Source organism: Peromyscus eremicus, chromosome 11, assembly GCF_949786415.1.
Source record: "Peromyscus eremicus chromosome 11, PerEre_H2_v1, whole genome shotgun sequence".
NCBI lineage: Eukaryota > Metazoa > Chordata > Mammalia > Rodentia > Cricetidae > Peromyscus > Peromyscus eremicus.
This window is the reverse complement of record NC_081427.1, coordinates 19144680-19216768: the sequence shown is the minus strand read 5'-3', so window position 1 is coordinate 19216768 and position 72089 is coordinate 19144680.

Genomic DNA, 72089 nt, shown 5'->3' with positions numbered 1-72089 from the left:
ACATTATGTGTTTTAATGTAAATAAACATGTTTCTCATAGTTGAGATAGAATTTCACAAACAAAGTGCCAACAGGGTCTGTTGAATGCCACATTGTTCTTTGGTTTTTGTGTGGATCTCTGCTTGTCAACTCTCTGTGTATGCCTAGACCTGCTGTCTTTATGCTGGTCCTTAACTTTTTCATAAGTATGGAGCCATTCTGAACTACATCCATTTAACATTACTTTTGACTTGGTTGTATCTGCTGAATTTCTTGTCTATGGGTGTAGTAATATTCTGACCTACAGAATTTAAAGATTTCAAAATATTAATTATTTGAGGAGTCATTCAAAACAAACTATGCCGTATGTGCTTAAGTAATAACATTTATCTTACTAATTACATGTGAAAAAACTACCATTACTGTGATCATTCTGAGTTTTATAATAGTAAACTCTTGTATTTTAATGGATAAATAATTGAACATGTAAAAGTGTTATGAAATTATGTACCTTGGCAATGTCATTCTGTTTAAAAGAAACTCCTTGAAATTTTAAAGCAAAATACAAAGGAATAAACCAAGTATGTTGAGTGTAAAATGAACATGCAATACTATGTATTGGCGCTGGAGAAATAGAGCAGTATTTAAGAGCACTGATTGCTCTTCTAGACGACATGGGTTCAATTCTCAGCACTTTGCTTTGGATCACAGCTATCTATAACTACAGTCCTAGGGTATCTAATACCCTTTTCTGTGGTGATATTGTGTTCACCAAAATATTGTGGACCCTAGTAAACTTATCAGGAGTCAGAGAATAGAACAGCCACTAGATATAGAGGCCAGAAAATGGTGGCACACACGCCTTTAATCCTGTCACTTGGAAGGCAGAGATCCATCTGGATCTCTGTGAGTTTAAAGCCACCCTGGAAACAGCCAGGTGTGGTAACAAGAGCCTTTAATCCCTGGAAGTAATGGCAGGAAGCAAAAAGGTATTTAAGGTGTGAGGACGAGGAACTAGAGCTGGTTAATCTTTTAGGCTTTAGCAGCAGTTCAGCTGAGATTCATTCTGGATAAGGACTCAGAGGCTTCCAGTCTGAGGAAACAGGATCAGCTGAGAAATAGGCAAGATGAGGTAGCTGTGGCTTGTTCTGCTTCTCTGATCTTTCAGCCTTTACCCCAATACCTGGCTCTGGGTTTGATTTTATTGATAAGACCTTCTAACAATTCATGCTACACTTTTATGACATTTGACATTTGTGCATACTTTGCACAAATAGTGTATGCATACATACATGAAGGTCAAACCCTCATACACATTAAAAATATTATATATTTTAAGATTTACATATCCTTCCTATATTTGGAGTTATCATATTTATGGTATTCAGTGATTATATATATATGAAAATATCAACCTAAAATATGTCTTTGTATAGTTTTCAAAAGCATATTTTAGTGTCTATCCATGATACACAACCATATCTGTTCATTATTTCTTTCTAATAAAATTTCAAATCAAGTATTTTTCTACTTAAACAGCTATATTTGAGTTGTAAATGTATGTTGTACATTGTTCATTACATAATTATGTTTGTATAATATATACATGTTTTTATTATACATTAAAATTTATTTTACAGAAAATAATTCTTTAAGAGCCCAGAACCTATGTTTAAGTTGTAGTGAATATTGACTTTAGAGGCAAGTTACCTCTAAAGAAGCTATGAGAGGTCATGGTCATGGCATGTGGATGAGTCAAGTAAAACTAATGATGTGTTAAAAAGCCATATACTGCCGGGCAGTGGTGGCACAGGCCTTTAATCCCAGCACTCAGGAGGCAGAGCCAGGTGGATCTCTGTGAGTTCGAGGCCAGCCTGGACTACCAAGTGAGTTCCAGTAAAGGCGCAAAGCTACACAGAGAAATCATGTCTCGAAAAACAAAACAAAACAAAACAAAAAAGCCATATACCAAGCTATTATATTATAAGCTATCTCAAAAGCAAAAGTTTTTAAAAAAGAAGCTTGAATAGAAGTGATCTGTATATGTGGTTAATAGTTTGCCAGAAAGCACAAGTTTTTAAATAGAAATCCAAGTGCCAAGTAAGGGACAGCTCCCCATAAATGTTGGATAGAAACATTCGGGATGCTGATTGCTTTGGGATGCTTACCACAACTAGATAGTAAGTCCACATTGCTGAAGAAATCCCACATGGTAAGATATTTTACCAAGAAACCAATGTTGTGCATTCTCTGGCTTGGATAGTAGTGTTGAGTATAATCATAATGTATTACATCCGAGTGTGGTAGTCTCACTCATAAAAAATAACTGAATAAATAGATAGCAAACCAATCAACATTTCATCTAGTATCAAAGATAGTAAAATTGATGTTTTTCATATTGTAAATTGATTATATGTATACCAATAATCATCTGTGTACATATTTTCTAGTATTAAAACATGGATTTCTTATTGGCTTGTGTAGTAGAAATTAACTGCTTTTCAATATGCAGTCCCTTTCATTTTTTTTAGTAATAATTTTAGTCCCCTTTTCATCATTTTGCAGAAAGAGTTCAGTTTACCTACACTTGCTCTTTACTCTTTGGGTTACAGGTTTTAAATTCTTACTGCTGTATAAATAAAAGTGTTATATCTAACTTGTTTTTCATGGTTCTGTTTGCTTTTTATAAAGTAATTTTTCCTAATAAGCAATTTATATGAAACTTATACATATTACATATAACTTGAAGCAATACCAATTAGACATAAAATCAAAAGCACCTCCTAATGGTCTGTAAAGTGGGACTACCTGCCCATCAGCTACTTGTATGCTCTCTCTTTTTTTAAATCTTCCTTATTGTATTGTCTACCCATGGTGTAACTTTTTTCCAATCATATGTTCTTGAACATACTCTAACTTAGTCATTATAGGATGTCACAGCAGAATTGCACAAATTTAGAAAGCTCATACCTTTACTTCTCATAGTTTCCAAGTGTGGGTTATGCAAGGTTCTCACAGATAACATAGTGAAAGCCTTCCCAATGGGAAACAAACACTTATTGTCTCCCCACATCCCACATTTTACAAGAGGTAAAGAAATACTTTGTAACCTATCTTATAAGGACACTAATCTCAATCCTTAGTCTCTGTCCTCATCTTCTAGCCACCTTCCAGAAGACCTACCTCCTAATACCACTATTTTGGTGGTTTATAATTTAATATATACAATTTTAAGGAAAATAAAAAAGGCTCTATGCTTGATGTATTTCTTTATTTTCACCAAATACATTCCTTACATTCTCAACTAACCTTGGCATTACAGCTTTGTGCTGTATCTATTCCTATTGGATTTGTCTTGGGCCATACCAACATTCATAAAATGGATTATCATATCAAAAGGAAAATATAAGATTTTTCCTGGATAGAATAAGGAAACACTACCAATGATTATAAATGGAAAGAATTTTATTTTACTTCTAGGATAGAGACTAAATAAGAAAAGAGATGTGTTTTGTTGCTAGTGATGTGTTTCACACATTACCAAATAAAGCATTAAGAGCATTGTAAGTATAGATAAATTATGATAAAATTTAGTCAGGATAGTTTTAAATAAATGTAAAGATAATGCCTCTCCTCTGTGGTGCAAGAGCTTTAACTTTCGTGCGTTCCAGGCATGCATTATCCAAAGAGCTACATCAGCAGTATGATGCCTTAATTTTTACAAAAATAACAAATTCAGTAGAAAACTATTGCAGCATCTTACTAGGAGGCTTGAAAAATAGACACAAATAAGGACCATGCCAGGAGATGCAAGAATATTTTCACCTTTTATGACTAAAAACCATGCAATAAAAGTTCTACTGAAATTTGCTAGAGGTCATGAAGGATTTTCTGGCAACCTAAGCATTTCTACCTTTGTCCTGAGGCCACGGATATTTCAAGCATGAAAATGCAAAGCTCGATTGGAATTTCAATGTCATAACCATATAAATATAGCAAATAGATATGCCTCAATATATACTGAGTAATAAAAGAAAATAGGGAAGCTATAACAATTTTCAGGACAATAATATTAGAAGAGGGTGTGTAGAAAGGATGCAGCAATAAGGATATACTAATGGAATTTTACTGAACAAAATAGAGAATAAAGAACTACACTAATATAATCATTAAGCATTTACTGTGGTATTATAATTTTCATAAAATACATATATCATAATATTTATTTTTAGGTGATTTACAATTTAATAATTGATGGTATTAGGAACTGTAGCTAGAACCTTTACTGTAGAATTGAGATACAACAATCATGCTGAGCCTCTTCACAGACACAGCTGTGTAAAATACTGTAAAAACTGAAGCCACGAAAACCAGCATATTATCAGAAATGATTTGTAAAAATTCCATCCCATAGCACTTTAGGGCAAATGCACAGTAAAACCATGTGTTCTTTCCTTTTTTGTTTTAAAAACAAAATTGAAGCTATGATGAAAGCAGAGTTGTAGTCCTAGATTTCTCTATAGGAATCAGAGTGGCTAAGACTTGGAAAAGCTAATATTTATACAATGCTACTTTATAACTATTTTTTCTTTGTAGAAGCAAGGTAATTTAATTTGTTTCCTATTCAAATTGGTGTTTTTGAGGACCATGGGGAAGGATGTTCTGAACTGCTTATGAAATATGTTCAAGATGCATATTGACCAACTTGACCGAATCTAATGAGAGAAGACTGTCACACATGTGGCTGGTTCATGAATTTGGGCTACACTTTATGAAGAAGGAACAAGCACAGAGCCTTATTGATTGGGAGCCAGTCCAAAGGGCAAGAGGTCTTGGCTGTGTGCCAGTTTCATCTACATGTCATGCATTTGTACTCTGGGTGATATTCCCCGTAAATCAGCCTGTCCTGTGCTTATACCACAGCTTTATAGGAATCTCTTGACTAATACAAAGAGGGACATTTTGTTAGGAGTAGCCCACACCAAAGCCCAGGCTGTACTGGCCAATATCCTCTGACAGCAGCTTTCTGCATTCCTTACACTTTATACAGTCATTATTTAGCATTACAAGATTTAAAAAAAAAAGTGTTTGTGTGTATGTGTGTGTGTGTGTGTGGTGGGGTAACTGGTTGGTCCAAAGCCATATGAAAAATTCTTCTGCACTTCCCTATTGGAGACTGTCAATTCTACTTCCGATGCCATCAATAAGAGAGACTGTACCTAGACCCACCCTAGAAATTCAAGAATGTACTACACAGCGACAGATGTCTAAAAATACTGATGAATGATAAAAACCCTTTTCATAAACCGGGTACACATAAGGTCATGCCAGGATATAATTTACAAGATTTCTCTGGTGTCCATTTTCCATGTGTTGTCACCTTTATAAAACACAATTCCACTGTTCAGAAATTTAAAAAAAAAATGGTATTCTCTCTGAATCCAGAATGCTGTAGGCTATAAACTGAAACACACACAGGTGACTGACAAACTAGAAATTAGCCTCAGCCTTTTGATATTTATGTATAACGAAAAAAAAAAGCAGTGATATGTTTTCTATTGTCTGCATTATCTACACCAAACACATTCTACCTAGGCTTTCCCGTTCTTCTTCCCTGATACTGCACAATCTCTTGTGCTTTTGGAAGGGAATTCCTCCTACCACAAAATTACTCAAAGTACTAGATAAGGCTATGGATGTAGATATTGTCTTGCTTGCAACATATTCAACCTAACATTCTCCCATTCACTTGGCACAGACTTTCAAAGTGTCATGGAAATTTTGATTTCATTGATAAAGGAGGTAGAATGAGAATGTTTTCAATGCACACGTTTCTTTTTCTTATTTTCTCCCATTTGTCCTACCAGCCTATCTACATTACTCTTTACATATTGATATCTGACATTAACACCTCCTTTAGTCAATTACTTCTGGAGAAACCCCCTTCACTAATCCTATAGGTATTTCTCAATGAAATCAAACTGTCCATAAATATTGAGCACCATAGTAACTCAAAAGAATTAGCCAGAAATACTAGAGAAATGCAGATTATAACAACTACCGTAAAAAGAGAAATGTCTGAGTCAACCTCTAACATTTGATAAAGGAGTGGTATTCAACCTGTGGGTTGTGACCCCTCTGGGAGGTCGAACGACCTTTTCACAGGGGTCACCTAAGACCATCGGAAAACCCAAGTGTTGCTGACTTTGTCACCAGCATGGCATATAAATAATAATGATGACAATAATAATAAAGACCAACACCACAACAGGAAGCACCTGATATCCTCATTCATAGTGCCCTCATCATCCCAAAATCAGTTCTTCCAGTAACTGCAAAGCTACAAATGGGGTGCTTTATGTTCAGTGCCCCATGAGAAGGAAGGAAGGAAGGAAGCAGATCTGTAGGTTTGTGATCTCCTGAGCAAGGATTCAAATGACCAGAGCTCACCTACATGAACGTAGGGTAATAAGTACGTATTGATTTAAGCCAGAAAACTGGGGTAACATCTTTGGTGATAGACAGTTAATAGAAGGAAAACATCAAAAGTAATCCTGAGGTTCTGGACTCATTGTCTTGCTCATGTATTAACTGGACTAAACTGACTTATCTCAAAGTACATATGAAAGTCCTTTCAGCCTCAGTTCATGCTCAAACATCTTTGGTCAAGCCAAGGCTATAAAATGTACAGGACAGGTGTGCCAGCTGAATGAGGCTTGGCCATAACATCAAAGGTCAGAGAAAATCTGAAGTTCATCATTTGTGTAACAGGGTCCTCTCTCATCCTTACTTCTGTATGGAAATTATATTATTACTAGGATAACTCAAATACTAACTTAATGTCTCTGGCATTACATTCATATCATCAACCCAGATAATGTTCCTAAAAATGCCTAAAGTGATATTTGGTGATGATTTAATATGAGATCTTGGACATCCAGCCTCAGTTTGAATTTAAGATATCCCTTTTACAAAGTGAAGAAGTTGGATTAACTCTTCCAAACTCACCGGAAGTATCAATAATCTTTATTATGGCCTATAGATCTGATAATAATTCAGGAAAATAAATGCAAAAAAACATATACAAAAGCAGATTTTTAAACAGAGAGAATGAGCAGATGGTCTCAATTGTCACCCAATGTCAGGCAACTTGAGAAATAAAAGGATCATGCTGTTTACACTTATCCTTAGTCAACTGAGAACTGAGATTATCATAAATGAAATGATGCGTACGTTTGTCTGAGTGTTATACACGCACTTTGCAATAGACGTTTCCTTTAATTCAGGCATTATTTCCTGTTTAGATACAACCAGTTCAGGAGCCTCATTGCACCAGGCAACATTCACATGACTACTGATAAAAGCAACTTTAAATTGAGAAGTCTATTCTGGGTGAAGTGAGACATTAAACTCCAATAATCATGGGAACAATTTAGTTATAATTTTCACAGTTTATGAATGATTAATTTGATTTTGATTAGTTATTTTTAAAATTAAATATTGTGATAGGAATTAGATATGTATATTTCTATAGATTTTTAATTTTCTAAGAAAAAGAGTATATGACTTTTAAAATTACTTTTAGTAAGAAGTTTCTTTTATAAAACTCATGACTCTTTTAAAGCAATCTGCTTATTAACTGTGTAAGGGGAATAAGATAATGCAAAATGATTAGAAACTAAAAATTTAAACTGCACATATCACAATATAAGTTAAAACAAAATTAGCAATTCAATTTCCATTATCAAAAAGAGCTGAACGTTTTTGTGATTATTGGATTTAATCTGAATGGAGGTATTTTGTTCCTCATGTGATCCAAGTAAATGCTAATTCAATTTTAAAATAGATGCCTTACTTCACAAACAGAAGCAATATGTGAAATAAAATTATTTACATTTATGTTAAAGATAAAAGATTGATTAGCACAATTTAATTTTATTATTATTATTATTATTATTATTATTATTATTATTATTATTATTATATGTCTGTGAGCCTCCTTACATGGGAACTAGACTCATATCCTCAGGAAGAACAGCAAGTGATTGTAACAGGTAAGCAATCTTTATCACCCTTACATTTATTATATAAATACGTTATAATGACAGAAACTCAAAGTAAGGAAATCAATTTCATTTCTCTACAGCTTCTTGAAACAAGTAGAGTTATTATGTATTGTCATGTGAGGAAGCTCTCTCTCTCTCTCTTTCTCTCTCTCTCTCTCTCTCTCTCTCTCTCTCTCTCTCTCATTCTCTCGAGTTTTTATTATACAGTATTTAATGATTCACAAAAAGTTATGTAACAACTCCTTCATTCATTGACGTGTTCATTAAATTTAGAGGGCACTTTGAGGTGCTTCTAAAAAAAAGTGTGCATTGTTGCTATATTTTTGTTTTTTCCTGTTTAGTGAAAACAGATTCTTTTCTCATACAATATATCTCGGTTACAGTTTCCCCTCCATCTACTAATCTCAGTTACTCCCCATCTTCCCCACCCCTCAGAGTCACTCCTTTTTTTTTATTTTTTGAGACAGGGTTTCTCTGTGTAACTCTGTGCCTTTCCTGGATCTTGCTCTGTAGGTCAGGCTGGCCTCGAACTCACAAAGATCTGCCTGCCTCTGCTTCCCAAGTGCTGGGATTAAAGGTGTGTGCCACCGCTGCCCTGCTTCACTCCCTTTTTGTCTCTAATTAGAAAAGAACAGGCTTCTAATATCTAGCAACCAAACATGGCAAAATAATATATAAGATGAATGAAATTTGTTCCCCATACAATCCAAGTAAATGCTAGCTCAATTATAGGACAGATGTCTTGTTTCACAAACAAAAGCAATACACAAAATAACATATTTTTATATTTATGTCAAAGATAAGGTTTTGATTATGATACATTTAAAATAAATACATTCAAGCCATTCAGTATGTGGTAACCAGTGACTATAATTCTGAGACTAAGGAATCAATAGTAAAAGAATATTTAGTTCAAAGTAACTGGGCAACAAGGTAAGATGCTGTCAAACAAGCAATTGAAACAGAATACAAAGAAAAACAGGCAGGTTAGGTTTAATAATACATTAAATCATTGTATGTGAATCCATCTAAGCTTTTTTAACATTCAACTCGGTTATGTGATACATTATATTCAGAACACATTGATGCCATTTGAATAGGGAGATTAACACACACACACACACACACACACACACACACACACACACACAGTTTTTTCTGAAAGTTTATAATTGTGGGTCAAAATATTTTCTCATTACTCAAACTTATAAATGCAGAAATAAACCAACACAAAATAAGACAAACTGATAAATTCACTTAACCTGCCTCTGTTGAAAAATATTTTTACACATGAGGGACAAACCTCTACTACAAGTTAGTCACAAACTTGGTGAGGCTTAGACATTAATGTTTTTTATCTAGTTGTTTGTGCACATTTTGTAGAGATCCTCAGTGGCCACATGGAGATTACAAGGCATATGACATTCTAATATTTACCTAAAGCCCAAAGGGGTTTTCTATGAAGATCAATGGTCTGAAACTTGCTATGAGAGTTTTGTTCACCCTTGTTCATAAAGAATGGAACTACTGCAATGCCTTCAGAACTCTTCAGCTGTGCTGAAGAATCAGGGTACAGAGGCAGACTCCACTTCTTTAAGATTGTCTGGGAAGAAAATTCTTTTAAATCAGAGACCATAACTTAAGCAATGAACTCTGTCTATCCTTCAATTGTTATAAAGTAAAGGCATACTACAGCCTTTCATTGTCCTTAATTTATTGAGAACTTAAATCTCAGAATTCTCCCTAGGTTCTATTTCTGATCTCCTACAAGAAAGAGAAAAGCTTGTTTGCTCTTCTGTACACTTCAACAATACTATATTTTTAGGAGTTGGATTACATTTATCTACGTCCCTTAGTACAAAGCTTAATTTATACTACTACAGAAGTTCTCCTTTTATGCCATATTTCATACAGAACTCCTAAGCTATTATTTCATCTTCATGTGCTTTCTGCCAATTGCTTCCTCTGTTTTATTTCCTAGTAACGTTTTTAGGATCAGTGCCATTGTGATTTCTGAAGAAATAACTTTCAGAACTGTATATCAGTAGTGCAGCTTCTTTGGTTTAGTTTTATAGTCAGAAATCATAGATTTCAGACCTGGTTTCTACTTTGCAAAACTGAAAAAGATAAAAAGTTATGAACAGATTTTAAAGTTTTCTAATAATTAGGGAAAACACTACTGTAGTACTCATTAGAATTAGACTTTTCTGTGACAAAATTGGCAAAGAAATACCTTGTACTGTTTCTCTCCAGGGTACTGAGAATTTTTTCAGATCCCTAAGTATAATTTGCATAGCATCTGCATTTTCTATTTATTTTTTAATTGATGGACTTTGTTCTCTTTTTAAAAGTTGATTTTCAGTAGAAATAGAACTTTATCATTCCCCCATTCTCCTCACTTGAGATCCTCCCAAGTCCTTGCCTTGGCCGCTCTGAAAGTTGATAGTGACTTCTTCTTTGATTATTGGTGTGTGTGTGTGTGTGTGTGTGTGTGTGTGTGTGTGTGTGTGTGTCTATTGGATACACCTACCGAGTCTATATTTGTTGAAGATGTGTCTAGGGATTCAAAGCTGACCACTCCACATTAGACAACCGACAAAGGGGCTCAGTCTTGGAATATGCTAATTCTCCTCCCAGCTCTCATCAGTTGGTTGTAGTTTTCTGTCTAGGAGTGAGACCCTGTGACATTTTTCTCTCTTTGATGTTAACACATCCATTGATAGTGCCATTGTTCTGGTTTTGCTCGTGTAGCCATTTCCACAACAGAATTTCTGGTATTCTGCCTCTTATAATATTTCTTCCCCAACTTCTGTGATGTCCCCTGAGCCATAAATGTAGGCACTGTAATGTAAATATGTCCAGTGGAGCTAGGCTTTCCACAATTGGTTCCTCTCTGCTTGGTGTCCAGTTTTCTATAACGGTCCCTGTTTGCTATAAAGGGATTTCTTTGATTTGAGATTGAAACTAAACTTATCTGTGTGTATAACAATACAATTTAGAACGTAGTCAGAATTATGTTGGCCTAGCAAAGTGGCAGTAGCAGATTCTTTTCTAAGGTGCATGACCTCTCTAGACCTGGAAAGGTTGCTAAATTCCCAGTACCAGGCATGATTTCCCGAATGTCTGAATTTACTTAGACATTGTTAGATGGTTGTTCTTGACGTGTGAGTTCTGCTTCCCGTTCCATTATGCTTATCTTGCCATGCTTCTAAGTTCTGTGTTCCACAGATGGTGCAAATGGGCAGGACTGTTTAATTGCTTTTCTCCTCTGTGGCTTGTGTAGTATTTTCGGGAGTCATGGAAGCTAGACCACAGGAATGGGACTTGCAGGTCCGATTAGGAATAAACGACTCACCTATGTCTTCAGTCCTAAGTGTGTGGTATCTTCAGCAGTAGAAGTCCACCCTCGTACCCTGAGAAGCAAATAAGGCTACATCGAAATTCTACACTATCTGGGGAGACACTTTGACTACTCTGCTTGGCCATACAAAAGGAGATTTGTCATGCCTGTGATTTTCGTTAGTCCATGGTCCTTGGGGGAGCATTGTCAGCCCAAGTGGCTTAGTTCTTTGTATTTATGTATAACACATAGACACAGAGAGAGAGAGGGGGGAGTATGATTTTACATACATACAAAATAATATGGTTCATTTATCAAACAACTTTGATGTTATTTATCCTTTATTCTTCCTTTTCCATCTATATTGACCTCTTTCCCTCTTGCTTAGTTGAAGAGCCCTCCCTTTATTTTTCATTTCCCACTTCAGATCACTTGTGCTCTCCCATTCTCTTCTCAATCCTGCCCCATCCTATTGGCTTTTCATACTTTCCTGGTTCAAATATTAGCAGCTATTATGAAGACTTCTCCTTCAAATAGCCACACAACCTATTTTTCATATAGCTGCTAACATGGCCAGCATCATTAATTCTACTAATAAAGTTGAACTCTGCTTAATATAACTCACTCTCTTAATCCTATGTTATTTTGTTCTATTTTCTGTTTCCACTACAAAATACTGTACTAAGAAATTAAGCATTTATATCTTAATTTTTGTAGCTTCATTAGTGGAGTACTAGATTTTTTATAGGCTCTGTTGAAATTCTGGTGGAAATACCATCAACAGTGATCTTTTAGAAGATAGCTCTTAGCAAAGAGGGGTGGTAGGTATCAATCATGAACTTCTGAAACAATTCATTCCCTTTTTAACCTCATTCTTATGCCATACACATATTGCTCAAACATTTCCTTCATGACAGTTTTCCCAAATTCAGGTTTCTACATGTAGGTTTTGTAGATTATGGATTATGCCTTAGCCTGGAATTTCTCACTTCCAAAATTCAAACAGTGAATCATCTTTTTTACTAAGGATTATGTTTTTATTTATTGTATATACCAATCACAGATCTCCTTCTCTTCCCTCCTCTGGTTCCTTCTGCCCCCCATCCCCATTCCCTCCTCCAACAAGGTAGGTCTCCCATGGGAAGTCCACAGAGCCTGGTACATTCAGTAGAAGCAAGTCCAAGCTTCTCCCCCTTCATCAAGGCTATGCAAGGTGTCCCACCATAGGTAATGGGCTCTAAAAAGCCAGCTCATGCACCAGGGATGGATCCTGATCCTACTGCTAGGGTCCCCTTAAGCAGATCAGGCTACACAACTGTCTTGCTTATGCAGAGAGCCTAGTCCAGTCCCATGGAGACTCCACAGCTGTTGGTCTAAAGTTCATGAGTTCCTTCAAGTTTGGTTTGGTTGTCTCCGTAGGTTTCCCCATCATGATCTTGATGTCCTTTGCTCATAGAATATCTCTTCTCTCTCTTCGACTGGACTCCTGGAGCTCAGCCTGGTGCTTACCTGGGGATCTCTGCATCTGCTTTCATCAGTTACTGGATGGAGGCTCTATGATGACAGTTAAGGTACTCACTGATCTGATTACCTTTTTCAAATTCAATGTTCTACTATTTGTGGTTATTACATACTTGTTGTCATTCATTTTGGTCATTTGTCATAGTAAATTTCAAGTCCTTTCTTTTTTTTAAAATTTATCTTTGTTTTTACGTTCATTTCACTCATGTTTTTTATTCATTCTCAAAATTTCACCTGATATTCAAAAGTATATTTATTTAATCACTGATTATGTGACTCTGGAGAAAATTCTGTATTTCTATAGTCATCAAAATAATGTTTATATCTCATAACTTTATGTAATTAAGATTTAATTGTTCTCTTTACTTCTCAGATAAAGTCTCTTTATCACTTTATCAACACACACACACAAACACACACACACACACAATGAATGAGTATCTGTTGATCATCTATAGCTGCCCTTCTTTCAATGAGTTGTGGTAGTGTCCTTCTACCAACTTATTTCTACTTATATAGTTGTAGAGATTCAAATGTAAGTCCAAAGAGAAATTAAAAAAATCATTCTAGGATCTAATTTAAATAGACAGACATTAAAGGAAAATAATTACATAGAATGTTATATTTAAAATAATGAAAATAAAGTAAGAATATAATTGTGTCAAAGTAGACAATGGGAATATATATATATATGTGTATATATATATATATATATATATATATATATATATATATATGTATTTTGCAAGCCTTCTATGTATATCAGCCAGTCAGGCGTATCAAGTGACAGCAAGACTAGGCATCATCTCTCCTATTAAGGCTGGATGAGGCAACCCAGCAGGAGGAAAGTGTCCCAAAAGTAGGCAACGGAGTCAGACATAACACCCACTCCCTCTGCCAGGAGTCATATAAGAAGGCCAAGCCACACAAAAGCAACATATGTGAGGAGGGCCTAAATCAGTCCCATTCAAGTCAGTCTCTTTGAGCCCTTATGAACTCGTAGTCAATTCACTCTAGGTGCTTTCCCATGGTGTCCTTGGTCCTTCTGGTCTCCAAATTTCTTCTTTCTCCTCTTCCACAGGATTTCTCAAGGTCCACCTAATGTTTGGCTGTGGGTCTGTACATCTATTTCCATCAGTTGCTGGGTGAAGCCTCACTTATAACAATTGTGGGAAACAAAAATCTATGAGTATAGCCGAATATCTTTAGAAATCATCTCACTGACTTTTTTTCTTTTTACCAATCATGTTTAGTTCTATCCTAGGTCTCTGGGCTGTCCAGCCTTTGGGTCCTGGCCCTCCAGGCATTAGATTTATTATTTAATGAACACAAACATCATACTTTATTATGCATATAGAGAAAAACAATTTGAGTTAGATTCCATTCCATTTGTCTTTTTATAACAAAATGAAATATAATAAGATGAAGGAAAAGCCATCACATTGAGGTTGGACAAGGCAAACTAACAGAAGGAAAAAAAATCCCTAAAAGAAGGTACAAGAATCAAAGATTCTCTTGTTCACACACTCAGTATTCCCATAAAAATCCTAAGCTGAAAGCTGTAATATGTATGGGGAGGATTCAGTGCAGACCCCTATCATCCAGGAGCTGGCTGCTTCTGTAAGTTAGGGTGAGCTTTGCTCTGTTTGTCAAGGAGGTCTTGTTCTGTTGCCCTCTATCCCCGCTGGTTCTTACTCTTTTTCTGACTACTTTTCCTCTAGGTTTCTTTAGCTCTATAGGGAGGGATTTGATAGAGGCATCCCATTTAAAGCTGTGTGTTCAAAGACCTCTTTCTGTGTGTGATATCTAGCTGGTCTCTGTATCTGTTCCCATTTGTTATAGGAGGAAGCTTCTCTGATGATGGTTGAATAAGGCACTGATCTATGAGCATAACGGAGTATCATTAGGAGTCATTTTATTGTTTCTTTTTTTTTTTTCTTTAAGAATAGTGGTATTTGGTTTTACTTTAGGTCTCTGGGCTATCTAGTGTCTGATTATTTGCCACCCAAGCAATGTTAAGTCTGAGTTATGTTTTGTGGAGTGAGCTTTAATCAAATCAGACATTGGTTGGCTTCTTCCACAACTCCTGTGCCACCATTGCCCTAGCATATATTGTAGACAGGACAGATTGTAGGTCAAAGGTTTTGTGGCTGGGTTGGTGTTTATGCTTCTCATTTGGCAGCCTGCAGAGTAACGTCTCACACTAAAGACAATAGAACATAAGGTGAAGTTTCCATGTAGGCGCTGGCTTCACTTCCCCACATTAAATGAGTTGTGGGTATGTTGTCTTCAGCAACAGGGCCTCACTATCAGTTTAACGAGAGCAACCTACTGCCTTAGCAAAAGTCTGGGTTGATAACTATACACTTATAAATTGATATACACAGAAAATATTTTTTTCCAGGTAAATGCACCTTGGCTAGAGGCATAATGTTAGTGTTCAGGATTTTTATTAAACATCATATGATTCACAAAACAAGCATGGGATTTTCTATGTACAATGATTATACACAGAAAGCCCCATGATGCCATAGTTGTGAAAGAAGAAACATGGAACTAAAGAAGAAATGAGTGACATGAGACTTTAAACCACTTGAGTGTAGGATCTAAGTGAGTCATCTTCAGGTTTGTAGATCTCAATTTAGTATGTAGCATGCCGGATGACTATGGAGTTTTGTTGCACAAAATCATTTTATGATTCAGTGAATCAGATAATGTTTAGTGCATCCAGCACAGGCTGAGGTGTATTTGTCCATTTGGCTCTACATCATTACATGTTCAAAATTCAGCAGGAAGAATGGTCATGCAAGTGTCCTTCTGTTCCTAATAGACTGTCCATGGTTTCCCAATTGAGATTACCAGAATTCACATGTAACCCTTGTAACTGGCAAGAACTGTTTAATATTGTGTGTCTGTATTTATAAGCCACATTTGATGTAATGATTTTTACTGAAGGCCTTATTATAGATAATAATTCGACTCTGAATTCTATTTACAGAAAGCAGACTTACAGCCTTGCTTAGAATATACTCTAAAGCACCATTGACATGTATGATAAACTTTACATCTATAAATCTAAAAGGGTTGGTGATTATTGAGCTTCCTTTCTAATATACAGTCTCTAATTTTTGTTTTTCTGGGAGTTTACCTCATATTCAGGTTGCCATTCTGTCTTAAGAGATTTTTGACATACTTGCCTTCTTTTTGATTATGAACTCAAGATACCATATCTCCAACTCCACGAAGCAGAAAATATCATGTATAATAGAAATGCTCAACACAGTAGGGAGCATGGCTCTGACAGGGACTTGTTGAACTTTGCTAGCACTGATCTTAGACATCATAGACCCACTGGTGTTCTGAAAGGATAAGACTGTCAGCTGCATTAGGCACTTGATAAAAAGAAACAAACAATAGTACGTGCATAAAAGAAACAAAAGGCCTCATTTTTTACCTCCAGTTAAGATAAAACAACTATTACAGTAGGTGTGATTAAAGCCAGAATTTCAGAAAGAAACACAATAATTTAGATTTATTCCTCAATATATTTTCCTATGTATACTAAATAGGAGGAATTAGTTTAAAGTGATGGAAAGACATCTCTGCATTTTTTTTTTCACTTCTTTCAGTGTGGAAATACTATCTGCAATTCGTAAGCAATGGTGGCTTTCATTTTTATTTATTTATTTATTTTTTTAGAAATAAAAGATCCAAGGTCTTTTACTCTTCCTTTTTCTGTAATTAACTACTGATCTCTGATTTGGGAAGCTGATGCTGTAATTATGGCAGCAGTTTCTCAAAGGGGGAATGCAGTTAAAGGAGGGAAGAGCTGAAAAGATACCTGTGGCCATATAAAGACAGATTCAACAAAACTCTGCAGATGAATTCTGATGACCAGTGTGGTTTGTGGGTTCTCAGCTTCAAATTGAGCATAATGTTTCTTTTTTTCCAATAATAATCAATGGAACTCCTTTAAGTGGCTCTCCTTCACAAAAATGCCCATTGTGAATTTTCTTAGGAAAGTCACTGAAGGGATGTTGTTGATAGAGCATTTTTTTCTGAGCTTTTGAGTTTATAAATCTATTTCATATGTCCCTCTAGCTCATCATTCCCTCAACCCTTTAAAGGCAAGTTCTATGATTACTTTCGAGACAACACTTTTGAAGTCCTGTGTTTCACCCTGTTAGGCTAACCATTAATGCTACTTCAAAGGCAATTGAACTAACTCACTTATGCTAAATATCCTAAGAGGTCCCACTTTGTCTGACATTTCAAATACTGCGTAGTATCTCTATGGTATAAGATCTTCTAGACTTTTCCCAGAAGTGTTTCTAAACTTCTACTTACTGGAAATAAAAAGCCTACAGTTCCTTCAACTAATATTATATCACTTCAAAATAATATCTTGTCTTTTTCAAGGGTAATTTTCTTTTACTGTGATTACGGATTTGATACCATGAGCCTTGGTGAGATAAGTACTGAAGGAAGTTATATTTCATTTAAGAGAAGATCTTGTTTGGAAAGACTCCATTTTATTACAGGGAACTATTCTCTTCAAAGTAGAGAAAAGACTTTAATGGTGGAGAGTCTCAGTGGTATAAGGCTACTCTATTTAAGCCAATTTATGAGAATGCCCAAAATGCATATATTCTTGTTTGGAAAGTTTTATCAATTTCTTAAATTTAGTACAAATGTTCTTCAGGGGTGAATTTCTTTTGTAATTCTTTTAACATAGCATAGATATCTGTGTTAAAAACGTACAATGTTATCGGGCAGTGTTGGCACGTGCCTTTAATCCCAGCATTAGGAGGAAGAGGCAGGAACTCACATCTTTGTGAGTTCCAAGACAGCCAGGACTACACAGAGAAACCCTGTCTTGAAAAAAAAAATCACTATCTCCAGATTTGTGAGAGCTGAAAGGATATTTTCAGATAACATCTGAAGATCTTTAGTTTTGCTCTATAACCTTGTAACAAAATTGAAAAGAATATAGAGGTCATTTATTTTCTTTCAATATTCTAGCATAATTGGAAGTTACTACTACCTTATAATCATTACAGTAACTATTTTCAACAAGCTGGACACACTATCACCAAAAACTTTGCTTTTAATAAAAAATTAATTGCCTCCAATCACAGATCATAATTTAAGTAAATGTTTTCATTGCAATATATAATCTTACCCAAATATAAATATCACTAGTGTTAAAACAATTATGAATTGAAATCAAGACAAGTCAGATGTGGGAGAACTTTATTCTCATAATCCTAGATTATATATATGAAACATTTCAAATGTGAAATAATCACGAAAGATTTAGAAGGAAAGCCAAACCGTCATTAATAGGTTTCTTTTTTTTTTAAAATTTTTATTTTACAATACAATTCAGTTCTACATATCAGCCACAGATTCCCTTGTTCTCCCCCCTCCCGCCCCCCTCACCTTCCCCCCAGTCCGCCCCCCATTCCAATCTCCTCCAGGGCAAAGCCTTCCCCACAGACTGAGATCAACCTGGTGGACTCAGTCCAGGTAGGTCCAGTCCCCTCCTCCCAGGCCGAGCCAAGGGACCCTGCATAGGCCCCAGGTTTCAAACAGCCGACTCATGCAATGAGCACAGGACCCGGTGCCAATGCCTGGATGCCTCCCAAACAGATCAGGCCAATCAACTGTCTCACCCACTCAGAGGGCCTGATCCAGTTGGTGACCCCTCAGCCATTGGTTCATATTTCATGTGTTTCCGTTCGTTTGACTATTTGTCTCTGTGCTTTATCCGACCTTGGTCTCAACAATTCTCGCTCATATAAACCCTCCTCATTCTTGCTAATTGGACTCCCAGAGATCCACCTGGGGCCTAGTCATGGATCTCTGCATCCAGATCCCTCAGTAGTTGGATGAGGTTTCTAGCACGACAATTAGGGTGTTTGGCCATCCCATCACCAGAGTAGGTCAGTTCGGACTGTCTCTCGATCATTGCCAGCAGTCTGTTGTGAGGGTATCTTTGTGGATTTTTTGTGGGCCTCTCTAGCACTTTGCTTCTTCCTATTCTCATGTGGTCTTCATTTACCATGGTCTCCTATTCCTTGTTCTCCGTCTCTGTTGTTGATCCAGCTGGGATCTCCCACTCACCCAAGCTCTCTTTCCCTCGACCCTCGCCCTTCACTACCCCCACTCATGTCCAGGCTGTTCATGTAGATCTCATTCCATTTCTCTGTCATTGGGCGATCCCTGTGTCTTTCTTGGGGTCCTGTTTTCCAGGTAGCCTCCCTGGTGATGTGAGTAGCAGTCCAGTCATCCTTGTTCCACAGGTTTCTTAAATACACTTTTAAAAATTGTCAAGGAGGAACTATCTATCATTTAAGTTCTTTACAAATTATAGAGCAATGTGATAAATGGGGTCAGTTGTTCTCAATAACAAACAGGAGACTTATAAGAACAAACTAGAGATGAAACCCTAGTACTTGTTTTATTATATAGCTAATACCAACATTAGCCAACACACAGACACACACAGAGACACACACACACTTTTATATATTTTTAAAATTCTATTGACTTTTTGGTGGTGGCAGTAGTAGTGGTGGTGGTAGTGGAAGTGATAGAGGTAGTGTGTGTGTGAGTGTGTGTGTGCATGTGTGCGTGTGTGTGTATGTGTGTGTGTGTTTGCATGTGTGTTTTATATGAATGTACAAACACTTGTTTGCAGATAGAATTGTCTGTGCAATGCAAAGAGAAGCAAGAGATTGACATCACTGTGACTTCCTCAATACCTTCACCATCATATTTTTCAGATAGCTTCTTACTACATCCAAAACACATCATTTTGGTGAGATGATTGGTTGGACTGCAAGACTCTAGGACATGTCTGTTTCTGCCTTCCAAGCTATATCTGGCTTCCTTAGCCAAAAAGACATCTCCTCAGTCCCAATTTAATTCATTTTAGCTTTTTCATTTTAAGTTTATTGCACCATGTCTCAACCTTTAATCCTCTCAAAGTGGTGGTGAATGCAGCGTGTGAGCCTTATAAGTGCTGGGACTATTAAGGTCCACCAAAAGCTTATATTGGTACTTTTTTATTAAGCAATTTTGAACTTGTGAATTGAAATTTAAGGTGCTTAAGATGTGAAGGTTTAGGAATTACAGCCCTCGTGAACCAGAAAACATCATAGAAGAACAAAGGGATGTACTTGATCAAAGACTCATTGTTTCAGTATAGAAGTTCTAAGCTCTAAATAATGCAATTTCTAAAAAGGTCAAGATAATTGCTGTGCAAAGTATAGAACACAGTGTGGGGAATAATTAAAGAAACAAAGATGGAAGTTAAGGATTTTTTTATAACCAAGAAAGCAAAAAGCTACAATGGGTTTTAACATTCCAATGCAGGGTCTTTCAAAGATACAAAAAAAAAAAAAATATTTACAGCAGAATGAACTTGATAATGAAGGCGCTGAAATTTGAACACTAGAAGGAGGAAGGAGTACATAAAAGAATTCTAAAAGGCTAGGAAGCCAGACGTGGTGGCCTGGGTATCATCATATAATTTGGGAGCTTAAGGCAGGAGAATATAAAATTGGAGACAAGCCTGCAATGTACATTGAAACCCTGGCTCAAGGAGGAAAAATATGTTTGTGGACCTGGGAAAGGCAGGTTTAGCTTTGTCACAGAAATATGTAATATAAGCACTGGTGAGATATTTTAAAGGATATGCCTTTCTGTGTGAGATAAAATCCCATGGTCTCCATACACTGGCCACTTCCTAATGTTCCCATGATAAGGGCAGAAAAAAAAAGTTCTTCCATATAATGTGAGGATAACAGATTATTTGTAACTGAAAAGTTTACTTAACTGAGTTAGCTAAAAGTTACTTAACATGAGTTCTTTTGTAATAAAGATACATTTTTTTTAAGTACGGAAAGTTTATGTGGGAGTGTTTCTATTTCTAGACCAATAATGTATGAACTTGCAAATGAATGAAAAATGCAAACAGTGATTCTGTCATTGGTTACTATCAGGAGAGCATTTTGCAAGGCATAAATTCAAGGAAAGTCTACTTTGCAACTTGTCATTTTTGTAAATCACCATTTCCCTGCAAAATAATAGAAAAATATTGAAAATACAAAATAGCAAAGCATATTTCAACCTATCTAAACGCAGAAATAAATTGTTGTTTGCTATTTGAAGTAGATAAAATGAACATTGATCATAAATATAACGTGTTTTGGCTAAATGACATCTAGACAAACTTTCTAAATATGACTGCCATTGATCTAGACAAATCAAACCAATATAAATCACGACTAAATGTAATAATTTATGCTTAGGAATGATTAAATGTTTTTGAGTTGTGATTTATTTTCTTTATATACTTAGAACTTTTACTTTGTAATCACATGGTGACTTGAATCTCAGTAGAATAATTTGCTATCTTCTCTTTGCCAAGAGAAAATGAAGGAACACTGATATGATTCCATACTTCAGGGAAGCCATCTTGTGAAATTGTCCATAAAAACATAACTCACACTATTTATTAAAATAAGAAAAGAGTGGTAATGTAGCTCAGTGAATAAAATGCTTTTGTGACTCTTCCTTCTCGCTCCTGCCCCACTGCTCTGTCTCTGTCTCTGTCTCTGTCTCTGTCTCTGTCTCTCTCTCTCTCTCTCTCTCTCTCTCTCTCTCTCTCTCTCTCTCTCTCTTTCTCTCTCTCTCCTCTTGTAGCTGGGTGGTTTCCTGTATCCGCCTGTTGGTGATCGGGACAGATCTCTCCCACTCATGTCCCCCATGTAAACACACAGAGGCTTATATTAACTAAAACTGCTCAGCCATTAGCTCAGGCTAATCTACCTCTTACACTTAAACTCAGCCCACTTCTGTTAATCTTTATGTTGCCACGTGTTCTGTGGCTTTACCTGTGTGCCATTACATGCTGCTCCCTGGACGGTGGGCTGGCATCTCCTGACTCAGCCTTCCTCTCCCAGAATCTTCCTTCTCTGCTTATATCGCCTATACTTCTTGCCTGGCTACTGGCCAATTAGCATTTTATTTATCAACCAATGAGAGCAACACATTCATAGCAATACAGAACAACATCACCCATCACTCTCTGTCTTCATTTCTTCATTTCTTAGACTGTAGATTAGACCTAAGTTCTAACATCTTCACGGCATCTCTCCAGCCATGAAGTACACTCCCAGAACTTCATTTACTTCCTAAAATAAAAAAAACCTAATTATGTCTAATGATATAATTCATGTTTGCCAATGTCAGTGATGAGTAGCTTATGTGCCTGGTAAACTGGGCAGGTTAATTACTGATGATTCACATGTTGGTTCATCCTAGGAAGTTCTATCCCAGATTGATTTTATTTAAGGAGTATGTAGAAGAAGATATGTAGTAGCTTACATAAGGTCACTCTGAGTAAATAAAAACCAAGGTTCCAACAGCTTATATTGCCCCAGGTTCCATGGGACTAACCATTTTGTGAAACTGGAATATCCAGGGAGAAAATAGGCCCATATTTTTATTCAGGAGCTAATTTAGTACTTCTTATCCAGTTATTAACAATTCCAGTCTTTATCGCTGTAATTCTGCACAAGAACTTTCTGACACACAGAGATTTATTTGAAGGATAGGATGATTTGGGTAGGTGACAATATTCAGCTACTTTAAGAAGTTTTGACTCTTCTGTGCTACAACCTGAAACTAATATAGCACAGACTGTCCTGGAAGGAGCCTTGCTACTGTCTCAGAGGACTCTAGAAGAATCTCAGATGAACATAAGGATATGTGTCCTTAATGTTTATATGAAAGTCCATCCATATGCTTAATTAGACATTTGCATTTATTTGGAGAATTATTATTGAAGTCCTCAGCCTTTTTGAAAATCAGGCTTTATGGCTATTGAGTTGCCCAAATTTCATACACCATTTAGATATAAATTTCACATTAGACAAATGTTTTTCAAGTGTTTTCTGCTGATCTGTAAGTTGTGGGTAAACTTTACTGGACAATTCTTTTGCTGTGTAGAAGATTTGAAGTTAGATACAATACTGCTTGTCTACAGTTGTTTCAATGATTGTGTTTTTAGTGTATACTCGAAATCACTGTCAAGATCCAAGTCAAGAAGCTTATCTCCAATGCCTTTTTCATAAAATTTTATACTTTAAGTTCTTTTTAACCATTTAATTAATTTTTGAGTTGATTTGGCATGTACTATCTCATAAAGGTCCAGTTTTGCATGTGATTATTGTTTCTGTAGCATGATTTTGAAAGAGACTCCCCTTTCCCTCTGTGTCATTGATAAACAGGGGCTTGAGGAAATGTATCTTTGTCCTCACAATGATGGTAAATGTAAATCTGAACTCAAAACTACTATCATGTCAAGACTGCATAACCTTATTGGTCAAAGACTATAACACAATCACAACAAAATTCATGGAGGGAGAAAAATAATATTCCAGGGAGATATGTAGGCTGCAAATGGAGAAATACGTTTCTCACATATAAAATTAACTCGCTCAAGGGAATCTCAGCTAACTCACCCAAGGGAAAGATATTGTGGTGATATATTGTGTACTCTAATATATTGTGTACCCCAATATATTATGTGGGGATCAGAGGACAGAGCTAGCCACTAGATTAGACATAAAGGCCAGACTGTGGTGGCACATACCTTTAATCCTATCACAGGTAGGCAGAGATCTGTCTGGATCTCTGTGAGTTCAAGACCATACTGGGAACAGAGCCAAACATGGTCACATATACCTTTAATCCCAGCCCTTGAGATCTCATGTCTTTGCTGGAGAAGCACACAGGCCTGCAATTCCAAGAAATGACATGGCTGGGTGGGGAACTGTAAAAAAGGTGTGAGGAGACAGGAACTAAGCAGCAGTTCAACTGAGACCCTCAGGGGTAGGACCCAGAAGCTTTCAGTCTGAGAATTCATGGAAACAGCATCAGTTGAGGAGTTGGCAAGGTGAGGTTGGCTGTGGCTTGTTCTCTTTCTCTGATCTTTCAGCTTTTATCCCAACATCAGGCACCGAGTTTTCTATTAATAAAATCACTTAGCAATTCATGTTACAAGATATACAACTATGAATGTTTTTAACTGTAGAATAGTCAAACATATTCCCTGTTGATTGCACCACTTGTGGACTTTTTATACTACTTCTTTTAAATTGAAATACTCCCTTCTGGACTGATGAAGGAATCTTTTACGAGCAAAGAAGGTAAAATAACAGTTCAGGAAGAGAATGAAATTTATGAAACCTAGAAAACTCAGAAAGGAGAAAGGTTTTTTTTTTTTTTTTTTTTTTTTAAGACAAAGCCTCTTCCAAAAGTTACATAACTCTTCCAAAAGTTACGTGAATAGTCAGTGGTTTCTGGTGAGAAGGAGATGCTACGGTGGATGGAGCCTATCAGCAAGTTAAGTATCAAGCTCCAGGGAAACTTTTTTTCTGAGAAAACTCCACAAGATGGGCTTTTTATGGATTCAGCTGCCTTGGACTGACCTATTCTGTTAGTAACCCTTTACCCATATTCTACAAATAACCCTGTTAAATTTATTGATTCCCCCATGTTATACTCTTATTCCCAGAGTCCCTCAAAGACCGCCAAGAGACCGAATCCGATGCAAAAGCAGAGTCTTCGTATTGCTACAATTTAACTTGGGACTTTCTGTCCATCTGATGTAGCAGCAGAACAGAAGAGAACCTGAGTAGCAATGGGGCAGGGTTTTTAAAGCAAGGGGGCTTGGGCTCTACAGATTCCATAGGAACAGACTCAGGATTGGTTTATGCGAGTGGCAATCATGTTAGTAACATTTAATTGGCTAAGGTGACTTGGGGTTATCCATTTTGGGGGTAGACCTGGACAAGTCCCAGGCTTTGTCCTTGAGCTGCTATGGAGGCTGACTGGCTTAGCACATAGTGACTGTGGGGGCTGACTCAGTGGCCCAGGCTCTGTCCTTGATGCATGCACATACCTCTAAGATGATGAGGGTTCCCAGACAGTAAACAATTGGCTGAATCTTGAGCAGTCAGAATATGTGCAGAAAGTGAGCTACTGCAAGGATTGTCTTTCGTTCACAGTCCTCCCAGAAACTGCTTGCTCAAGTCTCAGGAAACTGAAATTGAGGCCTGATCTCTGAGGGAAGACTGAGCAGCCTGTTATGGTGTCTGCCTGGTCCTTTCAATACAAGGGTAAAAACTTTCTTTGGTCTGTCACCAGGGTGCTAATGGTGAACAGATACATGTTTAAATCTTCCAAGAAAAATTCACAGAATGGGACCAGAGAAGGAAGGTGGCTGCTCATTAGCTTCATATAATCCATGGACTTTTCTAAACTTAAACAAGAAAGTCATAATCGACTTTCATTCTTAAAAAGAAATAATAGGATGTCTTGAAATGTTACATGGGTAGAGACTATCCTGGTTCTTGCCCTATCCTCCTACAAAAGACAGTGAGGAGATAAGGTTGCTTTGTTATTAGTTTAAGACTACAACCCTCAATGGGTAAAACAACTTAATACAAATAGTCAGATGAATTGTAAAGGGAAGAAGTTTGATTTCTAGATAGCAGAGAGATGTTAGTCCCATGCTGTTACAACTCTGTAAAGTGTTGCAACTCTGGTAGGTGCTACTGGTCAAAGCTCATAAAAACTCCAGGTCACCTCTTCAGGTCACTAATGAGAGTAACAAAATAAGCTTTCTGTCCTCAACATGTCTTAAAGAACAGTCTCTTGTTCCTGGTGACTGAGGCAGGGATCAGTCTGCTTGCAGCCATGGGTGCTGGAGGCTGGCTCTAGTGACCCCCATGACAGAGAAGCCTCAATTTCAGAGAGCAAGCAAGTCAAGACCAAGAGATAGTCTCTGAAATTTTCATGTTGTGGTTGTTTGAATGAGAATTTCCTAATTGCCTCATTTGTTTGAATACTTGGTGCCCAGTTACTGGAACTACTAGGGAAGGATTAGGATGTATGACCTTATTGGAGAAGGAGTGCCACTGAGTGTGGGCTTTGAGGTTTCAAACAATCATGCCAGTCTTTCTTTCTGCCTGCTGCCTGCTGATAAGGCTGCTGTTTCAGCACAATGCTTGATGGCCTGCCACCATGCTCCTTGACATGATGATCATGGTTTAAGCCTCTGAAACTGTAAGTAAGCCCTCAGTTAAATGCTTTCCTTTTAAGAGTTGCTTTGATCTAATGTGTCTCCTCCAGCAAAACAGTAACTAAGATAACTGTCTTCCTCTTCAGTTGATAGCTTCTCCTTGAAAGTGTGTATTAAAGACAGAGGAAGGACAGATATATTGAAAACCAGTTGGGCCCTCATTTGACTGGATCTCCAACCCAATAAAAACTGAAAAGTCAAAAAGTTCATGTCGGCTCCATCTGACATGTGGGTCTTCACAGACCACATCTGCTTCTTTTCAGGCCTGGTTCCAGCTTGGACTCAGGTGATCAAAACCTGGGACTCATGTGCAGTAGATGCTTTATTTCTCATGGAACTTCCTTGCTGAGGGAAATTGAGTTTCCCACTCATCTAAGAGTGCTACCCAGCAATGAAGTTCCATACTGAACTCTTTTCTAACCTCACAAATACTGACCTAGTGGATTCGGTCTAAGATTATATTATTTAGTGTAATGTAAAGATAATTTACTCATTGAAGAGTAGCTATGATAAGTTATTTGGTTTTTAATAAGCTGATGAATTTCTTCTGAAAATAAGATTTTTCTCATTATATATTATTATTCACAGCTAAAATGACTGCATTTTATTTAAAATATACAAATAAAGTCCACACCATTTGGGCAGCATTTTAATACAAGATATTTATTTTCGATCTTGTGAAATATTGTGGTTTCATTTTCTCAAGAATTTTAAAACAAGTAATAAAGGTGAGATCAAACCAGCTTTAATCACAGCATGGGTGGGAGAGGGACCATGAAGCCCCAGCTTAGCTGTGGAGCTATAGGCAATTAATGGCTGCTAGAGGAGCAATGGTAAATTTCCTTCAGATGAAACCTTAATAGGCTGTCCACATCCCAATGTATGACCCTATAACCATACACATCCTGGCAACTTTTAAAATCATTTTATCTTTGAGCAGTGTCAGCTCCCTGTCATCGATTCACTGTGTGATTATAATGATGATATTTATCATAGCTTATTTATGAGAGTTGTATGCTCACTTCTATGTTTGCTTTCCAGATCCGCTACCAATTGATATGTATCAAGTGCTCCCTGACTTCAGATGCTAAGAAGAGCAGTATTGTCTTCACATAAAACTCCATAGGTCAGCTCAGAACGAACCGCTTTAGGAACTAGGGTCCGTGAGCAAAATCTAAGTATGCATTTATGGGTCAGTGGCGAAACAACTGATTTCAGAATGGTAGGTGGCTGGATAGGAACTTTGGGTACCTATCTGAGTTCTCCGTTAACATCTGCTTTATATACAACTGCTGCTGTATATATCTGCATTATGAGATCTATAACTTGGGACAAGCATGTTCTCCTGACAGGAGAGTCAACTGAAAGTAGGTCAAGGACAAACGCCAACATCAAAAATGTAAGAGCACATTTGGTGGGAAGAACTTCAAAGCTGTAGAGTAGCCATGCATTTTGACACAGGAGAGGATGGAAAGAGGCTGAAAACACAATCTACTGAATTCACTTTCACATGATTCTCCTGAATTTATTTTTTGAAAATATTCATGCACCTCTTCCCCTTTCTTTGTCCTTTTTAGTTAAAAGCAGAACTTGTTTGATAAAATAAAAATCTCGATTCCTTCATTAAATTACGTAACTTCACTAGGAAATCACATTTTGTGTTTTGATAATTTCAGGATTAAATTCTTGCTGTCAGGGTGAATATAATTTTTAGGAATTTTAAATTAATCTATTTGAAATCACTTCTCTAAATCCATTTGTTAAGACTGTAAAAGAGAAGATAATCCTTATATTATTCCAAGAGAGTGGCATAAATTTGCTCTATTTCAGCAATAAAATAGTTGTGATTAAATGACACCTTTTAGTTAATATTTGTGTTCATGAACTATAGTCTAATTGAATTCACTTTAAAAATATTTTTGAATAGATGTTCAAGTGAAAACTTGTATAAACATCAATATGTATCTAAAAGCTAGGTACTCCACAGATAAACATATATCACATTCATATAAATTTATTTAATATTAAAATGACTGTCAATAATAATATTTTCTGAAATTGTATAAATTTCCACCAATGTTAGTTTGATATAAAGTTTCGATGACTTTGAAGCTTCACCTCTGTGGTGTTTTACATGAATAGGAAGAAAGAATTTCTAAAACTCCATTACACAATTCATTGCCTCCTAGCTAACATGACATTTATAAACCAATTCAAATGAAGTATCACTATTGCAAAAATTTCATGTTGGCATCTCACCAGGTAAAAAATCACTCTCATTGTAGACTATACTCATTGCATTTCTAAAAACTCTTTTGTATTTATCTGTTCACAACTTTTGGTATCTAATTTTTGACTCATGTTCTAAAGCATACACATTACCATTAGTAAATATATGTCGGGTAATTAAAACCACAGATGCTTAGATAATAAGTTCAGAGCTGCATGTAAATATCAGAAACTGCTGGCAAACACTAATGAGTGCTATCATTGTGCAACACAGGAGTGGTAATCATTTGACTGGTAACCATCTTCTTCCTTCATAATGGATGCTATTAAATGTGATGTTTTCTCAGTTGAAAGGATTTGTTTCTTTCATTACCATGCTCATATTACATGTCAATATTTTTTATTCTGATACATGATTCTCTCATCTTCTATTAAATTTCAAAAGCAATTTAAAATAACTAATAAACTTGAACAAATTGCTATTAAAGATAAAAGGGGAAAGATCGTGTCATTTGATGTTGGATTTAATTTAAGGCATCCATTTACTCAATAAAAATGTCCTATTTACAGAGTAGTACATTTTTTTTATTTCAAAAGCAATTTTTAGCACATTGGATTAACAACCATTAAGCGTCTTTTAAAATATTCATTTTTCTAGTTTATTATCATGCAGATTGCATTCCAAAATCATATTAAACTGCTTGGTTAAAAATAGTGTTTTCCTACATCTCCAACTATTTCATATTCAGACATGATTCAATCAATAATAAATATTTTTGAATTATTCTTGTGTATGAGATAAAACATATCTAGGTACTTTATATGTAAGATAGAGTTTCTGCTGTAAAATTACTTATATTTTATACACACACATTATTCTATCCAACAATGAAAGAAAAAGATGAATTAAATAATAGAATATAGTAGTGGGAAGACATTTTTCTTGTAATATATCAGAAAGTTTTTTAGTAAGGTATACAAGAAAACTCATATAAAATAATCATACTTAAATAAATGCCAAATTATCACTTAGAAGGTTAGTAAAAAATATTTTTCTATAGTAAGATTATTGTGCTCATCAGAAAACACTTCTTGATAAGAAATATGTGAATATATTTACATAGTTACAGTATTAAAAAAACAAAATATTTTAACAAGTAAACATTGAGAGTGACACATTATGGTTAAGAAGTAGAATGATTTAGATACAGAGGTGAGTAATAGACAATTTCCAGAGGAGTTCCGTGGACCCAAGATGAAGTGTTCATATCCCTGTTTAATCCTTCCCCCTGGAACCTTCACCATGCTTCTTGCCCTCTAGAAAAATAGAGATGGATGCACATTACAATGGATTATATTCATTGATGAAATACACTTAAATGTATTATCATTTAAGTTGCTAGGAGATCCACCTTATCATCTCAGCTTCAAAGAATCAAATATCTGACTAAATGGTTTGATAAAAAGGATGGAGTTGGTAGCTGATTTTAGCCAAGGATACAGTTAATAAACCAAAGTCATCAGTTAGGCATTGTGCATAATGTTGAATGTTGCCAGTGACTATGAAGCTTGGAAACAGACCCTACTCAGCTGAACCTTAGACAAATTGCAAAGTTATATGGGCTGCCATTTGAAGGTATGGCCCAGATTTAAGGTGAAACTTCCCACCTAAAAAGATCTGGAATTAGGTTGGGTTTTCCTACTTCAAATGCTTTAATTATGTACAATTCCTCATAGTTGTTCTCATCCACTTGGAATTTAGTTAAATCCAGATGAAGACAAGCTGACAAATGTGGTGACATTTTGTGTGTGATCTAACAAATAAATCTTGCCTGAAGTTCAGAGTGTGGAGCTAAGTTACTAGTTAGCCATAGAGGCCAGGCAGTAGTGGCACACACCTTTAATCCCAGAACTTGGGAGGCAGAGGCAGAGGCAGAGACAAAGGCAGAGGCAGACAGATCTCTGTGAGTTCAAGGCAACCCTAGGCTACACAAGATTGATCTAGTCTAAAAGAGAAATAGAGTGGCGGCACACACCTTTGATCCCAGTCTTTGGGATCTCATGCCTTTAATCCTAGCATTAGGGATGTGCAGACAGGAAGTGAGTGATATGGCTGCCGGGGTGGGGGTGGGGGTGGAGGTGGGTGGGTGGGTGGTTTTGGTGGTGGTGGTGGTGGTGGTGGTGGTGGTATATAAAGTGGGAGGAGACAGGAGCTCAGTCTCTTTCAGGCTGAAGATCCCTAGAAATAAGAAGTCTTTCTAGTGACTGGCTGTTCTGATTCTCTGATCTTTCACCATTTTACCCTGATATCTAGCTCCAGGTTTTTATTATTAATACCAATTAGGATTCATGCTACAGACAACAAAGAATAACCATCACAATAACTAAATATTTGAGAATTATCATTATATATTACAATTAAAAAACTGATTGTAGTAATTTTAAACTCTCATTGACTATGAAAGGCAGTAGGTGATCTTTGACATTTTCTATAATCTGTGTTAGGAAAGGGTGTTTATTAAATTTTCGGCTGAAGATAGAGTTGGGATGAAATAGCGGAATTTAATCATGACTTGACTAAAGAACTCATGATTTATGAGTATGCCTAAGAAGTTTGTAAGGGAATTGAAGGACAAGGTATACAAGCCCATGCTAATCTTGAGACAATGATGACAGTAAATAAAGTGAAATTACTTGTCAAAATATAATATAGAGATCACTTGTATAATAGAAATATAATAAAATATACATTATGGAACTCTCCATGCAGTATATCTTAATATATTTTGATATTATAAAAGAGACAAAGAAATATGCATTGATTATCGGGAGAAAGATCTAGAAGTAAAAAGTAGTAGCGTTCATCTTAACCATGTTATGTTTGACTAACCAGAATAGCAGCCTGAATAACAACACATAATATTTAATGTTAAAGGCAGAGCAAGTTTTATAGTCAAGAAAGTAATTATGAGAATATTGATGTATTAAGATTGAAGACAGGGAATTATGACTCAGGAGATACAGAAATGATGGACTCAATACACAAAATAAATAAAATTCTAACTTATTTTTATAATATATTTTTATAACATATATATTTATATTCAATATTTCAGTAGAAAATGTAAATGCAATATTGCTTCCTAAATCTTGTCGTTGCATTTCACTTACCACAAAGAAGTCAATATGTTAGTAAATATTATGTACTGAATCTCAATGCACACAAATTCAGCTGTCAAATTTCTATCTTGGGTACATAGTGACTGTATTTGAGACAGTATATTTAAAGAAGAAATAAAGTTACATGAGGTCAATAGGATGACTCTTCATGGTGTAGGACTGTTCTTCTTCTAAGAATAGTTTATGAAGTAGATACACATAAAAGGAGGATCATGTGAGAACACTGGAAGAAGACACCCCCTGGCAAGTCAAAGTGTAATTCCGGCATTACACTCATAAGGCACTGGGATCAGCTTCCAGAAATACAACTATCATGCACAACATAAAAGAACAGAGGAAGTATTTTTTAACACTTCATAAGAAAAATTAATATAAACTAAAAATTTTCTTTAGAAGATACATTTTACCAATGAAGTTATGGCGAATACCTTTCTATGTGTCATTTATATGAGGTACATATATCTGCCAATCTTAAAGTAGTTGAAAGTAGACATGTGGATCTTAGGGCCTTAGAAAAAGAGAAGACAGAAAACTGCTATCAAATGTTAATAAAATTTTACTCAGTTAGATGATCAAGTTGTGTTCAATGTTCTATTCATAATTACAGTACTGTATCACACACTTATAATGTATTTAATGAGTAGATCTTATTCAACTTTTCATACCACATTATGAATTAAGTCAATATAAAGAACCAGTGACTATGAAGGATTACTAGTATCAGATGTATTATAGTGTGTTGTCTTTCTATACATTTTCTTCCTCATTTTAAAAATAAGTCCTTTGGGAATTTTATATAATTTGTTTTTATTACATTTACCCCACGAGTAGTCCCAGATCCAACACACTGCCCTACTCATAAAACTTAAAACAAAGAAAAAAACCTATTGCTTCCAGTTGTCCTGCCCATATATCATTGGATATGTGACCTTTCAGCCATTTGTGGTACCTCTAACTAGGAATATTCTCTTAAACAAAACAATCCGTCAGAAATCTCTTTAATACTGTGTCAGTTTAGCTGAATAATAGTGGTAGGTTTTCTAGGACCCATGATCTCTCTAGCACCAGGTTTTTGACCTCAACAACAGTTCCAGGTATGAGTTTAATCTTGTGGGAGAAACTTTAAATCCATTCAGAAAATGGTTGGTTATTACCATGATATTCTTTCCACTATTGCACAAGTGAGCCTTTCTTGCAAAGTTGCTCATAACTCTACTCCTCAGAGTTGAGTAAGACTATTGATTGATTTTTCTCTTACAGTAGAAAGGATAACACCTTCTATTACTATAAAAGCTAGCTAGGAGAGGCAAAACTTCCAGGTGAATACCACCAAGCTCCCTGATCCTCTGGCTCTTGTAATTCCCCCCACTTCTTTTCTCCAGTGATTCCTGAGCCTTAGGTTCTGCAGTTGTATTGAGACTCACTCCACTATTCTGCATTTTGATTGTTGAAGTTTTCTGTAATGGTCTTCATCTGTTGCAAAGAATAGTTTCATTGATGAGGAGTGGGGACTACACTTATCTGAGCTTGTAAGGACAAACATAGGTAGATATAACACAGGTGGAACTACAGGTAACTATGAAATACTGGAAGAATGAAATATAGTTTTCTCCAGACTAGAGAATCCTGATTACTTATTCAATAGCAAATAGCTAGCCCTAAAAAATTCATATAAGTAACATTATACAGACGAAACAGGTTGTTTTTATGTATTTAGGAATATTCCTAAATATATATATGCATATATGTATATATATACGCATATATGTATGTATATATATGCATATATGTATGTATATATATGCATATATGTATGTAGCAGCAACTAATGATGAAAATGACTGAATTTAAAAGAGAACAAGAAATGGTAAATGACAGTATCGCTAGAGGGGGAAGGAAGATAAGATGATGTAATTATACTTCAGTAAAATAATTTAAAAACTGAGACACGACCTAATCAAACAGGTAATTTTAAAAGAAGTACTACAACTGTTTGGGAATTATTTGTTTACTTATTTATTTTTAAAAAGTTTATTATTTTTTTATTTTACATACCAATTTAAATTCTCCCTCTCTTCCACCCCGCATCCACTCCTCAGAATCATTTTTAAAATATCCAACATCTTTAGCCATTGGGAACCATAAATAAAATCTACCTTGGTGATTCATCTCACTGCAGTCAGAGTAGATTATATCAAACAAATAAACAAACAAACAAATGCTAGCATGAATATAAAAAGAGAGGGAATACTTATTCACTAGTGGTAGACGTGAAAACTCATGAAACCATGTGGAAATCATTGTGGAGTTTCCTCAAAGAGTTAGAAATACATCTACCATATAATACCACTCTTTAGAACCAAAGGATTCTATATCCTAGTGTAGAGATACCTGCTCATCCCTGTCCATTGCAGCTGTGCTCACAAAATCCAGGAAATAAAATAGTCTTGATGTCTATCAGCTGAGGAATGGATATTGAAAACCGGTTTATTTGTGGATTGAAATTTTATTTAGCTGTTAATTAAAATGAAAGTTTGAAATTCTTAGGAAAATGTATGAAACAGGAAGCACCCTCAAGGAGGTCATCCATATCCTAAAAGATAAACATGTTTTCTCTCCTTACTATATATTCATTTTGAGTACATACATACATATGTATGTGTATGTATGTGTGTGTATATATATGTGTGTGTGTGTGTGTGTGTGTGTGTGTGTGTGTGTGTGTGTGTGTGTGTGTGTGTTTGGGCTATTCAGTATTATTTCTTCCTAGATTTCTGCTTGTCCTGCTTCACCAGAAGCAAGGACACTCAGAATTTAATCCTGATAGTGTCGTTGCTGTGTTTTAACAAGTAAGCTGGTTCCTGGAACATAACTGAATAGAAAATTTGGCTCTATGCTGTGTAATCGCTCCTTGCATGCTTAACTAGTTTCAATTGAATGCCTTCTACAGATACTTATTTTACTTGTCAGTGTAATAAAAGTTAATGCAATTTTTCTCCACATGTTAACTTTGTCTAATGATTTGCAATCAAAATAACTCACTTTTATTTCTTTATGGGAATGCTATAATGCTTCATCATTTCGAATAGATACGATATGGAGATGTTTTACAGAGTTTTCTAAATCAATTTAACGTGTATGATAGTAACTATAGGATGTGTAAGAACTCTGAAAGTTTGATTCATCAGCAAGAATATTTAAGCAGTCTTGAAAACTTTAGGAAAAAACTCTTCTTTGTAGGGTCAGCAGGCCACTTCCACACATAATTTGCTTGTTCAAAGCCTGTTTTTGAAGCCCATTCTTAGCAATCAGTTTGAGGATATTATGCTATGTTTGGATCTGTGAACTCCAAAGTTTTGTGTCTTTTGAGTCATTTTCTGGGTACTACTGTGTACTGCACAACAAAAACTGCTGTACTTAGAGCTATTTACTTCATATGATTATGACTAATGACAACAAATACGTTGGATAAGACAGACAAGCTTTGTAAAGATTTTGCAACGGAATATTCTAAAGTGTTTTTGTATTTCAATGTGTTTTTGTCAAAAACTATCTTGAGTCCTCAGCATTTTCTCATTGCAGTTGCAAAGAATTTAGGCCATTATATTCCAATTTCCAGAAAAAAAATATAATTCGAGTACGCCGTCTATGCAATTTAACAAACTTAAATGCATGCATCACACAAAATCCTTTTTTCAAGTCAGTGTTTAAATATCCTGCTCTTAGCTTCCTAAGAAAAACTGCAGCTTTAAGAAAACACTCTCATCAGTACACATGCAAAAATGTCTTCCTAAAGATAATCTGGAAAGCACATTTAGGACTGATGTTTTTGTCTCTTAATCAATTTACATGGCAGAGAGGAATTCACAACACGAATACCTGAGAGAATCTGATGAGATGAATGATAGGGGTGTCTTTAAAAATAACTCTTGTGGATTTTGATTAGGATAAATTATCTATTACCTAAATTTAAAACTGTGAATCCATCAGTACAACATCTTATCCTTATGAACAACACATCCTCATAAACTGTGCATAAAAAAGTGCATAAAAGTTATTAGAGCCTTTATGCATGCATCTTTTCATCCTGTTTTATAATAATAATTCAAATATAGTATTAATTTTTGGTAGATATTTATATATTCAAATAGTAATCCAATCATATTTGAAACAACATGGAATCTTTTAATTTTTATGCTGTATTTCATTTCAACTGTAGAGTTTGCCTCATATACTTGAAATGGAATTCTCATTTTAAAAAAATTCTAATTAATCAGTAATGCTTAGGTAAACTTTCCATACATCAGTTTTCTTATCTTTATACACAGACAATGAAATTTTTGCTTTAGATGAATTTTATGGAAAATATGGTAGCATAAAATCAGGAACACTAGAAAGACTAAAATAAGTAAAGTGTTAATCAAATTTTCAGTGGTGATACATCTTATATCATTTCATAATTTTACAACTCATGCCTATATTCCTTCTTAGATATATTTCATCGTGTGTAAACTGGTTTTCATTAACTATGGTGGTATGCTTCCAACATTAACTGGTATAGAAAAATATCCTTTGTATCAGAGAAATCAGGGTGAGATTTTTAAAGTCTTGTTTTATGTTTAAATTGTGTGTAGCTAGGGTTTACCTGCCTGGTCTACAGTCAGAACAAATCTCTGTCACCAGCCAGTCCCATAGCCGCTCAGATCCAACCAAGTAAACAGAGACTTATATTGCTTACAAACTGTATGGCTGTGGCAGGCTTCTGCTAACTGTTCTTACATCTTAAATTAATCCATTTCTATAAATCTATACCTTCCAATGTGGCTCATGGCTTACTGGTGTCTTCACATGCTGCTTGTCATGGCACGGCTGGCAGTTGTGTGTGTGTGTGTGTGTGTGTGTGTGTGTATGTGTGTGTGTGTGTGTGTCTGTCTGTCCTTGTCTGGTGTCCTGTCGTCCGTTCCCCCCCCCCCTTCCTGTTTTCTCTCTTCTCCTCTCTGTTAGTCCCGCCTATACTTCCTGCCTGGCCACTGACCAATCAGTGTTTTATTTATTGACCAATCAGAGCAATTTGACATACAGAACATCCCACAGCAATTGTGTTTGTGTGTCTATCTATAAAAGTATAAGTACCTGCATAGTTGTAAGAGAGCAGCAGATCCCCCGGAACTGGAGTTCTAAGCCACTGTGAGCTACTCAATGAAGGTACAAAGAACTGAACTTGGGTTATCTGAAAGAGTCATACACGCTCTTAACCATCTCCCTAGCGTCCAAGGTGTGAATTTCTAAGAATGAATCTGCTGTGGGATATCTTTCTGTACCTGTGAGTATGCGTTGCTCTGACTGGTTAATAAGTAAACTGCTTTGGCTTATGCAAGGCAGCTTAGAGGCAGGCAGGAAAGGAGAGAGATGGGAAAGAGAAAGGCAAAGTCTGGAGAGATGGCAGCCACAAAACATAGATTAATAGAAATGGGTTAATTTAAGATCTAAGAGCTACCTAGCGAGAAGCCTGAGCCATTAGGCCATACAGTTTGTAAATAATATAAGTCTCTGTGTGTTTATTTGTGCGAGCAGGTGTGGGACCAGGTGAGACACAGGAAAACTTCCAGCTACATGAACCCGCCTGTGTCTACTCTGATGCTGTTTTCTGAGTAAAGTGTTTTCATGGCGATTCAGTTGTACATTGGATTAACCTTCCCACTGGACACTTTACTGTCCTTTCTTGCCTTTTGCTGTGTGACTCCACTAATTTCCTACAGAGTAGAAAGTACACAAATCCCTGCAGACATCCAGCCCTGTTGACTCTGAGTTTATCCATGTGAATGTCTTTTAGCAATGGAATCGGGGAACATACTGGAAGCAAATAAAATTCTTTCTCAAGCAGAGCAACAATGTGTTTGTTCTTCTTGAGCTCCATCCAATAACTGTACGACCTCCCACAGAGCAGGGGCTTCTTTGGGCCAGAGCCCTAGAGGGAAAAGAAACAAATAACAAAAATACAGTCTCCCGAATCCAGCTGAATGCATAGGTCTACTCTTCTTAGGGAAGAAATATTCTTTTTCTAAGCATTGAGATTAAATCGTTCCTAAAATGAAAACTGAATAATCTATGTGATAATGGCATTTATATAAAATAATTTTTTTTTGTTTCACTTCCTTTGGAGAAAAGGAAAATGGAAATAATAGTTTAATAACAATTAAAATTAGCCACCCCTTGTAGAAATATGCTAGATACAATAAATAAAATTTACTGAAGTAAGAAGATATTTGGCATATAGGAGAAGTATAAGAGTTTATGTTACCTGTTAGGGCAATATGTTAAGATTATGTTTATCTGTCAATTTATGAGGTGCTCAGTTACTTGATCAGATGTTTTTCGATACATTTCTGGAAAAAATTTGTTGGATGAGAATAAAATTTAAGTCTGTGGACTTTACATACAGCCAATCTTCCTGCTTGAGGGCCAGGGCTTCATCCCATCAGACGAATGCCTGAATATAACTAGACCCTCTCTTTCATTAGGTTCCAACAGCCAGTGATGTTATGCTCTATACTGTTTTTTTTCTGTATCTTCCCTATATTTCCACTCTATCAATATATGTTGCAGATTCTGGATTGCCACCATCCACAATCACCTGGCCTAATTCTTTTTTGTTGTTGTTGTTGTTGTTGTGTTTTTGTTTGTTTGTTTTTGTTTTTTTCGAGAGAGGGTTTCTTTGTGCAGCTTTGCACCTTTTCTGGAACTCACTCTGTAGCCCAGGCTGGCCTCAAACTCACAGAGATCCGCCTGCCTCTGCCCGCCGAGTGCTGGGATTAAAGGCGTACACCACCACTGCCCGGCTGTAGAATAGATCTTGAGGGTGGACTGGGGGCATGTGGAGATGTAAAGAGGAGGGGTCAGGCAGGGAGTGGGAAGAATGGAGGAAGAGAGTACTGATGTTGGGGCTACTTAGAGAGGTGATATAGAAACCTTGTACAATGGAAACTCCTTAGAATCTATTGCAGTTACCCTAGAGAACTCTCCTCCAGTGGGTTAAATGGATCCTAATCTGGCCATCTTTTATAACCAGGCAAGTCACTTAGTCTGTCAACTGAGAAATCAACCCAGCCAGAAAATCTTGGACCTATCATCTGTCCTGCCTACAAGAGGGAGCTCATGCCTGACACTACCTGGATGTTCAGGACACAGAGGCTGAACAGCCCAGAGACCCAGGACAAAACCAAACACAACTGGCAAAAAACCAAACCAAAACAACAACAAAAAGTCAGTGAAATGATTCCTAATGATATTCTGCTATACTTCTGTTATACTCACAGATTGGTGCCTAGCTCAATTGTCATCAGAAGGGTGTCATCCAGCAACTGATGGAAACAGATGCAGAGCCATAGTCAAACATTAGGTAGAGCTTGGGGAAACCCATGGGAGAGGGTGACATAGGACTGTAGGAACCAGAGGGGTCTAGGACACCATAAGAACATGGCCCACAGAGTCAACTAAGCAGGGCTCATAGGGGCTCACAGAGACTAGGGCAATAAACACGGATGCTGTATGGGTCTGATTTAGGTCCTCAGCACATACGCTATGACTGTAAGCTTGTTTTATTGTTGAAATCCTAAGAGATGGAGTGGGGAGTGTCTCTGACTCTTCTGCCTTTGCTTGCGACCTTTTTCCTTCTACATGGTTGCCTCACCCAGGCTTGCTATGGGGGTTTGTTCCCAGTTTTATTGCATCTTGTTATGCCATGTTCAGTGGATATCCAAGGGAGGGAAACTCTTATTTTGAAGGGAAATGGAGGAATAGTTGATATGGGGAGAAGGGAGGTAGGAAGAGGGACTAGGAGAGGTGGAGAGATGGGAGCTGCAATAGGGATATAATGTGTAAAATAAAAGTTAAAAAAACAAAAGAAGAAGCCTAAAGATTCACATTCCCAATGCATCTATAAATGATCAAAACACATCTATTTCTACCCAGAAGGAAAACTAAGTTTTTATAGACACAGGACTACAGTTGCAAATAACCCCACTTATAGTCTAACCCAAGTAGTGTCTATATTATAAGGTACATTAAGTAAAAATACAAATCAGAATCATACATACCTTTTGTATGATCAGATCATTGATTGGAAAAAAAAAGCAGTCTAGTGAAAGTTAACCTGGGGCATACAGAAAAACTGCTGAAGCTAGGCTCCTTGAATACATTGACATGAATTCTCCTGAAGTGGAAGCATCCTCTCCATCCCTCTGTGGCTTTTATCTGTGAGATACTGCTCATTCTTCTAGGAATTGGCCATATTTCCTTTGTACTCCTAGGGTTTATATTAGTCCCAGCTAGTTAATAAAGGTGAGTCACAAAGTATCTCCCATTAAGATAGTACTTCACTTCAACAGAAATATGTATTAATTTGTAGAAACAGAAACTTGCAAACTATTTGTGAGAATGGATATTTAACTAATGTGTGGCATAGTTTTAGAAAAGATTTCAGCTTGGATCAGGCCAATGTTTTGCTATGAATTACCTCAGCATGTTCTAGGTTTAAAGCTTAGTTCTAACAGAATTTGCTTGATTTTCGGAACTGTAGACTGAAAGGTACCATGTTAAATGAACTTGATTTACCAGACCCTCATGCGTTCATTGTATTATCCCTTGGAAGATCAACTACATGGAGTTTGTTGACTGGATTAGAATGCTTCTATAAGGGAAATGATACAATTTTATTTACTTCTTATTTTGGTATATACTCATTATACACATTTACTTGCCTTTCTGCATTTAATGCTCCCCCACATTACCTTCTATGTATTTATAGAATGTATCAATTGTCATCTTGGTCTTTTAAACAATATTAATTCTGAAGTGCATTAATTGGACAGCGGTCACAGTATTCATTGATGTTGTTGCCTACAGCTTAACTTCCTCTGTTTAACTTCCAATATTGCTGTAATTGGAGATGAACTACTAAAGAAGTTAAAAGATATAATATGGGGCCCTGATCCAATGTGGTTAGTATTGGTGAAATTATTTAGGCCACTCCACGTAGTTAAAAGGAGATTTATTTAATGGCGTAACTTACAAATTAAGGGATAGGTAGGTCGCGGGGTCTGGGGAAGGTGTATCACAGTCCAGCGGTGTTCTCTGGAGCTCTCCTCTGTCTACCTCCACCATCCAGCGTCCTGGAACCAAGAGAGCGTTCCCCGATCCGGATCTCGGGTCCCCAGGTGCCTCCCTTGGCCCCGCCTTGTAGGCGTGACAGTTGCCAGAAGTCTCAATGGGGGTTGGAACTTCCAGAACAAAGCTGGAATGGCTACCCACTACAAGTTAGTGTCATAAAATAAATGAAATCAGAGTTTTTATGTTCTTATGTGAAAGAAATATGAGAATTCCCTCAGCATGTTCTAAGTTTAAAGCTTAGTTTACAGCTATCTTCAGCCTAAGAGAGAGCTCTTAAGGTATTCTGTTGTGGTGGTTGTTTGTTTTGGTTTGTTTTTTGTTGTTATTTTTTAAATCAGCATAGTCAGAAATTTCTAGATTCTTAAACTGTGGTAAAATACGTTCCACATTGCTTCAGTTTCCTAGTCTGTGATTATTTGTTACAGTAGCTCAAGCTGGTTAATACTGCTAAAAATGAGAAGTTGCTAGCTTGAATTTTGAATATTTGAAATCTCTGTTGCACCATTGTTCAGATGCCAATGGTTTGCAGGTCTAGGAAAAGTTTTCTAGAAGACTTTGCTTGCTCTCAGTCAGCATTCAATTTATGCTGCTTACTTTCTCTCGTAGGAAACAAAATGGGAATTAGAATAACACCAGTTATTTTTATCTCACACAACACCGATAAAACTGTTGTTTGCTGTTCTTTGATCTGAACTCTCCAGGCCAAGAGGTATAATGTCAAAGGGATAAATGCTTTCACAGAGGCACAATAATTCTGTTACAGTGGAAACTGAACCTGCATTAAGTGAGTTTTGACTCCAGATGTTTCTGAAATATTAGGCAAAAAGCAATTTAATTTTCTGGATGCTATGATTGATCCTGATCTTCAAGTAGAAGTTGTACATAGTGACTGCTGTTATCAAAAGCTATATACAGAACTACCACATGGTACTTCTCACATTTAATACCAACAAGCAAAGGCAGGTGGATATCTGTGTGTTCAAAGTTAGCCTACTCTATGAAGCAAACTCCATGCCAGTCAGGGCTGCATAGCAAGACACTGTCTCAACAACAAATCCAAAAACAACCAACCGACCAACCAAACAAACAAACAAAAGAAGGAAACAAGAGCTGTAGAACAGGACAAAAAGAACCAAGGCCTTTTACTAGAGGGCTTTATGTCTTAAGTAGTTACGTTTTCTTACAAAAGCACATTTTGTTTATCTGTATATACAGTAAAGACCATGATAGAAAAGAAGAAATGGAATTACTAAAAAAATGTAGACATTAATTCATATTACTCCTCATTTTCCAGATTATGCTTAATGGAGGCACATTGAGGATTACAGAAATGGGTTCTATTTTTTAGCTGATACAACAAAATAAAAAGGGAGAAAAAAACAAGGACTCATCATGAAGCCATGTTTTATTGAACAATAAAATACAAAGGTATGCAAACACAACACACACACATACACACACACATACACAGAGACAGAGACAGAGAGAGATAGGCAGAGACAGAGAGACACAGAGAGGGGAAGGACAGGGAGACAGAGAGAGAGAGGCATACAATGAATCAGACATCCCTTGTGGGAGATGTAACCTAGAATCTGATTCTGAGTTTGTCTGCCAGAACCAGAACTTTGAAATATTCAGGAGAGAGACGGGATTCCATTTTCCCTCATAATTGGGTGGGGTTTGGCCTAGTGTTGGGATTGGAAAACATAGACAAAGAAAGGTGTGATGGTTGTTTCTTACTACTGGGCACCCCATATCTGACAAGTCACACACATAAGAGATTTAAAAATACTATCAAACACAAACACTTCGCATTTATGGGAAAGCATCTACCAAATGTTTGCTTGGGAGAAGGAGAAGTATTGGGAAGTCAATATTTTAAATATTTAAGTGAAAAGTACATCTGCCAACCTTGAGTCTTTTCTCTGTCTGTATGTCACCAGGGCAGTGTTTGACCCTTATCATCTTATAGAGAATTCCAGAACGTTGCCTCAGAGAAAATCAACATTCAGTATCATCTTAATTCTTTTTTCTATTGCTGGGATAAAATTCAACACGAATAAAAGTAACTCAGTGGAGAAAGGCTTTATTTGGGTCACAGTTTCAGGTTATAGCCCATCACTGGAGGCAATTCAAGTACCTAGGAACTTTAAGCATGTAGTCACAATATATCCATGGTTAACCATGGAGAGCAATGAGGTTATGCACGCACACTAGTTCTTAATTGGATCTCTCCTTTTTACATTCTCCAGCGTCCAGCCCATGAAATGGTATTGCCCATTCTGAGTTGTCTGAATGGTGATAATGTGTTCCCCAAAATACTGTGCACCCTAATAAACTTATCTGGGGTCAGAGAACAGAACAGCCACTAGATACAGAGGCCAGGAAATGGTGGCATACACACCTTTAATCCTTGCATTCCAAAGGCAGATATCCATCCAGATCTCTGTAAGTTCAAAGCCACACTGGAAACAGCCAGGCAATGGTGACACATGGCTTTAATCCCAGGAAATGATGGCAGAAAGCATAAAGACATATAAGATGTGAAAACCAGGAACTAGAGCTGGTTAAGCTTTTAGGCTTTTGAGCAACAGTTCAGCTGAGATTCATTCTGGATGAGGACTCAGAGGCTTCCTGTCTGAGGAAACAGGATCCGCTGAGGAATTGGCAAGGTGAGGTTGGCTGTGGCTTGTTCTGCTTCTCTGATCTTCCCGCGTTCACCCCAATACCTGGCCCTGGGTTTGTTTTTATTAATAAGACCCTTTAAGATTCATGCTACTCATTTAATTAACCAAGCACTCAATGTTCAGTCACTCTACTTCCTGACTGCTAGGCTGGACTCACACTTCTGTGTCATGACGGACTGTGTTCTCTGTGGACTGGAAACCAAAATAAATCCTTTCTCACTTAAGTTGCCTTTGGTCAGAGTATTCTATCAAAGTAACAGAAAAGAAATTAGTAGAACCAGAAAAGTAATGTAACAACTAGTATTTTAAAATTATTATTAACCCCTGAAAGACTATAATGTTTCACATTCACTTTGAGATGTGGAGAGATTTATAGAACCAATTACTACTGTCATATGAATGCACACTAAATAGATAATAAAAAAGAGTTTGATAACCAGTCTCCTATCTAAAGAAATTTTGAGGTACATGGTAAAGAGGAGGTTTCTTGACTTCTGTCATTTTTATTTTTTCATATGTAAAAGGAAATTTAAAGTAATAAGTACTTCATTTGTTTATTTAATAAAGACACATTTAGAATACAAAGAATACAGTAATCCACAACAGCTTTATCATATACAAAAATCCAACATTCAGGAGGATTATAGACTAGATATGTGAAAATGAAGTCAGCTGAATACAACTAATTGAGAAAAAATGCAAAGGAAATATGAGTTACATCAAAGCCAAATATGTGATAATTATTACATTTAGTGTGCAATAGCTGTAGTTCTTGTTCTGAGACCTGATCTTCTAGGATGTTCAGTACAAATCAATGACAAGAAACCCACACAAAAACTAAACAGCATTTACTGTTTGATTTTCACATGATACACAAACAGTAGTCATTAAATTTGATAGAATCCATTTAAAATAACCAGAGCAGGTATTTAGAAACATTTATATTTCTGAAATCCTTGAATTCTGTTTATTAAAACAACAAAATTGTATGCTTGAAATACACAAAAAAATATATGAGTACCATCTAGTGGTAAGAGAGAGGGCAAGCAGCAAGGCACAGCATAAAGCTGGTTAAAGCAGGTCAGGGAAACGAGCAGCCGAAATCAGATTATAACACAGAACAAGGTTACAGTTAGAGTCAGTAAATATCAGAAAGGAACTCATGTCTGCATTACAGTGCGTATTGGTAATTAACCCTTGAGCCATAACAAACAGAGGGAAAATGTACTTCGACCAAAACTCGGCCTCTGGCTGCATACTTATATAATGAAGACATAATAATAAAGACATAGCTGAATTCTATAACTCTAGTGGCTAAACATTTTAGAATTTAACCCTTCATGTTGGCACAGCAAAATGAGAATGCTAGACAATGCTGGCAGAGACTGGTATGGAAGCACAGTAAATGCACAGACGCATCTTACAGATACAATTTTAACAGACTTTTCAGAAAGCACAGAGTAAATTATTACAGCTATAAAATTATAGTTTGGGAGATACTATGTTAGCTACCCTAAAAGTTTACATGATAATAAGGCTTGACCAGGAATTCTTGCTGAGCAAGGGGAGATAAAAACATTGATTCAAATTGAAAACTGTTTAGTTACAGAACTCAGGTTCAACATATAAAACCTGATTTCTCAAAGTATATATTGATTATTTATGTTCTTTGTCTGTTTCACTCCTAAGAAAATAACAAAAATTAATGCCCTAATATAGTTTATAAAATACAAAATAATGTATTTTATAAACTACAGTCAAATAGTTTATAAATCAAATTTATAAACTAGAATCAAAATTAGTAGAACCTAAACACTGGAGTTTTATTTATTTATTATAAGAAAACAAAAATAATACATAGGAAATCAAAAGGGAAGCGCAGGAGTTCAGTTTACATAGGTTCAGAACTAGAGACTCCATGAAGACAGCTACAGAAACATGAACACTACAATTGATATCAGGGGTTCAGTGGTTCAGAGTGCTTCCCACTCTGCTGGAGAACCTGAGTTCAGGTCACAGAGCCAATGTTACCTCATATTGCCTGTAACTCCCGTTATAGGGTATTTGATTTCCTCTTCTGCCCACCTCTCCAGACATCTGCACTCAGGTACCACACATTCACATATGCACACAGAATGTTACAAACGTTAAAAAAAAATAAAAATGTTGAAAGATTGTTATCACAATGAATTGTCTAAGTTTATCATGTTTGTGCTTGTGAGTTTGAATTTTCATGTGGAGATCTTTTCATGGTATAGTACCATGATATAGGAAATTAAGAATTCCAATGTTGTTTCCTGTTGGCATTCACAGGCTTTCCCCACAAATGTAATTCCACATTGCAAACTCCACATCGTATTACTATATAAGAAACTAATAATCTATATGTATAGGCAGTTTTTGAGATTTCAAATCACATAGCCAGTTATGTTTGTGTTCTCTTTTACATTGTTCATTCTAAAATGAAATGCAATTCAGATGCCTATTGTGTGCTTAGGTGAAGAAAACATGATCATTTCATGTGAGTTTCTTTAAACACAATTGTACTCATGCATTTGGATGACATATCTGAATACTGTCCATCTAACTGGCCACCACGGGAACTTCACCACCAGATTTAGGAATTGCCATAGGTTGAGTGTCCAACACTAAACAGACCAGACAAAGGCCAAGAATTTGTAAACGAGAGGAGGGGATGAGAGGAGATGGAGGGAAGAAAAAGAAGGAGGAAGTGATACAAGGGTGCAATATTATCTTATATTATTCCTTTAATTAAATAGTTGGGATTTTTTTCTACTTCTCATCTCTGTAATTTGTCTTGGGTGTGGAGCTAAAGGTCTAAGCAAGAGGATGATGTCTGCGTATCAGTCAGTCCTTGTCTGGAAGAGATGGCAGGACTATTTTCCTACATAATTTATGTAAACTTTTCTCACTGATGTATTTGGTTGGGGCTCTCTAAATTTGTCACATATGGATATTATGCAGATTAATGTAGATGTTGTTTGAACATCAGGCAGGTGACAAGTGTTCCCATTCAGTTCTTGGAACTTCTAAAAGAACTAAAATACACTGGCTCCATCCACTTTGGATTATATTCATTTGACTGCATATTTATAATTTTTATTGTTGGAGTATTTCATGCATGCATAAAATGTATTTTTGATCAACTTTATGTCCCCATTCTTTCCTCTGCAATTATTTTCCTATTTCCCACACACCATTTTCCCCTCCAAAATTTAAGTGTTCTTTGAAAAATCCACTGATGGCACATAATGATGATTATATTCTCATATATATATATATATATATATATATATATATATATATATATATATATATGATAATCTACTGGAACATTTGTATTGTCCTGATTAAAACACACTCTCCCCTCATTCTACCAGATATTAGTTGCCAATAATTTCTCAGTGAGGGGGGGGGACTTCAGAATTTCTACTTTCATTCCTGCTGGTATTATGGAAGTCTTGCAAAAACTGTTCATGCAGTAATAGGTGTTGTGAGTACACATGTAAATTGCCTCATCATGTGATGATATATTGTATTCCCCAATATATTGTGCACCCTAATAAAATTATCTGGGGTCAGAGAACAGAACAGCCACTAGACAGATATAGAGGCCAGAAAATAGCAGCACACACACCTTTAATCCTAGTATTCTGGAGGCAGAGATTCATCCAGATCTCTGTGAGTTCAAAGCCACACTAGAAACAGCCAGGCATGGTGACATATGCCTTTAATCCCAGGAAGTGATGTCAGGAAGCAGAAAGGTATATAAGGCATGAGGATCAGGAACTAGAGCCTGGTGAAGCTTTTAGGCTTTTAGCAGCAGTTCAACTGAGATTCATTCGGATGAGGACTCAGAGGCTTCCAGTTTGAGGAAACAAGATTAGCTGAGGAACTGGCAAGGTGAGGTGGCTGTGGCTTGTTCTGCTTCTCTGATCTTCTAGCATTCACCCCAATACCTGGCTCCATGTTTGTTTTTATTAATAAGACCTTTTAAGATTTGTGCTACATCATCATGTCCAACAAATACTAGTTTTCTTCAGATAACTACTGCTTCTGGTTTTTACAGTCTTTATTCTCCACTCCTTCTGTTGATTCCAAAGTCTTTGTATTAGGGAATATGATATAGATGTTCTAAGTAAAGTTGAACCTTCCATAGACCATTATTCTCTGCATGTTATCCAGGTATAAATCTATGTATTAGTCACAATATGCATGCCAAAAATACTTTCTTTGATGAGGCTTAAGCAATATACTACTTATCTATGGATATAAACATAAAAATTTAGGAGGAAGTTTATTGCTGTGTTCATTTAGCTGAAGAATAACATTAGGTTCTCCCATAGGGCCTTTGACCTAGTCAGATATGTGTTCTTGGCCCACTTAACAAAACTAAGCATGAGTTTCCTGTTGTGGAACCAGCTTTAAATATCAGAAAGTGGGTGGTTACTCATAAACATATGTTTCTGATGCATTAGTGGAAATATATTCATAGGCCATGCATAATTGTAGCTTGCAAGTTTCAAAGCTATTTAAAATTTTTGAAGACTACCCTCTCCCTAAGTAACATGCATAGAATATTCCATAACTGTGAAAGCTAGCCATAAGGCATAAACCTTACAGTTTGTACTAGCTTGATTTCTCAATGTTCTGTAACTTAAAATTGCAGGTTTTCAACAATAAAGAAAAGTGATAATACCTTGCAATATTTGAGGGTGTCTATGGGACCTTACTCATCAACATCTCATACCTGGCACTGAGTCAATATTTAACTGCTTATGTTCTCTAAAAGAGGCATTATTCCATTATAGGGGAATTCCATTCAAACTCTTTTCATATATATTTATGTATATTTATTTAAACTTCTTAGTAATTAAGTATTTCTATTACATTGAGAAAAAATACCAGCTATTCATATACACCAAATCCTGATTTTCTTTCAAATATGTGTTATTTACTATATATTGATTTAAGGTATGTCCTCACCCCTTGAGAAGTGGCCTCGCAAGTAAAGCTAATGATCAAATGCAATCCACATAAAACATTGGCCACCCTAAATTTTCCTGTATTTATCAGGGTTCTTCAGAGAGCCAAAACCTAGTGGTTCTCAAAATGAATACATGGATAGATTAAAATTGATAATTAGAAATATTTTTATATGTGTATGCCATTGATATATGCAGGCATAGATTTTTATACACACACACACACATTCACACATATATATGCACAGTTAAGTGAACTTGCTAATGTGGCAGTGGAGTCTGAAATATCCTATGATAGGCTGTCTCTGAGGGGAAAAACAACAGATACAGATCCTGGAGCCCTGTTCAGCCTATGATCATCAGAATAAGGGAAGATGGTGGTACAATTCTGAGTCTAGAAGTCTGAGCAATATGAGAACCATTGAAATAGCAAAGTCTGGAAATCCTGAGGATTACTGAAAGAAGTAAACAACATTGTCTAGCTTTAGAGAAGGTAGCATAGATTCTCCTCTCTGCATTTTGTACTCTCTATATACTCTACATGCTCAACTAGTAGGACGGTGCCTACCCTCATTGGATAAAGGAAAATATTTCTTATTCACTCCACTGATTCAGATGCCAGCCTATCTAAGCAATACTATTACCACATACCCATAGATTCCCTTCAGTCAGTAAAGATGACACTGAAATTAATGATTAAATTTTCTTGCTACCTTTTCACTGCTACAGAAGAAAATAAACAGGAATTCAAATTTTGACTGTTTCTTGATATTTGCCCTTCCTCTATCATGTTGTAAGATGTTGTTACAGATCCCAAATCTATCCTTTCAGAATTCTCTTGTTAAATTTTATCTCCATTAACTGACTGCACTACATCTGCAGTTTCAGGAAATGAACAGCTTCTTGGCCACCATTAAGACACACAAGCCCAGAGACATTAAAACAAGAAGAGGAGCTTTGTTGTCCTTTCCTAAATGCATACCATAAGGAGATGATTGAGTCTATAAAGTTCTCCCTTCTCATGTCAAGTATATAACTAAACTGAACCATAAACATTGAGATCAATGCCTTTGACAAAATGACTTTCCCTATAGCACAGACTCTGTGCTTGGAAGGGAGGAAACAAAGGGATTCTTAACTTTAATTTCACAAAATAATGCATGAAATACACTGATAATTCAGGCTTATTACGGGAAAAGTATTTTGGTAAAAAAACACACTTCTCTCTGGAGGACAGTTTTGTTAACCACCCAGACATTCAGGAAGAACCTTTAGACTGAGCGTATGATGGCAGTCCATACTGACGGTTTTCACATTGCCCCTACCTGTTTATACCTACACACTTATTTTAAGGTTCAACTTCAATCCCTTAACATTACATAGGCCTTTGCATCACTCTTCTGTTATGTTTAAAGAGACTTCAGTGTTTTAAGCTTGTATTTGTATATGTGTACGAGTGAGTGTGTATGCAATTTTCTGACCACCCACTTAAGTGATCCATAGAAAAGGAGTGTAAAAGTTTGATAGTCAACTCAGAACACACTCAATGAACCCAAGTGACAATAGAGGGGAAGTGATGGTGGAGATTGTATATGACAAGAGTGTGCCAGGAGATGCTGGTGATAAGCTTTTTATGGGAACACATTAAATAGAATGTGACATTACTTTGTGCTTAAGAGCCAACAGTTATTGACTGCTGGGGATGATAACAAAGATATGTGTTGTTCTAGTAAGAACAGTACAGTCTGAAATGCTTATGTGCCACTTGAAGAATGGCAGAATCTGGAAGCAACAACACAGTGTGTGTATCCTCATGTGTACATGAACCAAGATGACAAAAATGACATAACAATGGTAACTGCCTTGCTAATATCTGTTATTAATATAACATAATATATATATATATGGAAAGCTTCTAACAAAACCACAAAGTGTGCTTGCTTTAACAAGACCTGTGAGACATTGAGTGGGTAAACAGGTTTCTGTGTTTTGCAGATCTTTTAAAACTGAAGGGCAATGTATTAGTTGCTTTTCTGTTACTGTGGTAAAATACCATGACCATAAGCAGCTTCTGGATGTAGGAGCTTACATTGATTTAGGACTACAAAGGGACCTTCTGGAATGGTGAAGAAGGTATGGCAGCAATGAGCTCCAAGAAAAGCTGGCTGATCACATTTCATCTCACAAAACATTGAGAGGCAAACTGGAAGCGGGGCAAGGGTGCAAACTCTGAAAGACTGCCCCTTGGCGACTACTTTCTCCAGCAATGCTCCAAATCATTAATCCTTTCTATTTCATACCACAGCAACCATTTTGCACAACTTCAAAAGTTTGCATAGTTTTTAATGGTCTTGACAGTGTTCAAAAGTACAAAGTGTCTTCTGAGTCTCCAGATAATATCTCAATTGTGACATCTAGAAAATAAAACACCAATTACATGTTTCCAATATTCAATGTCAAAGACTATACATTCTCATTCCAATATGGAGCAATGAGGCATAGTGAAGAAATATCAAAACAAGACTGAAATCTAGTAGGCCAAACATCAAGTCTTATAGCTCCATATCCAGTTTCTGATGTTTTATATTCACATGGTGTAGGAATCTCTTCCCATAAAGCTTTGCTACCTGCAACATACATCTATCTCTTTTGCTAATTCCATTCCTTGTATACAATGTTTCATGGCTTTAGCATGTCTAAAATTCTAGATTCTCCATTGCAGTCAAGGCTACACCTTCATAGCTTCATACATGTACTGTATCAGCCTTCCAGGGACCCCAGTCCTGCCATACATTGTATGGCTTCAGCTTCTCTGAAATTGCAGAAGAAAAATCCCCACACATCTAATTTTTATAGTATTCTCAATATTGTGTACACAAAACTGCCATTGCCAATAGCAGCCTTTGTAAAGTGATATAAATTGAAAAAAAATACTTTCTAGGATCAAGCAATCCTTTAGGTTCTATTTCAGAAATTGGAGTCCTATCTTTACAATGTAGCATTGTCCTCTCTTTGTTGGTACTGATATCTTTAAATATCAGTCTCTCAGCATATACCATGGCTGTGACATTAAGCTCCCTCACAAAACTCTACATTTTGCATTTATTTTTACCCCACTTTTACTTTTGTGAAAATTAAAGTCTAAAAATAATCATTAAAAGGCTAGTACAAACTCAATGTAATGTTGTTGAAACTGTTGGGGGCCATGCAAGAGAAACAGGAAGCAGATTTGGAACTCATGGAAAATGGCTCATTGGTTAGTATAATCACAGTGAATGAGCCTTGGAGAGGCAGAGCACCAAGTTCCCTGAGGACCTAATGCTATCACTGAGCACAGCTCTGCCTATTGCTCTTGACGTCATAGTGTATTCCATCATCTTTGAATTGTAAAAAAATTCTAAGGGGGTTTGGAGCTCCTCACTGGGCAGTGTCACTGGTGTGTACAACAATAATACTGATTGACTTTTTCCAAGCATTGCTGCTGAAGCCAGAATGATTGAATGATTCAACTACCAACTTTAGAGAGAATTTAGAGATGGAGATCCTTAGTAAATTCAGGCTAAGATATTGTTGTTTATGGCTTTGAGGTAGAAAGTCTTGGGGAACAATTTAAGGTTTAGAAAGGCATGCTTTTAATAGTTACACAGGGGGACTCATTGAGGTCAGGGAACAAGGACAAAGGCAGCCCAGTTATTATTAGCTGATGTGCTTTTCTTTTTGAAGATGTGTTAGTAACAGAAGATGGTGATCAATTTCTTGGACCCATTTTTGCTTTTGATTTCCTAGTATGATTTAACAAAAAAAAAAGTTGATGAGAGGATGTGCACTCTGAGGAGTTAAAATAGAAATGACAGATAGTTTTTTATATATAAAAGTTTAGATTTGTGACTCTTAAGATTTTTTATGATTACCTTTTGAGATAAATAATAGAATTATTGATCCTTTCTTTGTAACCGCAAACAGCAGCCTGCCAGTACAAAAGGAACTGGATGAAATATACTTGGCTTGCTTAAAACTTTGTTAATCAATTATAAAAGAATCATTGCTTTGGGGTGCAGATGTTATGGTGGGAAAAAATAAATACGAAGGAAAATGTTTAACTTCTTGTGGGCTTCTCAGTAATACATATAACGTGATCATAATGTAATTTCTCCTGGTGTAACAATTATAATTTACTTTTGGAAAATATGTAGCCTGTGGTTGTGAGGTAATCTTTTCTTACATAGAGCTTTTGTCTTGGGACCTATCAAAGGGATAAGAGAAAAATAAGAGAGGTAGAAGAAAAACATCAGGAAAGAGGAAGAAGAAAAAGATCAGGAAAGATATAGAAGGAACACATCAGGGAAGAAGAAGAAGGAAGAGGAGGAGTAGGAAGAAGAGGAGAAGGAGGAGAAGGAGGAGGGGAACAACTGGGTAGAAGAACAGAACAGAGAAAGAACAAGCAGCAGAAAGGGAATAATAAAATGAAGAATTAAGTTTTGTCTGCTCAGATAAAGTTACTGCGTGTGTCTGTGCATCTGTCCAGTAATTTCATTGACTCCAAACCTTCTCTTCATTTTCTCTGACCTGATGAGGACTGGTCTCTAGGCACTTAACATTTCCTCTGCCAAAGAAATTATTCTATTACTTTTAAATTCACCCTCAAAGAAAATTTCAGGACATGGGATTATTTGCCCAAATATCATATGAACGATTTCTAGCCCACTGACTAATGAATCCTTGTTTTCCTTTGAAACCTTGGGAGGCAGAGCTGGGACTTAAAATTGGTAATACTCCGAGAATTACTGTTTACCAGTCTCTTAATAGAATAGCTCATTAAGGTTAATAATAGCCTTCAACTACTTTTCTAGTTAAAAGTTCCAAAGTCTTCCACATTTCTCAAAAACAAACAAAGGTAAGCAAACAACAACAAAACATACCCAGGTAATTTGCTGCAACAACCCCACTCTGATAATAACAATGTTTCTATTGTTAGTTTTTTTTTTTTTTATGCTGTGATTAAAAAACATGACCAAAAGCAACTTATGGGACAAAAGCTTTATTTTGGCTTATGTCTCTGGAAGAAGAGTCCATAATAGTGAGGGAAGCATGGTAATAGGAGAAAGAAAGTCGATGATCTCATGTCATCATACAGGAAGTGGTTTAAAGCTATAAACTCTCATGGATTGCTTTGCCTTCTTCTGTGTTATTTTCTTCAGCAAGATCCACTGCCTAAAAGTTCAATACTTTTCCAAAACAGAGGCAAGAGTGAGAAACCAAATATTTGAATACGTGAACCTGAGGGAGACATTTCTCACTCAATCCATTGCAGTATCCATTAACCATCAGATGATTAAATGTGTTTGTGCATAGGAGAGTTGAAGTTACAGTATGAAGCTAAGATAAAAGCAAGGATACATGAAAAAAGTGAAGTATGCTGAAATTGTAAAGACTGTTTTATAGACAGACTACTGGATGTAGGATGACATCTAGGAAAATAAATTATCTTCCAAGGGCTGCAATAGAAATGTTTTCTGGATAGAAGTAAAATATTCACATTTTTCAGAATTTTTCACGTATTTCTTTTGACATAATGGATAACGTTCCCCACCCCTGCCAAAGGCAGCCATATCTTTAAGAACTATGTTTAATCTTATATGACAAAATGTATTCACAAGTTGGAATAAGCTACATGATTTGAGGTGAAGTGGCTACTTATTATTCAAGTGAGTCCTAACAATACTGAAATTGACTTCAGCTGTCTTTCATAAAAGCAGTGACAGAAAGGTCATCTCCATAGTTTTTTGTTTTGGAACATATCTTACTGCAAAGAATGCACCAGATCTTGGACCCATGATCATGTGCAATCCTCTAGAATATGTAAAATCTAGTAGACTGCGTTTCTCCTCAGCCTTCAAAAAGAAGTAGACAAATTGCTTTGGCTCCAACTTAGTTAGACGTATTTTGCACATCTAGCCTATACTTTTATACAATAGGACTCTAATAGAATCCTCATGTAAATTTTATTATATTACTTTATATTTCCTAAGTGTGGAAAATGAATATATTTGAATCAGTTCATTTCAAAGATATTTCAGGTCCATGAATCTGTTACAACATTTTGGTCAGTGCTATGTATCCATCATGTTAATTCAAGCAGCATGGATTTATAGGCTTGAATTTAGTCATTGTGAGCCATGTATAAAGTTCCTCAAGGTAGATGTTTTTGTTTATGTAGTTAGTTGGTATACATAGAATAGGGACAATAAAGAAAATTCAAATTGTTGGTATAGTGACGTTGTACCTAAATAATAAATTATCTTGACTAGAGGGTGCATAAAGGGGATCATAATGTTTCAGAATATATACTGATTGCCAAATCAATACTAACTGTGTAACTCAGAAGAGGGGTTACCACGTGAATGAAAGGAAGAAACCAGCACAAGGCCATACCAACTTGTAGAAAAGCTGTCTCTATTCTCAGGGTCAGAATTAGGTTGAACTGATATCAGGCCCAGAAATGTCAGCCTCAGAGAGTGTCAGCCTCCGGAATGAGGCTCACATCCTTTAGGAGACAAAGTAATCCTAGAAGCATGTCAGGCAAATGTGACACTGTCTCCAAAGCCTAACCTTTTGTGTCAACTTCAGATAAAGCAGCAACAATTACCATAAATTATCATTGGAATTTTTCGAAAAATTAAAAGGCATTCAGTGATATTTTTAGGTTTCCTGAGTCTAAAGAGCTTAGAAAATTATGTATTTCTACAAGTAAAATTCTTCTTGAATATTAATAGTTTAGTAATATTATTGGTGTGCTTTGTGTATGTGTGGGGGGCATATAATTAAGAACTGTGTGATTTTTTTAAAGGTATAAGGCTGTATTGATTAGCACAGATGACTATAATAAAATGCCAGAGGCTGAGTTGTTTACAAAACAGAAATACTTTTTTTCTAGCTCTGAGTCCATATATTCAATATGATCCTGTCCACATGATAAGGTTGTGGAGTGAGCCCTCTTCCAGACTTACAGACTTCCTGTGGTTTCCCCATATGGCGGAGAGGAACATTTTTTATTCTTTTGTCCCTGTCCTTAAAAGAACACTGGCTGTTGCAACAGGGCTTCATATTTCAGGTCAAACTTAAATTAAGCAGCCTCATAACAACTCCCATCTTATATATCACTAGTCAAAAGGTAGAGATTCAGCATATGAATATGGAAAGGAGGTAACACCACATCAAATACAAAATGAACATTTCATATATTTTGAAAATAATTTTCTACAGTTCATAAATAGCTTATAGTGAAGATAAAAATAAATAAAAAAGTTAATAGGAGCAAAATTGTTTACAGTCTTACTCGCAGATGATCAATGGAACAATGTATGTTTTACAGTCATACTTTAGTATTAATTTAATCCAAATAGCATATAAACTATTAAGGCATGTATTTTACAGTTATAAATTTCACTTAAAGCCCTTTAAAGTTTCTAAAAATGAAATTTGACTAAAGCTACAGAAAGGGGCCGGGCGGTGGTGGCACACGCCTTTAATCCCAGCACTCGGGAGGCAGAGCCAGGCGGATCTCTGTGAGTTCGAGGCCAGCCTAGGCTACCAAGTGAGTTCCAGGAAAGGCGCAAAGCTACACAGAGAAACCCTGTCTCGAAAAACAAAAAAACAAAAACAAAAACAAAAACAAAAACAAAAAAAAACCTACAGAAAGGGAACTTGGCAAAATGACATAACTTCTTGAGTGTCCTTATTTCTACATGAGGAGAGAGTACAGTAACGGAGTTAGGATCTCCTCACTGAGGGTTTTAATCCACTACATCAGGGCTTTTCCGTTGTACCTGCGGTTCCAAGGTAACTTAGATGAGCCACATGAATAGCAGTGTTGTGCCCTTCAGGCAGTGCTTGTGGTATTGATTGGAATTAATATGGGCATTTATGACCTCTTAATTGTAAAGTCTTGTCTATTTATTAGAAAGCCTGACATCACTGAATATGAAAAGAGATGAGACTCATTACTGGAGTCTTAATGTTAGAAATATGTGTTGAAAACATTTGTGAGCAAAATGTATAAAGTGATCCATACTGATTAATACATATTGACAAGAAAATAACTACATAAAGCAGTAAAGGGTTTACAGTACCTGACACATATTGCAAGGTTGTTCTTTTTTTAAAATAATGTTTGGATCATGTCACACACTTACTGTAATGGATTGAACTATGTCCCTTCAAAATTTGATCATAGCTACCTAATCTCCCTGATATGACTATTTCAAGATAGATCCTTTATGGAAATAATGAACAATTAATGAGGCTTTTGCAGTGTTTTCCTAATATAAAAAAAGAGGGTTAGAGAGAGTAAGAACGACTGTATTTTTCTTTTTCAGGTTTATTCATACCTGGAGGACTGACTGCCAGCTGCAGGCCTGGAGATAGCCTTCTATACAGAAGGCTGCAGGAGGACATTGACTTTGGAATTCCAGACTCAAGGTCTGTGGGAAACGTAGATGCCATGGGTTAAGCTATTCAGTTTTCATTACCTTTTTATAGCAGACTGATGCAATTGCCAGAAAAGAAAACCACACAGTGCAGTGTATATGCAATTTCCAAAACAAATATTAACAGATGGACACACACATATATATATGTATATCCACATACACACACGTATATCTATATCTATATCTATATCTATATCTATATCTATCTATCTGTCTATCTGTCTATCTATCTATCTATCTATCTATCTATCTATCTATCTATATAGCTATAATTAAGTAGATAAAAAACAAAGAAATAAAACTTTGTCAATAAGATTGTCAACATAACTTGGGAAAACCAAAACCAAAACCAAAACATTTTGAGGACATGAGTTGCATTCTCAAAAGTCACCAGAAGATGGTGGAAGAGGAGTAACCAAAATTGAGAAACCTGTCAGAAGTATTTTGCATTCTCAGTCACTAGATTTTCCTTGTTCTGGTTGGTCTCTTTTTAAATAAAATAAACAATTATGAGTGAAAGCACACTAAAGTACCTTGCGTTGTTCTCTATGATATATGAGAAATGATCACAGGTGATTTGGTCATAAATGGCAAGAAGCAAAGTGACATTTCAAATTTAGACACGTATTTTATACACACTTGCTGTGTACATAATTCTTCATATATGTTTATTCTCTCAAAACACCATATCTAGTTTTATGAATCCAAGTTGTGAAAACAACATTGAAAGAATGATTCAAAAGTGATGATTAAACTATAATTGAACTTATTATCTCTATGTGGAACTACTATGCTCATTATAAGAATGCTTATAAATATCATCCCTTTTGAACTATTCAATTCCCATTTCCCTTGTAATATTAATAATGTAAATTAATAAAAAAATTGAATTTAGTTATGAGCCGTTCTAAACTGTGACATATATAAGAGAGACATGATGAATTGGAAGGAGTGTAATAAACATCTTTCTCTGGCAGAAACTAAAGTTTCAACTCTAAAATCTACTGTTGTGTACTACATGCAGTTTGAGTAAGCCAGGCTTTTCATATATTGTGAGAAGAAGTACATTACATTTGGCTTCATAAGATAATTTTAATCAGCTTCTTTAGACATATAGTCTATTTCCACATTGAGCAACTGTTTCTAGCTCTCCCTCCAACATCTGTCATGTGAGGTCATACTTCCCTCATTTATAAAGTAGGATGCATCCACGTTGCAGATACTATGTCCTATGGAGGATTTTGTAACCCACTATAAGACATGACCCATTTTCTTTGCTTACAGAATTTGAACTGCACCCATTCCATAACTACGAGGTAGACAGCGTTAACACAGAATGGAATACATCCTCAAATTACTGAATAATCAATTTAATTATTTAAAAACTACTTAGGAATTAAGGAGAGATTTTACTTGAAAGATTATTGCAATAATAATGATCTACAAAACTGATTTGAACCTATTTGTTAATCAGGCTCAAAATGACTTACAGAGAGGATAAAAGAAAGATAGGAAGAATTAACTCCAAAATTTGAGACAACGAAGATTTTCCTGTACTCTGTCAATTCTGGGTATGGGCAGCATTGCATTTCAATTTCTCCTATAGCTGAGAGTAGGTTCATGGTTCTATCCTCATATGTGCAGAACAAAAGTGAATTTGAAACAAATATAAAATACAAAGGTTAAAGGCTGGGTGGTGGTGGCACTCGCCTTTAATCACAGCACTCAGGAGGCAGAGACAGGCAGATCTCTGTGAGTTTGAAGCCAACCCCTCTCTATGGAGTTAGTTCCAGGGCTACACAGAAAGGCCCTGTCTTGAAAAACCTAAATAGATAACTAAATAATATATAAAGGTTAATCAGTTCACTTTGAAGATTTTCAATGAAAAACTAAACCAATTTAAGAATTGCTGCCATGATTAAGGAATATGGGAAATGTCAGATCTTCAGCATGTGCTGCTACAGTAAATACCAAGGTAGGTCAATGTTGACATTCAAGCCACAAGACCGTGGTTTTGCAGAGTCCGGTTCAATCCTTCACTTACAAGTAAGGTCTATTCACATTCTGAAATATAATTGTCTTCATTCAAATACACTGATTTAAATGATAATTTCATCCAAAAACATCCAGAAAAAATATTCAGGGCAGGATTTGGTCGTGTAGCTGGCTAGGATCACGGCTCAGCTGCAAAGGTGATATTCAAATTACCCATCACAACTGATGAAAGGAATTTTATTCCTGTACTCACTTCTTTAATTCAATGCATTGAAATGGCAATATGACAGAATAATTTGGGTGTTACTTATATAGTTAGAATTTGAGACAACTGTATTTAGTATTCTAATTCATAAGTCTCTGGTAATTGACATTTTTACCATTCTTCTGAGGGGAGGGATACTGATACAGGTGGTCATGCACTTTCCATTCGAGAAGCTCTGTTCATGATTTTCTTTTGACATTCATTGTCTAATTAATGCTTTATGAAGTCGTGGGAATTTTAAGCACCTGCAATTGTTCATTACAGTCATGGTTAACAGTCTGGAAATAACATGTCATGATCTATGATATTCTTTGGATCCATTAGTCTTTTTTTTTTCTCACATTTTTTCATTACTAATTTACTAGGCTCATGATGCTTGGTTCTTTTTTTACTGCTCTTGAGTGAGATGGCTTGTTAAATATGAACTCTAAATATAGTTCCCTAAAGATACTCTCTCAATTGCCTTGTTTATTCATTGTTCACTTATGATTTTTATCAGTGAATTTGTTGAATAATGGTGCCAAAAGGCCTTAATGATTTACTTTGTATTGAATTTGTTTGTGTGCTTTGCAAGATATATGTGAAGAAATTCCTATTCAAGTAAAAATATAATCGAAGTCATGTCAATATGTAAAAATCCACATAGTTCTTAACAAACCACATAAAATGTGAATACACACAGAAGTGTGCAGATAGTGACGTTGACAGATAACAACTCTTGATTATAAAGGCATAACAATTAATATAATTTCTATTTAAAATATTGATTTTATTTTTAATTATGTGTATGTATGTGTGTCTGTTTATGTGTATGAGTACAACTGTTCACAGATGCTGGAATATGACATTGGAAACTCTGGAGCTGGAATTTCAGGCGGCATGGAACAGTATATGCTCTTAACTGCTGAGTCAATTCTCTCACCCTGAAAATTTTATAAACATTTTTTTCTGTCGTAACAGAGTAGAGAGACTGTATGTTCAAATAATGCTGATAACATTTCAGTGTGATTAATACTTAAAATGTTGATCAGTAGGACAATATATTTTGTATTTGAGCAAAAATAATTTTATCCATGAATATATATTTTCTGTAAATACATTTTTAGTCTGATGATACTATGTGTTCTTTCCAGACAAACTGAGAACAATATTTACACTGGGAGATCAAAGTATTAAAATAAGACATAATAAATCATGTTAACAATTAAATACAAAGGAAAATTAGGAATTATGATGAAGGTACATCTCTCATCACTTATCATTAAAAACTATTTTATGCCACATATTTGCAAGGTACTGTAAATTTTATGTACCAGGTAACAGGGTATCAGTGGTGGTTAATAGAGATGATGAACTGATTTAACTGAGAGGTTCCTAAGAAATCAGCAAAACACATACATATGTGGGTCTGTAAGGTGATTATTACAGGAAAGATGAGTAAGATGAGAAAGGTATCATGATCACGGACAGCATCAGTCCACAGACAAAAAGCCCAGAAAGCTAGTGTGGAAGCTTGCCTTCATTCTGATTCCTAGATATCACGATGTGAGCAGATGTACTTCATTCCTTCCGATGTACAGTGTATGGAAACTGTTGAAACCATTAGCTGAGAAAAATTCTTCTTCTTTAGGTAGTTCTTTTCATATCTTTTTCAGCAATGAAGAATACAACTAATACAGTATCATTGTTTTTACTTGATACTTTCTGCTTCTCAGAGGAATGAGTCTTGTAAATAGTAATCATCTCATTTTTTCATGTATCCAGTTGAAATGTACTCCAAAATGGATTTTTACCTTCCTCCCTTTCTCCCTCTCTTCCTTCCTCACCTTCATCACTGTCTCCCTCTCTCACTTCACTCTTAATTCCTTCCTTTCTCCCCCCTCACTTCTTCCTTCTCTGTCTTTCTTTTTGAATATATAACTGGATTTATTGGCAGAGGTAGTTACGTAAGTATAAATAACACTATGAAAGAACATATCTTTTTTCTTCTCTTATCTAATTTAAAAAGCACCAGGGAAAGTGGCAGAAGTGAGGAAATACTGACATAAAGCAGTACAGTTGAGAAGAAAACAAACAAACAAACAAAGCACAGCTATTTCTAAGAATGAAATAATTCCTAGGAGAATTTACTGCATTCATTTTCCTCCACAGGAAAGCATACCATAGGTAGATGCACAGCATAGACATACCCTGCTTATCATTGCTACTGAAAACTCTGTGGAGCTCTATCCAAAGTAACACATGCTATTTGGAAAACTGGCATCCTCTTCAAGAGTTTTTAATCTAATTTGTAAAGTAATTTGAAAATTTAGTCAGAAGGAATTTCAAGGACAGTTTTAATAGCGTTTAGAAAAAGAACCATAGATCAAACAAACAGCAAACCTTGGCAGCTGCCTGGAGGAGAGAGATTGGAAAAGAGGAAGCCAAGGACTTTTTGAGTTAGACATAGTTCAGCAAACAGACACAGGACAACAACAAAAAACAAAAGGAAAAAAAGGAAAAAAAAAAAAAGAAGAAAAAGAAAAAAGGGATGGAACTTCAGAGAAAGAGTAAACTGCCCAAACAACAAAATAACAAAGAAAGTATATGTGACTCTGGCCAGCATCTGAGGACCAAGTGATAATAAGTGATAGAAAAGAATAAATGTAAAAAGCTACATTCTTTTGAGGAAGAACTGAGTCAGCAATCAGAAAGGCAGACAGACTAACAGGGTACAGCAGAAGCCAACAGCAAAGCTACACCTGGAGTATGCTTTCTGGAAAAAAAATAAACAAACTACATTATCTCACTAAAGAGATAAGTATTACTATACCTCCCGTAGCATGACCTTAGCTGAAATCATCTCACAGAAGTCTAGTCTCTTATCCAAAAGATTGACTTCCACAGTTTGATTCGTCCCTGTGTTCTGGTTAGCTTGGAATGTTAGGTTCTGCTCAGGAAAGAGTTAGATTGTATTTTTCCTCTTTGGACCAGAAGGTAATTGCTTTTCATTAATGGACACCATCAGAGACCCAATCTAGACTACTGTAACATTTTCTATTCTGAAGTGGTAGATCCCGAATCACTTAGGGAATTGGCCGCAGTTGGAGAAGAGTTATGACCCATTTCCACTGGGAAAACCCAGAGATTCAGTTCTTCAGACATTATCCAGAAGGGATTAGTGTCTTCCCTGGAGTTTCTGTTTCCAATAACCTCACCTATAATTCCCAAGGAATGATGCTACTTTAGAAGTTAAGAAGCCAGTGCGCCCACCTGGCATTTCTAGAAAAAGCAAACAGAAACAAATTAAAAAAACAAGGAACACTCAATCAATCAGCATTCCTGGAATTTCTACTTCTGTGATTCTTGCCCAAAAAGTGAGTAGCCAATTCCTATCTCTTGTTTCCCTACCACCACTTAGTAATTGTTCTGGGTAGAGTAGTTTCCATACCCTGATGTAGTAGATGAGAGGGCCAACTGTATTACAGAGAATGGCTGTGGATTATGGAGTACCAGATTGGCTTTCACTTTTTCAAGCATTGCTATTTTTTTTCCAAACAACTGATACAGCTGGTGAGAAAATTTTCCAGCTAAATTGGATCTTGCTAACATTGATTCATATTCCTTTAATGCTAGGTATAGCTGGAAGTTTTCCTGTGTCTCACAGTGGTTTCCATATAAACACACTTGAGGCTTCTATTAATTACAAACTGTTTGGTCTATGGCTCAGGCTTCTTGCTAGCTAGCTATTACCTCTTAAATTAACCTATTTCTATTAATCTATGTATTGCCACGTGGCCACTGTGGTGTTACCAGTCTGTTGGCATGTTGTTGAAGGTTTTGCTCTCTTTTGCGAGCCCACCACCCAGCTGCCAAATGCATCATACACAGAGGCTTGTTCTTAAATATGAATGCCCATCCTAAGGTTGGCTTAGTTTCTTGCCAGCTTTCCTTAACTTATCCTGTTCTCTACTTTCTGTAAATCTTTCTCTTACTCCATGGCTTGCTGTGTTGCTGGGTGGCTGGCCCCTGGAGTCCTCTTTCTCTGGCTCCTAGATCTTAAATCTCTCCTCCCAATTTTCTCCTTGTATATATACTCTCTGCCTGCTAGCCTTACTTATCCTTTCTCCTGCCTTGCTATTGGCCAGTTCTTTATTAGACCAACAGGTGTTTTACACAGTAACACTGCTTCACAGAGTTAAACAAATGTAACATAAACAAAAGTAACACACCTTAAAATAATATTCTACTACACTGGCATCTTGCTCCTTGGGCTGCTGGATGGTGTCTGCCCTGAATCTGACCTTGTCTCCCTGTATCTCTCTTGGATTTCCTGCTTGGCTCTTATCTTGCCTTACCTTAGGCTAAAGCAACTTTTTTATTAACCAATGGTAGCAACATATATTCATAGCATATAGAAAGACCATTCCAAAACTGCTAGGTCCAATACCCAATTCATGTTTTCTTGGAACTGATACAAGTGGATCTTCCATGATCCTGGCTATCTTTTGTGAAAAGCTTTTACTATGTCTTTGGGTTTGTTATACTTTTGGAAAGATATTAGGAAGATCAATAAATACAGCAATTAGAAGTTTTAATTAATGGCTGACAAATGGGTTGTATTCACCCCTGAAGATCTGGATCCTTGAATGTCATAAAAAATTGTAGGAGAAAAACAATTATGAAGAATTGTTCTCTGATTTCCCCCTGCACACTTACACTGCAATATTAAATCAATATTTAATTAATTTGGTAAAAATATTAAGTGAATTAATCAAGGCACCATGCATGTGTACATGGAGACACTCCTGGAAGCCTTATATTACTTGGTAGACTTGGCTACCTCCTTACAAGTTGTTGGTAAGAGAAGCCCCTAAATACTCTCCTGCCTCCACACATACAGTGCAGGCTGCTGATATCGATATTAATTGTACCCCAAAGCTAAGTGGTAAGCCCTGGTTGCTGATGATACTGCATGCTGTGTGTGCTGGGTAGTTGAATGTCCACTTGGCACAAGCTATCATCTGAAAGGAGGCAACTTCAGTTAAGAAAATAATTTCATAAGACAAAGATACATGCAGGTTTGAAGGACATTTTCTTAATTAGTGGTTAATGGGGGAGGGCTCAGTACATTGTGGGTGATGTCATCACTGGGCTGGTGGTCATTAGTTCTATAAGAAAGCAGGCTGAGCAAGTCATGAGGAGCAAGCAAGTAAGCAGCACCCCTCCCCGTGCTCTGCATCAGCTCCTGCTTCCAAGTTCTATCAGTACACAGGATTCATGAATGCATTGCGTCAGTTCATTAAAACTAGAACCCCTACCCCATGCTCTATTGCTTAAAAACACCTTCATGCACTATATTTTAATATATATTTCTAGGTAACATTTATTGGTCATCTCCTTGCTTATTTTTTAATTCTTTCTTCACACTAGAATTCAAGTTAAATGAAAGCAGGGTTGTTATCAGGCTCTGCTCTCTGAGTTATCCTCTTAAGCTAATGTGATACCTTCAACAAACCAAACAGATGTAAAGTGTTTATTGCACTGATATATTTATGAGGAAATGTGTCATGTTACCAGAAAATTAGAATATGTATAATTTCATATAAGAGAAATTTAGAAAGTTAAAGTTTCCATGTGTCCTCACCATAATTGGTACTATTTTATGTAACATAATACTAATCATTTCATTAAAAAAAATATCCTATAAGACAAAATACACCACATTGCATGCTTTCACTCGGCTTCCTCACACAGTTTCTTTTGAGCTCTTTTTATAGTAGAAGTAAAGGACCATTTAGGAAAACTCATTTCTCTTTTTCAAGTGAATGGAAGCTGGTTGGGTAGAGCCATAACATTCCAGCAACACATTTCAGTCCCTTGGCTAAGAGACTACCCATCACAAAGACGGGATCTACACTTAGGAAGGTGGGCTCCACATTAGGACATATGAAAGAGAATGAGACCGAATGAGACCATTTTCCTTCCCAGGTCCCTGCTCTCTGTGCAGTCACTTATGGAACCTGCATCCCTATGGATTCATAAATCATCCTTTATTTCTGAATGACTCAGAACAGCTTTGCTTTTCTTTCTTCTTGCTGTGTCTTATCTAAGCATACATTCTCAAGCCATTTAAACTTTACCATTCCCTAAATCTCTCCTTTCATCCAACTCCTCTTATATGGGTATTGTCTGCCATGTACTGACCTCCAGGCTTCCTTAACTCAAAAAGTATGGCTTGTTATTTTTCTCTTCCCCATCTTCCTTAGCCTGGTTCTGAAATTTGAAGTTTGGAGACTTGCTTTCAAATTCTAATCAAATTGTACCTGTGCTTCCTTCTTAGTCCATTGTTTAATTCTTGTTTTTAAAGGGGACTAAGACTCCAACGAAGTGCAATCCTAATTAGTCTTAACAATAAAAACCAGAATCAGACATCAGGGTGAGAGCTGAAAGATCAGAGAAGCAGAGCACCAGCCACTAGAGACTTCTCACCTCCACGAAATCACAGACCAAAATGAGAGGCAGGGTCCTGTCTTTACAAATCCTCAGATTGAATGGGACCAAGATCCTGTTTCCAATTTATATTCCTGTCTCCACCTCCCTAGCGCTGGTATTAAAGGTACATACCACAACTGCTCAGCTCTGTTTCTCTTTTAGACTGGTTCAATCTTGTATAGTCCTGAACTTCCTGCTTTCTGCCTGGCCTCTATGGTTATCTAGTGGCTAGCTCTGCCCTCTGATCTCCAGGCAAGCTTCATTTGTCAGAACACAAAATCTCACACAACTCTCCAATTTCATCAATAACATGTTTTTTGATATTAACTTTGAATGCCATATTGAATTTTTTAAAATTAGAAATTCTCAAAATATGAATGGAGTATATAATCTATTTTTATATATATATATATATATATATATATATATATATATATATATATATATATATATATATATAGTGCTAGTTAATAATTATATCAAATGTCCACCACTTTATTAACTTCAGGTAATACTTGTTGATTATTTTTCCTTCTGTGAGTCAACAGCCCTTGAATGACTTAGCTGAGTTCTTTTCGCAGTTTCAAAGGAGTGTTTTTAAGATGCTCGATATATTGTGTGCTCATCTGGAGTTCGGAATTTTTTTCAAGTTCACCTGGATTGTTGGGCATGGTTCCCTAACTAGCCTTGCTGGCTAGAAGCCCTCAGTGGCTGGAGTCTGCCCATCTCCGTAGGTCGTTCACAGCATGGCTGTTTGCATTTTTGAGTCCAGATTGAGATCTTCTCTTTCCTAAGAAAGTTTCAGTCACTCTTTCAAGGACTTTAAACAAATTATGTCAGTCAGGCCTACTGCAATATTCTTCATGGGAAAATCAAAATCTACCGACGAATATCTGGCAATGATTGTCATCCATTCCATTGGTTGATTCTCTGCTCTTTTCACTGTTGTTTGTTGTACAGAAGCTTTTAAATTTAATGCAGCCCTATTTGTCTGTTCTTATTTTTTTCTGCTCTATTGCAGTCTAATCAGATAGTTAGTGAATATGCCTAGCTCTTGAACTGTTTTTCTTAATGACTTAGAATTTCCATATGTTATACAGAGGCCTTTAAGTCATTTGGTGTTGATTTTTGAATAGGTTGAGAGCATAAAAAATGGATAAAGATGATGTGATATGTACAAAAATGTTTTAATCAAACATAAAAATAATAAAATTATGTTGTTTGCAGGAAATCCAATGGAAGCGAAATCATCATATTAAGATAAGACAGTCTTAGAAAGAAAGACAAGGATTGAATTTTTTAAATATGTGGATTAACAGAGCATAGTAATAAGAATGTGTTATAGAAGAAATCATAGGCACACTTGTGATGTGTTAATAACCCATTGGACCTTTCCACAAGAGAAGTCATAAAGACCAAGAAATGAGATTTAATGAATGTGACCAAGTATGGAAGAACAGATAAAGGGCTTCAAGTCTGTCTTCAGGGGACTGAGAGTAGCTTTGAAGTTCATGGGGAAAAAAAGCTAGAAAGTGAAGTGGAACATGAAAAACTTGTAAAGTAGATGTAGTTATTGCCTGATTTGTCATTATATTAATTGGGGCTACACAGGGGGTTCTAGGGAAGAAACACATAGGGAGCACTCTGGCTTCCAAGAGAAAATTGCTTCTCAGAAAGGCAGGCTCCCTCAGAAATCCTATTTGAGATATCTGTTGTGGGGTATTTGTCCTGTAAACCTAACTGCTGCATAGAAGAGTTTCAGCCCTTGAAATACATTTTGAGTCAGTCCCGTTGTTTCAGAGACACAAGGTAACTGGAACATAGAGAGACTCGGGTAGAAGAAAGGAAGCACAGAAGAGGAGAATGAAATCTCTTCTGTCAGTGTCCTCCTCCAGTCTCAGATACAGAGCTATATGCACTTTATTCCTATATTAGTGTCATACAGAATGATTTTGTTACAGTGTCAACAATGCTATCTAGGCCCTTGTTTTATATTTATACAAAAAGATCCATTTGTGTTTATGCAATTCCTCCTCAACTTAATGAACTATCTAGGGCTTCTCCTTCAGTACTAAATAAGAAGCAAACACCCTTGGGTGAGAGTGAACATCACTGGAAAAGATAAACATACTTAACCTTGTTGATGATCTTAGAAAAAATATTAATATTTTTCTACACTGATTTGTAAATCTGCTATAGGTTTTTTGATCCATCCTTTAAAAGTTCATGTATATTTTTATCAAAATCAAATTTTGTGAGAGGTTTTAATCATAAATATGTTAACCAAATTTTATCAAATGCTTTAATGTAACTGTTAAGAGCTGAGCATGAGCCATGCAACAGTGGTGCATGCCTTTAATCCCAGCACTCGGGAGGCAGAGCCAAGAGGATCTCTGTGAGTTCCAGGCCAACCTGGTCTACAGAGGGAGATCCAGGACAAGCACCAAAACTACACAGAGAAACCCTGTCTAGAAAAACAAAAACAAACAAACAAACAAACAAAGAGCTGAGCATGAAAAGATGCTATAAAGTCATCCTATTCGTTATGGTACTTTTTACATTAACATGCCTACAGAAATGCCTCCATTTTCTACTTTTCTCAGAAACTGGTAATGATTACATTCGGTTTTCATTCCTCAGATCTAAGTATCTGGATACTTAGGAATTTAATTTGTCTTTTCAGAATAATAGATGTTAGATCTGTTCATTTCTACTTCGTTATTGTTTTAGGTTTTCTGTTGATTTATACAGTCTTGATTAGTATTTTATTTGTTATTTTTATTTATGGGTGTTTGTGGTATATGCATCTTTGTTCATTTGTGGTTTGTGTACATATGTGTTTATGGGTATGTTATAGAATATTATTTTAAGGTGTGTTAAATTTGTTTGTGTTGTGGAACATTTTTAATGATGCAAAGATGTGTTGTATTTTTTTAATGCTGTATTTGTTTAACTCTGTGAAGCTGTGTTACTGGGCCTGATGGTCTAATAAAGACGTGAATGGCCATAGCAAGGCAGGAGAAAGGATAAGCGAGGCTGGCAGGCAGAGAGAATAAATAGAAGAACCCTGGGGGGCGGGGAGAAGGAACAAGAGAGGAAGGAAGAGGACATGAGGGATCAGCCACCCAGCCACCCAGGTACAAAGCTAGACATGGAGTAAGAAGGAAAAAAAAGGTATACAGGAAGAGAAAAATAAAATCCCTGAGTCCAAAGATAGATGGGATAATTTAGGTTAAGGAAAGTTGGCAAGAATAAAGCCCAGCTAAGGTCAGGTATTTATAATTAACAATAAGTCTGCATGTGTGATTTATTTGAGAGCTGGGTGGCAGTCCCACCCAAAGAGAAAAAACAACCAACTCCTTTTTGACAATCCAACATGGGCCCATAGAAAGCTGAACAACACGGGTGTGTAAAAGTCAGAGACCAACATTGTATTTTTCTTCTATAGCTTTCTAAATCCTTATTTTTAAAGACAACTATCTCTCATTTGGACTTGTGGCTTACAGTTTCAGCTAGATTGCCAGGCCAGAAGTCTCATGTTCCTCTTTTCTTTGCTGACTCAAGCCTGAGTTTATAGAAATATGTTGAATGCTGGCTTTTATATGATTGCCATACATTGGAACTCAGATTTTCATTGACATATGGCAATCACTTTTCACAGGGAGTCATTTCCTCAGCCATTTGTTTATTATTAACTATTATTGTCACCTTTATTTTTATATGACTCAAATAACTTTATACCATTTTCATTTTTACTACTATCAGTTTTATATCTACAAATTTCCCTTAAAACACCATCTTAGGTAACTTCTCTGATTTTGGTATATGTATTTATTATAAAAGTATTATATAAGTTCTAAATCCATGTTGATAATTTCTTTGACTCAGATTTTTAAATTTCAGAGGCAATTTATGTTACTTTTAAAGTAACATAAATTATGGCAATTTATGTTACTTTTAAAAGAACCCCATTTGCATGGTGAGTCGGCTTTAGACCTTAGGGAGGTCTGCCCACAGGAGGGGTCAGAATTTCCACACACCACATCTGAAGGGATGTGTCTGACCCAGTAAATCTCAAGCTCTAGAATTCTCATTCTGCTCTTAATTCTGGAGAATCTGTGCCTTATTTCTTCAACAGTGCATGTTCAATCTGTCCCTGAGAGATGTCAGTGGTCCTTCAAATGACCTTCAGGATCATCAGTGAGGAGCCCAGAGTCCTAGAACCACAGTGCTGCAAACCACATTCCAAATGCTTAGCAGTCACCGTTTCTTTCTCAGTCTTCTGAGTTCAGAATGTGTATCAGCCTTATTTTGTTATTCTATCACAAAAGAGAAAATAAAAATAAATCCTACGTATGTAATTATAAAGTTGAAGAAAAACACTAAGAAAAAGTAAAAGAGTCACTCTAATACGTACTAAGTAATAATGGAATAAAATGAAAATTGATTTTGCCACAATTAAACAATTTAGATAAAAACATAATATAATGCTACATTAAACAAAGAACTAATAACTATTGAAAAACAATAAATTAGAAACAAGGATAAGGCAGAGCCAGGCGGATCTCTGTGAGTTCGAGGCCAGCCTGGACTACCAAGTGAGTTCCAGGAAAGGCACAAAGCTACACAGAGAAACCTTGTCTCGAAAAACCAAAAAAAAAAAAAAAAAAAAAAAGAAACAAGGATAGGTAAAAATTTTAATCTAAATCAATTTTCTTAAATACATAAGATGCATATGGAAAACTTGCACAAAATTACAAATATACAGCAATCTTTAAATTACCAAACTAATAAGATAAGTAATTCTCAGCTTTAAATGTGGAATACAAGTGAATTTGACAGCACTGAAATATGTTATTTTATAGACATTATAAAATTTATCAAGACTTTCCTCAAACTGTAGAATTACAGCAAGAACATAAGCACATGTGTGAAATGAATGGATGATGAAAATCCCACTCCACAAGAATATTCACAAACAAGCTAATCTTTCAGAACAGCCAAACAGAACCTAACTCGAATATTTTTAGAGAGAACTACTCAGACGTCTAGAAGGAATTTCTTGATCTGTATGTCAAACTGAGAGTGATTATTAAAGATGAATATTCTACTGATCAAACAACGTAAGGAGTCGATGTCTTTTGTTGCCAGTGGAAAGACAAACTTGTGAAACCTGGGAGGAGGAAGATTGATAATATCTACTCAACCTAGCCATGCACATAACTCTTGGGCTGGAAGTGACTGCATTTACATTACTGATAAACTCTCACCCACGAGGAATGATTAATGCATACAATATTGTTTTGAAATACCATAAACATACAAACAGCCCAAATGTCCTTTTAGAAGAAGCAGTTCCTATAAATCATAGTCAGTTTACATATTGGAGTAAAATGACTGGGAAGAGTCTGTTGCTTTCACGCAGTTATGGGAGCACTGCAAGGTACAAGAAGATGCAAAAGTAAAGTGCAAGTGCAGATATGGCTGTAAGATGGAACACTACGTTTAAAATGAATTTTGTATGTGTCTTCAATATTTAAATTGTTTTGAAAGAATGAATGAAATGTCAAAGCATTTGTCGGTGAATAGAGTATCTATATATTCCAAGGGAAATCTTTTCATGTTTGTGTGGTGTGTGAAGGAAAAGATTAGAAAAAAAAAAAATCCCTGTGAGTTTCACATAATCTTTGGTTCTAAGAGCCTTTTAAAATATATGAAAATGTTCTTATTCTATGAATTTTACATGACCAAATATGTTTTCATATATTATCTACATATCTACATATGTGTTATTTATATATGCCCACTCACTAATATTAAGTGTCATTCCACAAAAATCTCATAAGCTTAGCATAGATGTGAACATATAAATGTGCCCCCCTTCAATGCATACCACAAACTTTGTCTCATTATGGGAAACTCTTTGATTTGCTTTTAAAATGTCTGATTCCTACATGCAACTTCACTATGAATTTTTATATATGTGTACATAGTTTCTCCTATTTTCCTAAAAGCTATCTTGCTAATTTTCTAATCAGATTGCTAGACTGTTTTACATTTTCTTCAGAGTATTTGGCTCTAATCAGTCACAAGGACAAGGTAGACATTTTTATCATGTGAGTTTCAGTTTAACTGGGAATATTTAGTAATCTTTTGATTGTTGTGTTTATTGCCTTTATTTTAAATACTACGTAAAGTGTTAGGTACATACTGATAGGATTCTCTTTACAAAACCTAGTAGGAATTATACTGTTATAAATGTAGGAGTAATATTTTAAGGTACTTTGGTACGTTGTTATTCATCTTCGTAAAATATAGCAATAAGCTTCTTCCAGCATATTATTAGAACACCACAGTAGGCCTGTATCTGTGTGCACTCACCAGCATCCACTTGAACATCTGGCACTTCCAGATTTACTTTTGTCTATGGTCAAGTGAAATTAAAACACATCCTTGCTAAGGCTTTCATTTACGTTTTCCTACTAGCCAGAGACGTTTTTCTATGTGTGACTCCTCTCTCGGAATGCCAAT